This window comes from Rhamphochromis sp. 'chilingali', assembly GCF_963969265.1.
Source record: "Rhamphochromis sp. 'chilingali' genome assembly, chromosome: 11".
NCBI lineage: Eukaryota > Metazoa > Chordata > Actinopteri > Cichliformes > Cichlidae > Rhamphochromis > Rhamphochromis sp. 'chilingali'.
In genome coordinates this window covers 14483380-14555468 of record NC_137938.1, presented here as the reverse complement: position 1 = coordinate 14555468, position 72089 = coordinate 14483380, and the positions used below count along the sequence as shown (strand labels likewise).

The 72089-nt window shown below is 40.2% G+C and overlaps 3 protein-coding genes across 4 annotated transcripts; 1 reads left to right on the top strand and 2 right to left on the bottom strand.

The window, feature by feature from the left end:
* Positions 1 to 21659: 21659 nt before the first annotated feature.
* LOC308406226 (uncharacterized protein) lies at positions 21660 to 25130 on the bottom strand. 2 transcript variants are annotated; one of them, XM_080897096.1, is made up of 3 exons: positions 24973 to 25130; positions 23368 to 23512; positions 22280 to 22984 (listed from the first exon to the last, which is right to left on the bottom strand). In XM_080897096.1, the coding sequence occupies exons 1-3, from the start codon at positions 25116 to 25118 to the stop codon at positions 22970 to 22972; spliced, it is 306 nt and encodes a 101-aa protein (XP_080753222.1). In that variant the 5' UTR covers positions 25119 to 25130; the 3' UTR covers positions 22280 to 22969. The 2 variants fall into 2 exon arrangements, 1 of the variants encoding a protein (XP_080753222.1); XR_013973482.1 differs by lacking the exons at positions 23368 to 23512; positions 24973 to 25130 and adding an exon at positions 23259 to 23311 and having other exon boundaries at positions 21660 to 22984.
* Positions 25131 to 51267: 26137 nt separating this feature from the next.
* Positions 51268 to 71847, bottom strand: cUnh8orf76 (chromosome Un C8orf76 homolog). Its single transcript, XM_080897094.1, has 8 exons — positions 71670 to 71847; positions 70931 to 71032; positions 70194 to 70337; positions 55687 to 55737; positions 55087 to 55231; positions 54833 to 54962; positions 52310 to 52442; positions 51268 to 51761 (listed from the first exon to the last, which is right to left on the bottom strand). The coding sequence occupies exons 1-8, from the start codon at positions 71772 to 71774 to the stop codon at positions 51489 to 51491; spliced, it is 1083 nt and encodes a 360-aa protein (XP_080753220.1). The 5' UTR covers positions 71775 to 71847; the 3' UTR covers positions 51268 to 51488.
* LOC308406225 (histone H1-like) lies at positions 63047 to 65849 on the top strand. The gene has a single exon (XM_080897095.1). It carries the CDS (start codon positions 63988 to 63990, stop codon positions 64519 to 64521), a length of 534 nt encoding a protein of 177 aa, XP_080753221.1. The 5' UTR covers positions 63047 to 63987; the 3' UTR covers positions 64522 to 65849.
* Positions 71848 to 72089: the final 242 nt, after the last annotated feature.

Sequence of the window (72089 nt, the reverse complement as noted above, 5' to 3'; positions counted from 1 at the left end):
AGTGAGGCTGTTATGTTCAGTAGGCAAAGCATTCCCAGACTTTTACATCTCATTTGCAGACGTGAACATACCACGATTGTTGTAATCACCATGTTCAACTTACATTGTGCGTGCATCCAAGTAGCAGCACAAGCAAATACCTCAGTATACCGGGAAATTTACTTCACCAGTGGAGGCTGTGTGAATAAGATATATTCAGTGACATTTGGTCTACTTTAAAGAAAAAGAGCCACTATTAACAATCAGTCATTCATTAATAAGCTGCCGGGGAAAAAACCTTCACAAGTCCATCATTGTGTCTACTTTCTGCTCTGCATTTAGTCGGGACTTCATGTTTCATGCAGAATTATTTAGAGCAAAGCGCTTCTCACACTGCGAGTATTTGTGTGTGCATGAGGGTGGGAATGCATGTTTGTGTCTGTGTGTGCCTGTATCTCTGTCTATGTCTGTCAGTCCCCCCCCCCCCAGGTGTGGGGGCCAATCTCCCCGACCACACTGGATGGAAGGTGGCGGGCCCTCAGACCTCGGGTGGCTGAAACCAGGCCACAAACACGCTCATGCACACAGATACACACTATATCTCTATCTAGGTAGCTCTAACTAAAGACCTACCTAGATTACTTAAATTACACAATTGAAAGCATATGTGTTGTGATGCCTCAAAGGCATTTATGTTATTTATCTTTAATGTTTGCTTTAAAATAATTCTTTTGTATGTATTTAAGTTAAAAAGAACAGTAAAAAGAGTTAAAAATGTTAAGAAGCTTTAATTTTGAAGGTGAACTTGCTAATAACCTCACTTCCTGGTGGGTTACCTGTATTGCTTCATTTCCTGTTTAATTCCTCTTCCTGGTTGCTCTAAGAGGGAGAGGGACATGCGGTCTTGCTCTGAGGCTTATCCACAGCCATCCACTTGGGAACATTGTTCAGGCAACGCCGTAAATGTATATATTTAATGATGAAGGTGTTAAAAAGGCATAAATAGCGGTATTTGTTAAAAATTATATTTTGTTTGTGATTCATGGAGGTTGATTTGTACATGTTAAAAAAGGCAGTTTTGATGATCATTACTGTTGCTAAAGCTAACACGAAGGTGTAAGGTCACATTTTGAGTTATTTCGTGATGCAGAAGCTGAAGCAGAAGGTACGAGCATCATATGCTAGCCAGGAGGCTAAATTAAAATTGGAAAAGGCTGCTAGAGAAGCAGAAAGGAAAACTCGAGAAGCTCAAAATCAGTTGGAAGCCGCTAGAATTGATACAGAGCTGGAAGTGCTAACATTAAATCGTGAAGCAGACGCAGCCATCGCTGAAGCACAGGTGTTAGAAGATGTAGCAGAAATGCATGGAAATGTAGAAAATGTGAAATCTGAGTCAGAAGACAGGCTTAGATTGCAACGTACTAGTGAATATGTTGCTCTCAAATGATCAGAATCAGTCTACCTTCGCACCAGTATCTGTCCCACCTGTTAAATCTGTAGACCGTGCAGAATCACAAGACAGTTTCAGAACATGGCATCCACCTGTAAGCTTAGCGGAATTCCAACATAGCAATAGCAAGCCCAAGCCTGAAGTGGATAATGGGACGCATCCACCCACAACAAACCTGTCTAAACTGACTAGAGCTGAATTGAAGACCGACGTCGAAAGAGCAAACCCTCGCACGTATATAGGTGCTCAATCACAAACACCCCGGCATATGCTTCCAATGAGCGTGTCACAACCACCAGACCCTCTGGCACAATATTTGGCGCGACGTGATCTCGTTACGTCAGGACTGTACCAATTTGATGATAAGCCAGAGAATTTCCGTGCATGGCGGTCCTCATTCACTAACGCTGTGGCTGAGGTTCAACTTACAGAAACACAAGAATTAGACCTCATGACCAAATGGTTAGGAAAAGAGTCTGGACAACAAATAAGATGCATACGCTCAGTGCATGTGAATAATGCTGGTTTGGCTCTGCGCAAGGCATGGGAGAGGCTGAATGACTGCTATGGTGCCCCTGAAATGATCGAGCAGTCACTGTTTCAGAGACTTGACAGTTTTCCAAAAATTGCAGCCAAAGATCACATCAGATTACGTGAACTTGGGGATTTGCTTATGGAGATACAAGGCGCCAAGGAGGATGGATACCTCACTGGGCTGTCATATCTAGACACTTCCAGAGGTATTGGACCCATAGTAGACAAGCTCCCATATGGGCTCCAGGAGAAGTGGGTGTCATCTGGGTCGTGGTACAAAGAAGAGAATAACGGCTGCTTCCCTCCCTTTAGTTACTTTTGTAACTTTGTCTGTCATGAGGCAAAGAAGTGAAATGACCCCAGCTTTATTCGTCAAAGCAACGGCGCAAACCCCACAAAATCAGAAAGATTACCTATGAAGAGCTTTAACACCAACAAGTCTATCGCAGTTCACAAAACAGATGTCTCTACAATCAACAGCGACCCTAACAAGAACTGCCCATTGCACAATAAACCTCACCCACTTAAAAAATGCAGGACATTCAGAAACAAGTCCATGGATGACAGGAAGGCCTTTCTAAAACAGAAAGGAATATGCTTCAAGTGTTGTTCTTCAACTTCACATGTTGCCAAAGACTGCAAATCTTCCGTGACATGCTTAGAGTGTGAAAGCATCTATCATGATGCAGCCATGCACCCTGGCCCACAACCTCAACTCACCAAGGCTCCTCCACCACCACAAGAGAACGGCGGGGAGGGAGAAGATGACTCTAATGTAACTGATGTTAGAACCAGCTGCACAGAGGTTTGTGGCCCCGGCCAGTGGGGTCGTTCTTGCTCTAAGATCTGCCTTGCAAAGGTCTACCCCAAACATTCAAAACACAAAGCCATTAAAGCTTATGTAATTCTGGACGACCAGAGCAATCGCTCATTAGCCAGGCCAGAGTTCTTTGAGCTGTTTGGTGTGGAGAACAAACCACTCTTATACCATCTCAGAACATGCTCCGGCGTCATCGAAACGTATGGCAGGAAGGCAGAAGGATTCCAGATAGAGTCGTTGAATGGCAACGTTCTCATACCTCTTCCACCACTCCTTGAGTGCCCTGAAATCCCTAACAATCAAGCTGAAATCCCAACACCAGGTGCAGTTTTGCATCATCCTCATCTCCACCATATAGCCAAACACATCCCTGATCTAGACCCAGAAGCAGAGATACTCCTGCTGCTCGGGAGAGACGTGCTTAGAGCACACAAGGTCAGGCAGCAAGTTAACGGGCCGCACAACGCTCCCTTTGCACAACGTCTCGATCTAGGCTGGGTGGTGATAGGGGAGGTGTGCCTAGGTAATGTGCATAAGCCAATAGTTGACACATTCAAGACCCATGTGCTAGACAGCGGTCGCCATTCCATATTTCAGCCCTGTGCAAGTTTCATGCAGGTCAAAGAAATACAGCCAAGCTTCAACGAGTCTAACAAAATGCCAGAGAGGATGCTAGGACACACAGTGTTTAACCAATCTGAACATGATAACAAACCTGCCCCATCAATAGAAGACATCCTCTTCCTAGAGATCATGGATACAAATGTCCACAGAGATGACACTGGTAGTTGGGTTGCTCCATTGCCGTTCAAAGAACCACGGCAACGTTTGCCAAATAATAAAGAGCATGCGGTTAAGAGGTTTGAATCCTTGCAACGCCAATTCAGGAAGAAACCCGAGATGCAGAAGCAATATGTGGCATTCATGGAGAAGATCATTGCCAACGGTCACACAGAGGTGGCACCACCCTTGAGGGAAGATGAAGAGTGCTGGTTTCTTCCATCATTCGGGGTATACCACCCACAAAAGCCCAACCAAATCAGGGTGGTTTTTGATTCCAGCGCTCAGTACTGCGGGGTCTCCCTCAATGACGTGCTTCTGACTGGTCCCGACCTCAACAATTCTCTCTTGGGTGTCCTTCTACGCTTTCGAAGGGAGAGAGTAGCTATCCTCGCCGACATCCAACAAATGTTTCACTGCTTTTTGGTCCATGAAAGGCACCGCAACTTCCTCCGGTTTTTGTGGTATGAGGACAACGACCTCACCAAGGCAGTTATCGACTATCGCATGAGGGTTCATGTCTTTGGCAACTCACCATCTCCGGCTGTGGCCATCTATGGTCTGCGAAGAGCCATTGCTGAAGGTGCCCAGAAGTACGGTGCCGACACAGTGAAATTTGTGGAAAGGCACTTTTACGTGGATGATGGCTTGGTGTCTCTCCCATCTGAAGCAGAAGCAATCAAGCTTCTCCAACGGACTCAGGCGTCACTTGCTGAATCAAACCTCCGCTTGCACAAGTTTGTGTCGAACAGTCCAGCAGTCACTGGAGCTTTCCCGCCAGAAGATTGTGTCGCGCTCATCAAGGATCTGGATTTGAGCGGAGAGACAGCACCCATGCAGCGCAGCCTGGGTTTGCTTTGGGAGATCAGAAAAGACACATTCACATTCTCTGCATCAACTATTATCAAACCTTTCACCCGACGTGGAGTCCTCTCTACCGTCAATAGTGTTTTTGATCCAATGGGTATGCTGGCACCCGTCACAATCCAGGGACGAGCTCTTCTTAGGGAACTTAGTTCGGAACTGACTGAGATGCACCTCTCCCAGAAGACAAGCTGAAGAAATGGGAAACCTGGAGAGATTCTCTTCAAGTCCTAAAGGAGCTTCATGTGCCACGTGCATACACATCAACCTCGCTCACCAAAGCTGTGCGTACAGAGTTGTTTGTATTCTCAGATGCCTCAACTATGGCCATTGGGGCTATCGCTTACTTGAGAGCCATCCAGGAGGATGGAAAAGTGGAAGTAGGATTTGTTATGGGCAAAGCCAAATTAGCACCCCAGTCTGAACCAACAATCCCGAGGCTCGAACTCTGCGCTGCTGTCCTAGCAGTAGAAATGGCGGATCTCATCCGGGAGGAGCTGGATCTGAAATTGGATGCTGTCAGGTTCTACACGGACAGTAAGGTGGTACTCGGGTACATTTGTAACATGACAAAACGCTTCTACACATATGTCCATAACAGAGTCCAACGTATCCGACAATCTACCAGACCAGAACAATGGAATTATGTGTGCTCGGAAGCAAACCCTGCGGACCATGCATCCAGATCTTTGCCTGCATCCCATCTGACACAGAGTTCTTGGTTCACCGGACCTTCATTCCTGCATCAGTTATCTGCAGAAACAACACAAACCAGTGAGACGTTTGAGCTCATCGACCTGGGAAATGACTCAGAGATTCGACCACAGGTACGCACCTACACTACTCATCTGAAGGAACCTGTACTTACCCCTGATCGCTTTCGCCGTTTCTCCACCTTTACCTCTCTACTGCGAGCAGTGGCTTTCCTTATCCATGTGGCAAGATCTCACAAACATTCAAACCAAAACAGCAGGTGTACAGGATGGCACACATGTCGCTTACCTCGTACTGTGGATGAAATAGCTCAAGCAAAACATGTCATTCTGCAAGCAGCACAAATGCCAGCCTTTGCCAAGGAACTGTCAGCCTTCCAAGCAAACAAAGTGGTGCCCACAAACAGCCCGTTGCATAAACTCAGTCCAACTTTGGAGAGTAGTCTCATCTGCATTGGAGGCAGACTGGAACATTCTCAACTAACGTGTGAAGAAAAGAACCCAGTAATCCTACCCAAGGACAGCTACGTTTCCTTACTGCTCGTACGACATCACCATGAGCAGGTGAGACATCAGGGTCGACATCTCACAGAAGGTGCAGTAAGGGCAGCTGGACTGTGGATTTTGGGTGGGAAGCGACTAATCAATTCAGTCCTACACAAATGCGTAATCTGCCGGAAGCTGCGTGGGAGACCGGAAGAACAACGTATGGCTGACTTACCGCCGGAACGTCTCAAGGTTTGCCCTCCCTTCACATACGTGGGGCTTGACGTCTTTGGACCTTGGTCTGTTGTAACCAGACGCACCAGAGGAGGACAGTCAGAGAGCAAACGGTGGGCCATGATGTTTAGTTGTTTGAGTTCAAGGGGCGTCCACATTGAGCTGATTGAGTCTATGGACACATCTAGCTGTATAAATGCTCTCAGGCGGTTCTTCGCTCTCAGAGGCCCTGCAAAAGAACTTCAGTCTGATTGTGGGACCAACTTCATTGGAGCTAGCAAGGAGTTGGAGATGGATAATACTGTACAGGGGTACCTCAGCAAGCAAGGATGTAGCTGGAACTTCAGACCTCCACATGCTTCCCACATGGGAGGCTCATGGGAACGGATGATTGGTGTTGCCAGGAGAATCCTTGATTCAATGCTCTTGCAGCAAAAGAGTCGCCTGACCCATGAAGTGCTGTCAACACTAATGGCAGAAATTACAGCCATCATCAATGCACGTCCACTCCTACCTGTGTCTACAGACCCACACCAACCTTTCATTCTTTCACCAGCCATGCTCCTCACACAGAAATCAGGAGTTCCACCTCCTCCAGGAGATTTCACAGATAAGGACCTCTTCACAAAACAATGGAGGCAAGTTCAAGCACTCGCGAACCAGTTTTGGGCCCGTTGGAGCAAAGAATACTTACCATCCTTACAACAAAGACAAAAATGGACAGTGACACGCAGAAACCTTCAAGTTGGGGATCTGGTCCTTCTCAGGGACAAGCAGACCATCCGCAACTACTGGCCCATGGCCATAGTCACAGCAACCTTTCCTGGGAAGGATGGACATGTGAGAAAGGTTGAAGTAAAAACGACCGACCAAGGTGACACAAGAACCTTCCTTAGGCCAGTTGCAGAAGTAGTTGTTCTTCTGCTGTCGAGATGAAATATTATTTTATATTCATAATCCTTATTATTATTGTTGCATCATTTATGATTTATCATTGTTATCATTTCATTGACACATTTATTGAAACTGGTGAGGTTATATTAAAGTCTGTATTTCAGGTGTTAGCATAAGCACATAATCTTTCATTGCAGGTGCAACTGTAATCATGTTATACACATATTGCATAATTAAAGGGTTGAAGCTCGGTTAAGTTAATTAATGGTTTGAAGCTACGGGCAGCGCGATGTCTGGCCGATCAATGGAGCAAAGTTCAGCTATTGAAAGGTTGCCTACATGTTTACAGTATGATTTACTACATATTGCCTGTGTGCATTCGGCAGGCTGCACTGGAGTTTGCCTGGTAACAGATGATGTGGGGGGGGGGGGGGGGGGGGTCGTGCACTTAGATTAACGACACTGGTCGAACTCCCTCCTGTGGTCTGCCAGGCCCTCTTATTGGCCTCTCTGGGATCTCTCGCAGGTGTGATCAGTTTATTATCAGGTAGGGGCGGAGTCTTTCCAGGACAAGTCACCAAATAAATACCATTAAAACATGCAGTAAAACTCATAAAAATAACCCAATGTACAATATTAAAACATTAAAAAGACAAAACACAACAAAAACATGCACAACAAAAAACCTAGGTAACTTGTCTCTCTCCACCCCGTGACACAAACATGACACATCAATATTTCATTAGTGTTGTCACATCCTGTAAGCAGAGTCTGCCTGTGTCTTTTCCCTGGAAATTAATATTTCCAGCCAATATAGGCAATCCATCAACATGGCTGGAGAGTTGGTAGTTATATACAGTCTGTATAAGTGTGGTTAATCTAATGATCATTTGTAAGGAGACGGCAGTTACTGTGAATTCACAGCAGTTACACAGTGATTAGTAATAAAAAGCCAGTGAGAGTGAGTGGATTTAAGAAAGTCAGTGACTCAGGTGTGTCGCTTGGTTTGTCATCTGTTTGTGAGACTGGAGGAGACGTAGAAATCCTTTGTTTTAAATCTTAGTTAGGAAGGTTCCTGTTTGAAAACAAGCACTTTTTGTGAGAAATGCAAGAAGTACATCTGCAGAAAGCACACAGTTACATTCTGTCCATCATGTGGACAAAATAGAAAATGTTGAGCATTGAAAAACTGAGAACGTTGGGCAAGTTCAAAAGAAATGTGTTTGTAAGAAAGAAAAACCAAATTGTTCCTAAAATAGTTATGGAAAGTCTAACTGTTGTATGTCTGTGTTCTACATGTTTATCTAATGGAAAATAAAGTTGCTATTGTTTTATTGCAGTTTATTGCAGTTTCTTGACAATTCTGAGTGGATTTACACAGTACGGGTCAAAATGACCCGCAACAAAATCAATGTCACTTTTTTGTTTTTCAACTTAATACAAGGGTTAATTTCCAAAACTTGCTTATGATCTTCAATTTGTAGCAGATCCAGTATCACACAGCAGCTGGAGCAGTCTCCAATGGAGGTCAGTCCACTGCTGCCACCTGTGGCCAAGTACCATAGCCTACTACTAGATTAACTTGTGACATATCTGCACCTGCTGCTATGATCACATTGAGTAGAGGCTGAGTGGCTGCACTTACCCCTGGTACATCCAAATCTACCCACAAACATGTTGACAGATACAATCCCGGCAATGTGGATTGTCAACACTGAAAACAATCAGTAAGCAAAGACAACAGGGATCATTTGTTTCTGTTTATTTAGCACCCACAACATTTGTAGTCTCCTTCTGCACAGGGGAAGTCCACACACACTGTGTGGTACCACTTTCCACAGAAGGTGCATTCAATCTGCAAGACTGAATGAGATTGTCAGGGTCATTGTCTGACTGTTTATTACTAATCACCCACTGTACATTCACAGTAACTGCCATCTCCTTACAAATGTTCGTTAGATTAACCACACTTGTACGGACTGTATATAACAGAGGTGGGACCAAGTCATTGTTTTGCAAGTCTCAAGTAAGTCTCAAGTCTTTATCCTCAAGTCTCAAGTCAAGTCTCAAGTAATGTCAGGCAAGTCAGAGTCGAGTCTCAAGTCACTGGTGTAAAAGTCCGAGTCAAGTCACAAGTCTGAAACTTTGAATTTCAAGTCCTTTCGAGTCTTTAAAAAAAAAACGAAAAAATAATGTTGCAGTTATGCTAAATGTAAATATTAGACCATGTAATTTTAAAATCTGTGTTTTTCTCAACACATGACAAAATAGTGAACTTAGAAAATATACACAAATTGTGAAATTGCACCTCTTTAAAATGCAGCTCAATTAAACCTAGCTCCAAGAATAATTTTCACCGACAGTTCTGAGATAAGCTGCATGTCATTCTTGGATGCGGTTGTAGGACCGGCTTTAAAATCGCATGACAAAAATATCATACACATTAAAAAGAACTGCATCACCAACGTAGCCTGGACAACATTTGCTAGTTAGATGAAGTCAGCTATCTCATTGTAGCATATTTATATGCATATTTATAATCATACGGTTCTTGGAGTGAGTGCATACACTCGTGAAGTTTAGTAACTTCAGGTCACTGCAACAAGTCCAGGTACAGTTTACCGACGGATGGGTACAGGACCTTGAAATGCACCGTGTAGAACGAAAGACCATCGTACGTATCATAAGTTTACCAGTCTCACAAACTGTCGTCATAAATACACAATCGTTAACCGTTTATTAATAGGACCTTTGAGCTCAACGGTAATTAATTAGTAGTAGAAATAATTTCTGGTACCCATCACAGAAATGTAGCAGTGACAACAATATTGTATGCTGTAATCGTACTGGACAATTAGTGATACAAAAAACCTGTTTTATCCTGTGAATAAAAGTATATGTTTTTGTCAATGTACCATAATAACAGAAGCGAAACACAATATTGTGTCAGGACAATTCACTATTTATGCACAATAAAGAAAGGAGCATAGCGCGACAATTTCTGTTCAGCGCCAGACTTGCTTGTAACCTATATCACTAATTATGTTATGAAAATGACGTATTAACTACTAAAAAACACTGACCTTCGTGTAAATGCTTGGAGCAGACTAACCTGTGAGCTGGAGGGTTCTGGGACGTTATATTTGATCTTTGAATGGCTGCAATCCAGGCCATCCGTCGCCTCTTTGTTACTTCGAAAACATGGCTCGAACAATTTCTCTTCAACGACGTAATCCGATAACAACCGATCTCTTTACCCGTCGGCTTCCCGTGGCTGTCATGCGACCGGTGTTGTGCCAAAAAGTGATTGTCTGCCAAAAACTGATTTCCAGTGTTTCTGTGTATTTTTTATGTGTAATATCTTTACGTATGTTCGTAAATAGACTTCGGTGAACAGGGGATACAAAGGGGTTACATAAAGAATTAAAACATTATCTGTTTTTTAAGTATCTTTACAACTTGTACTTACATTATAACCAATCCGGTCCTTTATCCCCACTTAAAATATTTTTACAGAACTATTGTAATATTTGCTGCCATTTCTGCTGTCCTGTTGGGCAACTTACTCTTACAAAATACATTTTTAATGTTAATGAGATTTTTTTTACTGCATAAATAAAGGTTATATAAAAGTCGCTGCCAAAAACTGATTGCGGCTTGTATCTTGCTACACGAATGTTGTTTGTGGCTCAAGATGACTTTATGTCATCCATAAGGGATGCATTTGACATATGTTTAACATATTATAGCCCAACAAGTTACTTATAGCACTTTAAATATGAGCAATCGCTTTTTGGCAAATACCGGAAATCAGTTTTTGGCAGACAATCACTTTTTGGCACAACACCGGCTATTGCAGTTAATAATACAACAGCTTCTTGACATTTTTGTGTTTCTTTTTATCGCTGTGTAACTGATTTTAATTGAAAGCCTGCGTGCGCTACTACCGCTTGCCACGAGTTCCCAGAATCCTTTGCGGTTCTACCCGTGAATGACATCACATTTTCAATCTCTATATAATATGCATGTTAAATTTTATATTTTGGGTAAAATATCAAGTCTTTTCAAGTAAACCGGTTCAAGTCCAATTCAAGTCCCAAGTCATTGGTGTAAAAGTCCAAGTCAAGTCACAAGTCTTAGAACATTTTTTCAAGTCAAGTCTAAAGTCATAAAATTAATGACTCGAGTCTGACTCGAGTCCAAGTCATGTGACTCGAGTCCACACCTCTGGTATATAACAACCAACTCTAAAATGTTTGTTCGCAGAGAAAAGACACAGGCATACTACACTAACGACATGTGATGTTACAACACTAGTGAAATATTAGTGTCATTTCATTCATTTCAAAGGTTTATTTGCATGACGCACAAACAGACACAATTGAAAGGTACAAATGTGCATGACACGAATTCAAACGTGGTGCAGATGTGTGTCACAAGTTGATCTGGCTGTAGGCTGTGGCACTTGGCCAGAGGTGGCGCTGGTTGACTCGAGTCCATGTTAGTGCACAAAGTAAACTGCTCGCTTTAGTTGTGAGAGAGTGATATTATACCCCTTATGTCAAACTGAGTGATTTATGGCCCCCCTAATTGATTTATGACCCCTAATAAATTATTCATGAGCTCCGGAAGTAGGAAGTAATTAAGTAATAAAAATATGATATTCATAAAATTATGATATTCATAAAAATATGATATTCATAAAAATATGATATTCATAAAAATATAATTGATTATTTAGAAAGTTTCTTATATATCAAAATAGCATTCTTTTATTTCTTTAAGCAATTAAAAAAATTTTTTTTATTTTTTTATGCTCAAAAAACGCCATCTGGTGGCGGGTCAGTGTGTGTGTGTGTGTGTGTGCGCGCGCGCGCCCGATTTATATGCATTTGTAGATTTAGAATAAAACTCATACTCAGAAAAAACTCGCGATCCCCTAACCCTAACCCTCCTTAGAAACATAAGCAGGGAAAACTCCTTAAAAAACCCTCCGCGATTTCTCCAAAACCCTACAATAACTTGTTAGCTACCCCTCTATTCCCAAAACCTTATATTCGATAACAGGGAAAATCCTGAAAAAATCCTTAGTCTTTTTTCTCAAATTCAGCGCCCCGCGGCTCCCTTCATGCTCAGCCAAACAAAGCCAAAACTCCTTTTAAAAATTTCTCCGCGATTTCTCCAAAACCCCTAGAATAACTTGTTAGCTACCCCTCTATTCCCAAAACCTTATATTCGATAACAGGGGAAATCCTTAGTCTTTTTTCTTCAAAAACTTCCCTCTTACTAGCAAGCTCTAAAATTCAACCCACACTCTAAGTTCTACCTCGCTCTTAATCTCCGATCCACAACTTCTTGCAGAGCACAATTTTTTCCTGCTTGTTCGCTCCCCGCTCTGCTCCCGAATGCGCTGCTTACCTCGTTTGAAATTTGCGCCGGAGACCAACTCCCCCCCCTTACTTCGCCCCGCTGCCAATCACATAACTATTGCACCGCTCCCTTCGCACCCCGGTTAGCCAATCCGCTCCAGGTCCGATTTTTATGATCTCCCGCTCAGGTTAAGACTACCCCCGAGCTCCCAGAAGACCCCTGCCTTCAGACGTATCAACAACTGGAACCGCTCAGACTGCTTGCGAGTTCGCATAGGGAGCGGCCGATTTCAACAGCAACTTGCGTCTCTTTCCTTATCCGCATATCATTCGGTAAGTGTTAATCTTCCTCTCTAACTACATTTTTTGCATTTTCCTTTTTACCATTCTGTCAATCCTTTCATTTAAAAAAATAAATAAATATCACAATGGTTTGTAACAGGTACAATACACCATCCATCCATCCATTCGCCTCCACTTATCCTTTTCTCAGGCTCGCGCGGTGCGCTGGAGCCTATCCCACGTACAATACACTTTAAAATATATATAAGCTCCACTTTTAACTCCCGTAAAAGTTTATACATTACATGTCTACATCACCTATCATGGCCTCATCGGGTATCTCATATCATCTTGTTATTGTTATGTTATGCTCCTTTGATATTTTGCTAGTTTGCGTGTTTTAAAACTCTTTTTGTTTTTCTTTATATTTTTAGACCCAGATGTGTTAACCTGATCCCTGCGAAACACCAGCTCTGCGTGGATTTTGACCGCGAGTGACCGGATGTTGTTTCCGGCCTGAGGTTGCCTGAAATGCCGTGAGGCTCGTTTGAAAGATTGCGCCCGAGACCAACTCCGCCTCCAAGGCATGCCTACCTTTAGCTGCCACCAGTGAGATATCAGAGCCGGGCTCCACATATCCAATCAGGAGCACGAGCAAGACAGCTTTTGCAGACTCTCCAGAAATATACAAGTCCTTACCAACTGCTCTGCAACCCAGTGTTTCTGGTCCCCTCACTAACATCGCTTTTTGAGATATTTTTTATGAACCACCAAAAAAGCAATTTTACCCCACAGACTGGGTCTGAGGGCAGCAGCGGGGACAAATGATTGTAATGAAGCGACGGACATTTCATGGCTGGTCTTGCATAATCGTGAGTTATTATGTCATATGGTGATAAGTACAGTTTTGCAAGAGGCATGCAAGCACTGTGGAAAAAGTAATCATAAAACTGTTTTTGTGAACACCCTACGTTATGCTTTAAAAAATGTGATACATGTAATGTGATCATCAAAGAACATGATTTTTTTTTTAAAAAAAAACCTTTTATTCTTATGCTTTTAAAGTATGTCAGATTATCTTAAAACACTTATTTGTATGTTATAATGTTTTTCTTACACCATGTGTAATTTTTATAGACACCTTATTCATTGTATCAATGTGTAATTATGTATCTTTGATAAATAAATAAAATATTTAATCTTGTATTTGTGTACTTTCTGGTGATTCAATAAAAAATTAGTCACATATCGCTCTGATAAACACAGATGGCTGAAAGAAATGTTTGATGGAACAAAGGAAACAAGTGTCTTGCTGCTAAACTTTTAAGTCACCATGGTTTAAATGAGAAAGTCTGTATGTAAAACATGAAAAACTCCATATCAGTGATATCTACAAAGGTGTACTCATTTCTTTGTAATGGTACTTTACTGTTCCAATGAAACAAAAAGAAAATCTCATTTTTAAAGTACATTTTTCGGCCATCCTGACCTATTTTCAGGGGCAAGAATGTTGATGTTAGACTGTGTTTTAAATCAGGTTGTGATCTTAAACTAACTATCACAGCACTGATTTCAGTTGTAATGTCAATTAGAATCCCAATTTGGCTTTTCTCCAGTCAGTGTTATGGTGAAATTTAACTTGTTCTTTTGTGTAATTGCACATGGCCCAGCAAAGGACCCCTTAGTAAACTGTACAGCATAAGTTTTCAATTCACTTTTGTCAGAAAACTTCACAGTATGAGAAGTTACAGCACAGTTTCTCCAAGTGTGTGCTTCTTTTTCAGCCAGCGTGCTTTTAGAGCATCTACATTAGCTCATGTAGTAAAAGTACAATCAGTAAGTGTACTTTAACATTTGAGATTCCGAGTCACTCTTGCTTAGATCATGTGAACTATATCATGAACCTTTTTTTGTATAATGCATCAAACGTGTTCAAATCAGTTTATTTTCAATTTATTTTAACTAATCTAGAGACAAGCAACTCCTTTTTAGCTTCTGTTATGTATTTACCTCTCACACCTTAATCTAGATGTTAGTGTTCTCAGAGTTAACATGTCTCATGTTGCCATGTTGTATTTCTAATACCCAGCCTCAGTGTTCGCCCTGTTCACCCTCAAATCCAAACACCAATGATCTAGATATTCACAAAATTCATAAGGAGATTCTTAAGGTCTTAAGTTTTGTTGTTTTTATGTTTTACAAAAAAAAACTTCACATTTTTTATATTTTTAAACGAAAGTGACATGCAAGGATATTTTTCTTTAGTGATGTTGCTTCAGCAATCTCAAATACTAATTATTCTGGGAATTTTTATGGTCAAACTATGTGATTTTCCAAATGTGTGTGTGTGGAGTAAAATGACCTTGTTCTTATGATGTTGTCACCGTGAATCATTTAGGATTAACAACACAAATTGTATCGATAGCAGAAACAGTCTTATAACTTATAATTCTCACACGTTACCGCTAGTTTTACAAACGCAGTCTTCTTCAGCTCTGTTTATGTAGCTTTTATGAAACTGATTTTCCATAGTACAAGTAGAATTTAATTTTTCTTTGCTCTCCAGTATAAATGCAATAATTTGCAGGCTTTTTACTGAAACTCTCACAATGCAACACTCAATGCTCAGAGCTTCATATATCAACAGCTCTGAAAATATCTTCTTTTTTAAAGTAATGTAGGACAGGATCTCTCACTCTCTGTGTCTCAAAAAAAACCCAACTAAACTGGCAATCACCACTAAACAAATGAAAGTAGTTTATGGCTTTTTTTATCAGCTGCATTTCTTTCATTTATGTATTGATCCCATTGTTTATTGGTAATGCTTTTAGGTCACTGTTTTAGCATGTCTGCCTCACACTCCATTTAAACAGTTTAACAGATAGTGGGGTCTGGTAAGGAAGTTGGGGGGAAGCAGACAACTCCACAGGAAGAGTCTTTTTGTCTTTTCTCCACTGTAAAAGATAGCAAGGCAGTGTGAAACTTTCTTTGCGGGAAAGACAAAACTGAGAGCCATGCTAGGCTCAGTGAGAGACTCTGCTCACCCTCTGCCCCAGCGATGGCAGTCCCTCACCAAGCTTGATTTCTGTTCTTTGTCTTGATTAAAGAATGTTAGCTACCGCTCATCGCTTGTCTGCAGGCTTTATTAAACGGAAAACTTCCACAACAACCTCTAAACAGTGGTTTATGGCTTTTTGTCACCTGCAACACCATGTAACACTTGGATGTTAGATTCTTTTACCAGTCAGTGTTGTTAGCCCCAACCCCCAGGCTCCAGGTGTCTGAGCTCTAACCCTGGCTGCCAAATGTCCCCCTGAGGCCTTTGTGCCTTTTACCACCAGACTAAGTTTGTAGTCCTATCTACTAATATTATTTTATTTTTTTATTATAGCACAAGTTTCAGTTAGGTTACTACTTTGACTTCCTCAATTTGAGCACATTTCTGACCCGATACTTTATCAAGCTTTTACTCGAGTGTTTTTGACACTAGCAGCTGTACTTCTACTTAAGTGAAAATTGCCTGCAATTTTGCCACCTCAGTTGCCACTTTTCTGGAGTTTGTACACTTTTTATATTGAAACGTTCAACGTTTTACGTGTTATCCTTGATCACAGTTCTAAACAAGTTAACTTTCTTCACTTCAAAGTAACCCAAAAAAGAAACTATATGTCCAGTTCTCTTTACTCCAAACCTGGTTTAAGGCTATGCTGTTGTTGTGATATGGCCATACAAATAATATTAAGTTTAATTAATCTTTTAAAAAAATGGCTGCTTCATGGCTACCTGTTCAGAGAATTTGCAGACTTTTATGGAAACTGTCACAATGTAACACTCTCACTGTCAAAACAGGGTTGATCCATGTTTCTATGAACACTGATTAATATATCAACAGCTCTGAAAATCCTTTTTTTTTTTTAAGTAAAGCAGAACAGGATCTCTGTATCTCTAAAAATCCCAACAAAACTGGCAATCACCTCTAAACAAATGGAAGTAGTTTATGGATCTTTATCACCTGCAACACCATGTAACACCTAGATGTTAGACTCTTTTACCATCACATTTGCAAGGGTTTATGTGTTATCCTTGATCACAGTTCTAAATAAGTTAACTTTCTTGACATAAAAGTAGCCCAAAGAAGACAAATATATGTCCAGTTCTTTTTTACTCCAAACCTACTGATCGGAAAACATTATGTGATGCTGGAAGTTTTCATCCTATCCACCTGCAAAACAAGTTTACCTGTAAGCCAACACATTAGACGTAAGCAAATTTGTGAAATTCCTGAACAATGTGCTTTGTGGAGTAGCAGTAGTACTAGAACTAGTACTAGTAGTCCTAGTATTCTGCAGCAACCAGGCTTCAAGAGTGATCACTCTTCTGGCTTTCAAATGGTGAAAACATGTCACAGTCTTAACCGCAAATCAGAAATGTTGGTAAATTTAAAAAGGAATTTAAACGTCAGCTTTGACATAGACACAGACTTTATTAATGCCACACTCAGGAAATTCACATGTTACACATGATTTAGCTCACCTGTTAAATCCCCAGAGCAATAACCACATCAGCATCATTAGCCTGAGTGTTGATCTTCCAGGTGAGTGAGTGGAGTTGAGTGTGTGTGTGTGTGTGTGTGTGTGTGTGTGTGTGTGTGTGTGTGTGTGTGTGTGTGTGTGTGTGTGTGTGTGTGTGTGTGTGTGTGTGTGTGTGTGATCAGAGGTGAAGCTGCTTTCTGCAAAGTCTCATCAACAACATCTTTAGAAACAAACATCAACAACCAGGAAGAGTCTAAAAGCACTAAATATGAAACAGACCATTTACCATACCCAACACTGAGCTCCTGCACAGTCAGATGGAGTGAAACATAATGTCCCAGTGGTGTTCTGTTGGATTTAGCAGGTGAGCGTTGTTGCCAGTCAAAACCTTTTTGGAAACTCTTTACAAGAATCAATGTAATTATTTGTTTTACTTGAATCAAATGTATTGGTTTATATACCTGAAATAAAACTTTTTTTTGGAAACCCGTTACATCAAATAAAACTTTCTTGGAAAAGCATTGCAAGAATCAATGTAATTATTTGTTTTACTTGAATCAAATGTAATGGTTTATATACCTGAAATAAAACTTTTTTGGAAACCCTGTACATGAAGTAAAAGGTTTTTGATCTTGTAAGTTCTGGCTTTAATATTTTCAGCTGATAAAGTGAACTTCATACAAACTCTGTGTTAGAAAAATCAAACTGTGTCTCGTGCGGGTGTATTGTGACTGCTCCATCACAATGTATAATTTGACTTGTGAGGTACACACAACAAGGCCAACAAGAAAAAGTGAATTAGAGATTCATTACAAAATACAAAAAATAAAAATAAATAGTGCACAAATTTAAAACAAGCAAAACACCTATGCAAGAGTAACTACTAATGATTTACAAATACTTGTCATATACAACCAATACACTCAGAGAATTTTACCATATCAGTATAAAGCTCTCTGTAATTCCTGGACAGTTCGTGAAATAATTTAAAATTAAATCTGCACTTCAGTTAACTATTCTTTTTTAACAACAGGTTTATGTCTTAGATCTACGGATACAGCTAAAACACTCTGCTTGTATAATGCTGTATTCTCTCCCAGCTTATCCTTTTCTCACAACAGGGTGATTCCCAAAGTACGAGTCAATAAAACAATCACTCTAAAAACCAGAACAGAAAGATAAAGTTGCAAAATAAAAGATTAAGGATTGTGTTTTTATAGCATGTAGTAAACTATCCCCTTTTTCTAACACAGAGTTTGTATGAAGTTCACTTTATCAGCTGAAAATATTAAAGCCCGAACTTACAAGATCAAAAACCTTTTACTTCATGTACAGGGTTTCCAAAAAAGTTTTATTTCAGGTATATAAACCATTACATTTGATTCAAGTAAAACAAATAATTACATTGATTCTTGCAATGCTTTTCCAAGAAAGTTTTATTTGATGTAACGGGTTTCCAAAAAAAAGTTTTATTTCAGGTATATAAACCAATACATTTGATTCAAGTAAAACAAATAATTACATTGATTCTTGTAAAGAGTTTCCAAAAAGGTTTTGACTGGCAACAACGCTCACCTGCTAAATCCAACAGAACACCACTGGGACATTATGTTTCACTCCATCTGACTGTGCAGGAGCTCAGTGTTGGGTATGGTAAATGGTCTGTTTCATATTTAGTGCTTTTAGACTCTTCCTGGTTGTTGATGTTTGTTTCTAAAGATGTTGTTGATGAGACTTTGCAGAAAGCAGCTTCACCTCTGATCACACACACACACACACACACACACACACACACACACACACACACACACACACACACACACACACACACACACACACACACACACACACACACACACACACACACACTCAACTCCACTCACTCACCTGGAAGATCAACACTCAGGCTAATGATGCTGATGTGGTTATTGCTCTGGGGATTTAACAGGTGAGCTAAATCATGTGTAACATGTGAATTTCCTGAGTGTGGCATTAATAAAGTCTGTGTCTATGTCAAAGCTGACGTTTAAATTCCTTTTTAAATTTACCAACATTTCTGATTTGCGGTTAAGACTGTGACATGTTTTCACCATTTGAAAGCCAGAAGAGTGATCACTCTTGAAGCCTGGTTGCTGCAGAATACTAGGACTACTAGTACTAGTTCTAGTACTACTGCTACTCCACAAAGCACATTGTTCAGGAATTTCACAAATTTGCTTACGTCTAATGTGTTGGCTTACAGGTAAACTTGTTTTGCAGGTGGATAGGATGAAAACTTCCAGCATCACATAATGTTTTCTGATCAGTAGGTTTGGAGTAAAAAAGAACTGGACATATATTTGTCTTCTTTGGGCTACTTTTATGTCAAGAAAGTTAACTTATTTAGAACTGTGATCAAGGATAACACATAAACCCTTGCAAATGTGATGGTAAAAGAGTCTAACATCTAGGTGTTACATGGTGTTGCAGGTGATAAAGATCCATAAACTACTTCCATTTGTTTAGAGGTGATTGCCAGTTTTGTTGGGATTTTTAGAGATACAGAGATCCTGTTCTGCTTTACTTAAAAAAAAAAAAGGATTTTCAGAGCTGTTGATATATTAATCAGTGTTCATAGAAACATGGATCAACCCTGTTTTGACAGTGAGAGTGTTACATTGTGACAGTTTCCATAAAAGTCTGCAAATTCTCTGAACAGGTAGCCATGAAGCAGCCATTTTTTTAAAAGATTAATTAAACTTAATATTATTTGTATGGCCATATCACAACAACAGCATAGCCTTAAACCAGGTTTGGAGTAAAGAGAACTGGACATATAGTTTCTTTTTTGGGTTACTTTGAAGTGAAGAAAGTTAACTTGTTTAGAACTGTGATCAAGGATAACACGTAAAACGTTGAACGTTTCAATATAAAAAGTGTACAAACTCCAGAAAAGTGGCAACTGAGGTGGCAAAATTGCAGGCAATTTTCACTTAAGTAGAAGTACAGCTGCTAGTGTCAAAAACACTCGAGTAAAAGCTTGATAAAGTATCGGGTCAGAAATGTGCTCAAATTGAGGAAGTCAAAGTAGTAACCTAACTGAAACTTGTGCTATAATAAAAAAATAAAATAATATTAGTAGATAGGACTACAAACTTAGTCTGGTGGTAAAAGGCACAAAGGCCTCAGGGGGACATTTGGCAGCCAGGGTTAGAGCTCAGACACCTGGAGCCTGGGGGTTGGGGCTAACAACACTGACTGGTAAAAGAATCTAACATCCAAGTGTTACATGGTGTTGCAGGTGACAAAAAGCCATAAACCACTGTTTAGAGGTTGTTGTGGAAGTTTTCCGTTTAATAAAGCCTGCAGACAAGCGATGAGCGGTAGCTAACATTCTTTAATCAAGACAAAGAACAGAAATCAAGCTTGGTGAGGGACTGCCATCGCTGGGGCAGAGGGTGAGCAGAGTCTCTCACTGAGCCTAGCATGGCTCTCAGTTTTGTCTTTCCCGCAAAGAAAGTTTCACACTGCCTTGCTATCTTTTACAGTGGAGAAAAGACAAAAAGACTCTTCCTGTGGAGTTGTCTGCTTCCCCCCAACTTCCTTACCAGACCCCACTATCTGTTAAACTGTTTAAATGGAGTGTGAGGCAGACATGCTAAAACAGTGACCTAAAAGCATTACCAATAAACAATGGGATCAATACATAAATGAAAGAAATGCAGCTGATAAAAAAAGCCATAAACTACTTTCATTTGTTTAGTGGTGATTGCCAGTTTAGTTGGGTTTTTTTTTGAGACACAGAGAGTGAGAGATCCTGTCCTACATTACTTTAAAAAAGAAGATATTTTCAGAGCTGTTGATATATGAAGCTCTGAGCATTGAGAGTTGCATTGTGAGAGTTTCAGTAAAAAGCCTGCAAATTATTGCATTTATACTGGAGAGCAAAGAAAAATTAAATTCTACTTGTACTATGGAAAATCAGTTTCATAAAAGCTACATAAACAGAGCTGAAGAAGACTGCGTTTGTAAAACTAGCGGTAACGTGTGAGAATTATAAGTTATAAGACTGTTTCTGCTATCGATACAATTTGTGTTGTTAATCCTAAATGATTCACTGTGACAACATCATAAGAACAAGGTCATTTTACTCCACACACACACATTTGGAAAATCACATAGTTTGACCATAAAAATTCCCAGAATAATTAGTATTTGAGATTGCTGAAGCAACATCACTAAAGAAAAATATCCTTGCATGTTACTTTCGTTTAAAAATATAAAAAATGTGAAGTTTTTTTTTTGTAAAACATAAAAACAACAAAACTTAAGACCTTAAGAATCTCCTTATGAATTTTGTGAATATCTAGATCATTGGTGTTTGGATTTGAGGGTGAACAGGGCGAACACTGAGGCTGGGTATTAGAAATACAACATGGCAACATGAGACATGTTAACTCTGAGAACACTAACATCTAGATTAAGGTGTGAGAGGTAAATACATAACAGAAGCTAAAAAGGAGTTGCTTGTCTCTAGATTAGTTAAAATAAATTGAAAATAAACTGATTTGAACACGTTTGATGCATTATACAAAAAAAGGTTCATGATATAGTTCACATGATCTAAGCAAGAGTGACTCGGAATCTCAAATGTTAAAGTACACTTACTGATTGTACTTTTACTACATGAGCTAATGTAGATGCTCTAAAAGCACGCTGGCTGAAAAAGAAGCACACGTTTGGAGAAACTGTGCTGTAACTTCTCATACTGTGAAGTTTTCTGACAAAAGTGAATTGAAAACTTATGCTGTACAGTTTACTAAGGGGTCCTTTGCTGGGCCATGTGCAATTACACAAAAGAACAAGTTAAATTTCACCATAACACTGACTGGAGAAAAGCCAAATTGGGATTCTAATTGACATTACAACTGAAATCAGTGCTGTGATAGTTAGTTTAAGATCACAACCTGATTTAAAACACAGTCTAACATCAACATTCTTGCCCCTGAAAATAGGTCAGGATGGCCGAAAAATGTACTTTAAAAATGAGATTTTCTTTTTGTTTCATTGGAACAGTAAAGTACCATTACAAAGAAATGAGTACACCTTTGTAGATATCACTGATATGGAGTTTTTCATGTTTTACATACAGACTTTCTCATTTAAACCATGGTGACTTAAAAGTTTAGCAGCAAGACACTTGTTTCCTTTGTTCCATCAAACATTTCTTTCAGCCATCTGTGTTTATCAGAGCGATATGTGACTAATTTTTTATTGAATCACCAGAAAGTACACAAATACAAGATTAAATATTTTATTTATTTATCAAAGATACATAATTACACATTGATACAATGAATAAGGTGTCTATAAAAATTACACATGGTGTAAGAAAAACATTATAACATACAAATAAGTGTTTTAAGATAATCTGACACTTTAAAAGCATAAGAATAAAAGTTTTTTTTTTTTTTAAAAATCATGTTCTTTGATGATCACATTACATGTATCACATTTTTAAAGCATAACGTAGGGTGTTCACAAAAACAGTTTTATGATTACTTTTTCCACAGTGCTTGTATGCCTCTTGCAAAACTATGTACTTATCACCATATGACATAATAACTCACGATTATGCAAGACCAGCCATGAAATGTCCGTCGCTTCATTACAATCATTTGTCCCCGCTGCTGCCCTCAGACCCAGTCTGTGGGGTAAAATTGCTTTTTTGGTGGTTCATAAAAAATATCTCAAAAAGCGATGTTAGTGAGGGGACCAGAAACACTGGGTTGCAGAGCAGTTGGTAAGGACTTGTATATTTCTGGAGAGTCTGCAAAAGCTGTCTTGCTCGTGCTCCTGATTGGATATGTGGAGCCCGGCTCTGATATCTCACTGGTGGCAGCTAAAGGTAGGCATGCCTTGGAGGCGGAGTTGGTCTCGGGCGCAATCTTTCAAACGAGCCTCACGGCATTTCAGGCAACCTCAGGCCGGAAACAACATCCGGTCACTCGCGGTCAAAATCCACGCAGAGCTGGTGTTTCGCAGGGATCAGGTTAACACATCTGGGTCTAAAAATATAAAGAAAAACAAAAAGAGTTTTAAAACACGCAAACTAGCAAAATATCAAAGGAGCATAACATAACAATAACAAGATGATATGAGATACCCGATGAGGCCATGATAGGTGATGTAGACATGTAATGTATAAACTTTTACGGGAGTTAAAAGTGGAGCTTATATATATTTTAAAGTGTATTGTACGTGGGATAGGCTCCAGCGCACCGCGCGAGCCTGAGAAAAGGATAAGTGGAGGCGAATGGATGGATGGATGGTGTATTGTACCTGTTACAAACCATTGTGATATTTATTTATTTTTTTAAATGAAAGGATTGACAGAATGGTAAAAAGGAAAATGCAAAAAATGTAGTTAGAGAGGAAGATTAACACTTACCGAATGGTATGCGGATAAGGAAAGAGACGCAAGTTGCTGTTGAAATCGGCCGCTCCCTATGCGAACTCGCAAGCAGTCTGAGCGGTTCCAGTTGTTGATACGTCTGAAGGCAGGGGTCTTCTGGGAGCTCGGGGGTAGTCTTAACCTGAGCGGGAGATCATAAAAATCGGACCTGGAGCGGATTGGCTAACCGGGGTGCGAAGGGAGCGGTGCAATAGTTATGTGATTGGCAGCGGGGCGAAGTAAGGGGGGGGAGTTGGTCTCCGGCGCAAATTTCGAACGAGGTAAGCAGCGCATTCGGGAGCAGAGCGGGGAGCGAACAAGCAGGAAAAAATTGTGCTCTGCAAGAAGTTGTGGATCGGAGATTAAGAGCGAGGTAGAACTTAGAGTGTGGGTTGAATTTTAGAGGTTGCTAGTAAGAGGGAAGTTTTTGAAGAAAAAAGACTAAGGATTTCCCCTGTTATCGAATATAAGGTTTTGGGAATAGAGGGGTAGCTAACAAGTTATTGTAGGGTTTTGGAGAAATCGCGGAGGGTTTTTTAAGGAGTTTTCCCTGCTTATGTTTCTAAGGAGGGTTAGGGTTAGGGGATCGCGAGTTTTTTCTGAGTATGAGTTTTATTCTAAATCTACAAATGCATATAAATCGAAATAAAGTTTTCCCCCAAGGCATGCAGCATGTGTTTGTGGCCATACTGAACGTTACAAAAGCACAAGTTTAACTAAACAATTTTAATATGGTTTAATACATTTTTAAACACATGAGCACGGAGCCCGAGAGAGCACGGTCCGGAGACACGGGCGCGCCCCCGCGCGCCCAGACACACAGCCTCGGGCGCGCGCGGGCGCGCGCGCGCACACACACACACACACACACACACACACTGACCCGCCACCAGATGGCGTTTTTTGAGCATAAAAAAATAAAAAAAAATTTTTTAATTGCTTAAAGAAATAAAAGAATGCTATTTTGATATATAAGAAACTTTCTAAATAATCAATTATATTTTTATGAATATCATATTTTTATGAATATCATATTTTTATGAATATCATATTTTTATTACTTAATTACTTCCTACTTCCGGAGCTCATGAATAATTTATTAGGGGTCATAAATCAATTAGGGGGGCCATAAATCACTCAGTTTGACATAAGGGGTATAATATCACTCTCTGTTGTGAAGCAAAAACGCTGAATTCGGAGAAATAAACCGGGGGGGGGGAACGATAACGACGACAAGAGTCTCCCGATCGTTTACTCTTGCTGTCCTGTGAACAACATCGGTGTGGTATTACTTGTTTGCTGTTTTCGCGATTGCGTCGCGCGTGAGGATATCACCAGGTAAACTCGCCACATTTTTAAACATTTAGTTGTTCAACAGCATCAAGACTGACGGAGTGTGTTTGAGATAACCTCACAAGTGTCACAGATGACACATTTGGCGTTTTTTTTTTTGCTGGTTTGTCGGTAGCAGCTCCTGAAACGCAAGACTGCCGCACATCTGTTCGACTAACGCCAGTTGATTTAAACGCCAGTAGATCTGGAACACCGGTGCTATCCTAGGCCCAAGCGCGCGTCATTTGTCTCGCCCGAAATCCGGCTTACTTCTGCTCGTCCCCCAGCTGCGAATCTCCCGCACCGCAGCAGAATATTCCCAGTTGCCTCTCTGCAACCAATTCGCCAGTGTCTTCAAGCTTCCCTCGAGAATATCCTCCGATCTCTCGGTTTCTATCGCCGCCGCCTGCCACCATCTACTTTGCCAATCCCTCGCTCTGTCCTGCCAGGTCTCTGTGACCTGCCGGGTGTGTGCAATTAGTGATCAGGAGGGGCTGGAGTCTCTCCAGGACAAGTTAATATATACAATAAAAACATGCAATAAAATCATAAGAACAAAACACTGTACATTATTAAAAAATTAAAACTAATAAAACACAGCAACACATGCAAAATAAAATCACTTAGTTAAACTTGTCCATTCCACGCTGTGACAATTATATTTTTGAATTCTGTCTCCTTTTTTTAGCTTTGTTTGGGTGCTAAAATAAAAAAATTTACAAAAACCATCTTGAAGAATTTTTTTCCTGTGTTCTCTATCCCTTTGCTGCCTGGTCCTTCACATGCACCATGGCAAAGCCATAATGATCCACTTGAAAAAATTAATCCATTTGGCTTTTCTTTTTCTTTTTCTTTTTCTTTTTGGTTTTCAGACAATAATTCTGATTGCTACAGCACGAAGGGGACAGGGACAAAGAAAAGAAAAAAGTGCTTCTCACACGTTCGGATCTTTTGATCCAAATTTATTGGGTTTGTCCTCCAACATAGTTTTCAGTCATGTGACCGACATGGCCAATAGTGGACAGTTGGTAGTACTGCAGGACAAAAGTGTTGTTGCTGGATCATCTATCCATGGAGGAATAACGAAGACATCAAGAGAAACTCTAATTTTCAGGGACTTGTGATTCATATTCTGCCATATTCAGCTTTATTTAAATTCCTGAAAGTGACGTCTGTCCCAGAGCTCCAGTTCAGTGACATCTATTTGTATCTTGCAGAGGTTCCCTCACCTCTAACTGCTGCCAGGATGAAAACTCACTGAAACAATAGGCACGGAGTACTGAAACCAAATACCAATGAAAAGGAACTTTTGATTTGGTCTCAGTCTCAGGTCTGTCACTGTGCTCATGTGTAAAAGAGCGTGAAGGAGTTGTACTGATAAAGCACACAGCTCGGTGAACATGGGGGTGTGTAGAGCCTAATTTGTGAACAAGGAGACAATATTAAACCTCATCTGGTAGTTCATTGCTTTGAGCAGCAGGTGGCGCTGCTGCATAAAATAAGGACCTGAGCAGCTCCTGAGCTCAGAGCTACTTCTAGATCCGTTTTAACACATGAATCAGCCTTCAGAAGTGATAAGAGGTCCACTACAGACTAACAAGTTTATCTACAATAGCACAGCATATATTAGTAGACTTACATTTTAATACCTGCATGTGTCCATGTCTAAAAATATTTATTATGCAGGTTGATAACTGGCCATCACATAAAACCATGAAAATCATTTTTGCTATATTTGAGCTTCAGTTATTGTTATAATCACTATATTATTATTAGTAGCAGGAAGATTAATAGAAATAGTTAGGCTGGTAGTAGTAGGAAGTACAGTACAAGTTCAGAGTATATAGCACCACTGGTTGCTGAAGTATTTTTTGCTGGGGGGAAACGTATATGAGCCCCCCTTGGTCATGGATGTGTAACACTCAGCTTTGTAGTTTGTCTTTACAAAAACATGACGCTCTAAAGAGCTCACTGAATTGGAGTATGGTACTATAAAAGGATACCGCTACTGCAATGAGTCAGTTTGTGAAATTTCTTCCCATCTAGATAGTATTTGAGTATTTTTATTTTCATTTTCTTTTAGAATGAGGTGCTCTGATTTTCATGTTTGCTATTGCATAAGAGCTGTCTTTTATTCCAGTCATCTAACCAAAATATGTTATATGATTGTAAGTTTTCCATCCAGTAATAAATCTAAACCATACAAGTTTGATGCTGGACTTTCACTGAGAGAACTGAAGTTTGCTTAAAAAAAACAAAAATCCAGGGAGTAAAAATGGAAAGTTATCAAATCAAATATATCTGCAATGTGTCTCTTTGAGCATTTGGTTTCTAAATATTTCATATTTTATTCAAAAGACATTCAAAAATGTTTTGCACTTTTTGTCCTGAAGATGGCAGCGCAGGCTGTGAAAATGACCTCAGATTTGAAATTTCTTCATGCTGTTGTTGTGATATTAAAAACTTAAAACACTGGTCACAATTCATTCAAATCACAGTAACTGGTTCTTCCATTTTAGAAAGAATATCTGCTGGTTGGTCATTTTAAATATTAAAGCAACACCTTGAAAGTCTATCCTGTCCTCAGTGGAGGCAAACTAAAGACCAAGCTTTGCCTCATCTACACCGAGGAAGTGTTCAGAGCCTGCTGTGGTTCTGTAGACCTGCTCCAGCTGAACAACCCAGGGGAAGTCTTTTCAGAGACTGTCACTCTCCCAATGATCCCATCACCACACCCATGACTAGAGCAGAAGTTGAGCCTTAGAGCAAATGAGGACATTTCTAAGAAACACAGTGATTCAGGGGAGACTGAATATGCTAGCCATGCCTCAGTGGAAAGGAGGCTGATGTAGTGTTGCAGAAACAGCAGTAATGTGAGTATTATTCATTTAGTATGTAGTAAGTATTCATTTAGTATTCAGTATGTATTTCTTCATCTTTTCCACAGCTACACATACCACTGATTTACACTAGCACTGTTAAGTCTAATTGTTGAATGTTGCCATTGTGTTTCTTAAGTTTGTACAGTCTTAGTTCAAGCAGTAGGATCAAAGCCATTCCTTTGATCCTTACCACCTCTCCAACCACTCTGTGCTGGGGGAGGTTTTATTGCAGATACATCCTATCTGAAAGATCTGTTTCTTTCCTGGGTTTACGACCCTTTGGTCAGCAGGAGGTCTGACACACACACACACACACACACACACACACACACACACACACACACACACACACACACACACACACACACACACACACACCAGATCAGATCTGGGGGTCATTTTCGTGGTGGACACAGACGAGGCCTCCCTTGCGCAAATAATCGATCAATCGACTGTCTTGTTTTCTTCATGATGAATAAGTCTCTAGAATTGGCGGGGTTTGTGGAAACACAGACCCAACAAACACCCTGACTGACTCTCACTATTTACTCATCTCTTCTTATTACGTGTTAAAATATTATCTCTAGTCTTTGCCATGGCAGAGGGCAGTAAAATAAGGAATGACTGTTATGAACCACATAACAGGAGGGTGCAAAATGCTAGCATTCAGAGTAAACATGGAACATCACAACCAAGTGGCTGGCATAGTTCACAGGAAGATTTGTGCCTAGTATGGCCTGGAAGTCCCAAAGTCAAAATGGGAGACATCCCCAAGGGTGCTCGAGAATGACCGAACTAAGATCCTGTGGGACTTCCAGACACAGACGGACAAACTGGTGATGGCTAACCAACCAGACATACTAGTGGTGGATTGCACCACTAAAGGTGCACCGTGGGTCGTTAGTGACCTTTTATTGTGATGTTCTAATTTTATTCCAAACCTTATTTTTTTTGGATATATCCTTCCTCATATTGACCCCTTGTTCTGTTTATTCTGGGCTCATTCCTGTAAGATCTTTGGACTGGAAGTTTGTATGAGTAGGATAAAGGCCTTGGCGTGTATTGACTACTACACTGGTAACATCTTCCCCTCCTAAAACTACAAACTTCTAAATTTCGGAAGCACTGACTTGAGATTTGTGTGACTGAAATCTTCGGCAATAATCAACAGTCCATCGGGGTGTTAGTTCTGGAGCTCACTGATCGCCCGTACAGCTCACACATTCAGAGCACCTCTGTAGTATTAGCGCTGGGTGGGATGTACACTGCTGTGATGAGCACAGCGGTGAATTCCCGAGGTAGATAAAAAGATCTGCATCTAAGAGTCATAAACTCTACCAGCAATGAGCAGTAATTAGAAACTAGCACATTTGATCACTACATTGATAAAATCTTCCCCTCCTAAAACTACAAACTTCTAAAAAAACAACTATCACAGCCGCTACAGACAGAAGACTGGATTTTATTTGGAGTTAGATTTTGTGCAATTTGCAAAGTAAATTATGCGCCACAGATTTTTGAATTCGCTTCTGTGTGACTCATTTAACTATTCTCTTTCTCTTTTCCTGTTCTCATTTACATAACCTGTATAAAAAAAACTGTTAAAACACAGTTTAGTAAACTAAGACGCAAATTTTGTAGTCTGCATTCTGCACATTATAGTTTTAACATGGTGGACATCCGGCACCACACTATTAAAGATGCTAGAGTAAGATTGTTCTAATAAATGCACGGCTTTTCTTTTTCTAGCTCCTTATCACTTCTCCCACCAACCTTTGATTCTGACCTTGATAAAAACATCATCAAGGTTAAGCAAAAAAGAGGTTGGGAAAAAAAAAGATAGGAAAAAAAAGATAGGGGCGATCGTGGCTCAAGAGTTGGGAGTTTGCCTTGCAATCGGAAGGTTGCCGGTTCGATCCCTGGCTTGGACAGTCTCGGTCGTTGTGTCCTTGGGCAAGACACTTCACCCGTTGCCTACTGGTGGTGGTCAGAGGGCCCGGTGGCGCTAGTGTCCGGCAGCCTCACCTCTGTCAGTGCGCCCCAGGGTGGCTGTGGCTACAATGTAGCTTGCCATCACCAGTGTGTGAATGGGTGGATGACTGGATATGTAAAGCGCTTTGGGGTCCTTAGGGACTAGTAAAGCGCTATATAAATACAGACCATTTACCATTTACATTTGAACACACCCAAGGTAAAGAAGGAAGAGGAAACGGGTGGGAGCACAGCTGAATATGTAAAAATAAATGGTAAGACTGGAGAAAAGCTCCACCATCTGGCTGAGGTGTTTGCATGTTCTCTCTGTGTTTGCGTGGGATCTCTCCAGGGTAGTCTGGCTTCCTCCTGAAGTCAAACACATGCATTTAACAGGGTTAGGTTAACTGGTGATTCGAAATGGGCCATTGGTGTGAGTGTGAGAGTGAACAGCTATCAGGAACATCACTGATGAATACTTGATAAAAGAGGAGGAAACGGATCATACCCAAATCTAAATTATATATGTAATGTTTCCAAACCGTTAAAATGTGTATTGTTTGCTGATGATACCATTCTTTATTGCTCAGGTAAAAACCTAGAACAGCTTCTGACTACAGTTCAAAAGGAGTTAAATATATTGAAAAACTGATTTGATATAAATAAGTTATCGTTAAATTTAAACAAAAAAAAATGTATTATTTTTGGCACTAGATAAATGAAAAATTTATCTAAAATCAGGGTTAATGGAATTGAAATTGAAAGAGTGTACGAAAATAAACTTCTTGGAGTAATAATTGATGATAAACTTAGCTGGAAGTCTAATATAAACCATGTGAAAACAAAACTGTCAAAACCCATTGCTATTCTCTACAAGAATGTCTTGAACAAGAAACCATTACACATGCTTTATTGTTCTCTGTTGCTTCCATATATGACTTATTGAGCCTTTCTCAATTGTCGAGTATGCGAGTTCATACTCGCATTCTCGGCAAGTCCAGACGAGAAAATCTAGGGACCAAGAACAAGTCTGATTACACAAAGAGGAAGATTTATATGAAATAATATAAACCCTAAGACATTTTTAAATTGTCTAGATTTAAAGAAAACAAACTCAAAAGTCCAAAAATCTAAAAACCGCTCTGTAAACAGACCCAGGACCATAACAAAAACATAATAAAAGGCAAACATACGAGAGATTTTAATAATTTTTCATATGCAGTAGAGGTTTATGAACACACAGAGAGTGAAGAAGAAAGGCTCAGTATATCATGGGATGTCCCCGTGGAAAGTTTACTATTAACATGTGACATACAGAATGTAAATACAAAGGTTACATGCTGTATCTTGTCCTGATGAAATACAACAATGGGAAAATGTTATATTTTTGATAACCTGCTGAATAAAAGTACAACAGAGTTCATTTAACATGCTAATAAAAAAATAAAACTACTCTTGACTCTCATGTGTACCAAGTAATTTTTTCAGTATTATTTTATTTTTTATTTTTTGTCATTCCGCCTGCCTGTGCCATCTTCTGTATTTAGAACAAAATACAAAAAGTCTTAACATTTAACTTTATTCAATTAAATTCAGTTTTATTTATATAGCACCAAATTACAACAGCAGTCGCCTCAAGGCGCTTTATATTGTACAGTAGATCGTACAATAATAGATACAGAGAAAAACCCAACAATCATATGACCCCTTATGAGCAAGCACTTTGGCAACAGTGGGAAGGAAAAACTCCCTTTTAACAGGAAGAAACCTCCAGCAGAACCAGGATCAGGGAGGGGCGGGGCCATCTGCTGCGACCGGTTGGGGTGAGAGAAGGAACACAGGATAAAGACATGCTGTGGAAGAGAGACAGAGGTTAATAACAGATATGATTCAATGCAGAGAGGTCTGTTAACACATAGTGAGTGAGAAAGGTGACTGGAAAGGAAAAACTCAATGCATCATGGGAATCCCCCGGCAGCCTACGTCTATTGTAGCATAACTAAGGGAGGATTCAGGGTCACCTGGTCCAGCCCTAACTATATGCTTTAGCAAAAAGGAAAGTTTTAAGCCTAATCTTGAAAGTAGAGATAGTGTCTGTCTCCTGAATCCAAACTGGAAGCTGGTTCCACAGAAGAGGGGCCTGAAAACTGAAGGCTCTGCCTCGCATTCTACTTTTAAATACTCTAGGAACAACAAGTAGGCCTGCAGAGCGAGAGCGAAGTGTTCTAATAGGGTGATATGGCACTACAAGGTCATTAAGATAAGATGGGGCCTGATTATTCAAGACCTTGTATGTGAGGAGCAGGATTTTGAATTCAATTCTGGATTTAACAGGAAGCCAATGAAGGGAAGCCAAAACAGGAGAAATATGCTCTCTCTTTCTAGTCCCTGTCAGCACTCTTGCTGCAGCATTTTGGAATATTGAAGGCTTTTCAGGGAGTTTTTAGAACATCCTGATAATAATGAATTACAGTAGTCTAGCCTGGAAGTAATAAATGCATGAACTAGTTTTTCAGCGTCACTCTGAGACAGGATATTTCTAATTTTAGAGATGTTGCGCAAATGGAAGAACGCAGTCTTACATATTTGTTTAATATGTGCGTTGAAGGACATGTCTTGGTCAAAAATGACTCCAAGGTTCCTCACAGCGTTACTGGAGGCCAAGGTAATGCCATCCAGAGTAAGAATCTGGTTAGATACCATATTTCCAAGATTTTCAGGGGCAAGTACAATAACCTCAGTTTTATCTGAATTAGGAGGCAGAAAGTTAGCGACCATCCAGGTCTTTATGTCTTTAAGACATTCCTGCATAGATAGATAGAGTTGAGTGTCATCTGCATAGCAGTGAAAATGTATAGAAGAATAGAATAGAATAGAATAGAATAGAATAGAATAGAATAGAATAGAATAGAATAGAATAATCCTTTAATTGTCCCACAAGGGGAAATTTGGTTGTAACAGAAGCCAGAAAGACACATATACAAACAAACAGTACACAGGACACAGAACAGAAACATACACAATTTTTCTTACATATTTACATTAAGGACAATGGTTACTATAAACAGAGTACTGTACAGTTATTGCATTAAAGAAAAATAACTACAGATAAGAGGCAAACCAGGTTGTAGTGCGAATTGGTTGATTAACTTATTGCAGTTACAGCGCAGATGTAAACATCTATGTTTGTTGGGAGCAGTTCTGATTGTACAGTCTGACAGCTATGTCTGTATGCTATGTAGTATGCTATGTCTTCTAATGATACTGCCTAAGGGAAGCATGTATAATGTAAACAGAATTGGTCCTAGCACTGAACCCTGTGGAACACCATAATTAACCTCAGTGTGTGAAGAGGACTCTCCATTTACATGCACAAATTGGAGTCTATTAGATAGATATGATACAAACCACTGCAGTGCAGTACCTGTAATACCTACAGCATGCTCAACAGTATCAAACGCTGCACTAAGGTCTAGCAGGACAAGCACAGAGATGAGTCCACTGTCAGAGGCCATAAGAAGATCATTTGTAACCTTCACTAAAGCTGTTTCTGTGCTGTGATGAGCTCTGAAACCTGACTGAAACTCTTCAAATAAACCATTCCTCTGCAGATGATCTGTTAGCTGTTTGACAACTACTCTTTCAAGGATTTTTTGAAATGAAAGGAAGGTTGGAGATTGGCCTATAATTAGCTAAGACTGCTGGGTCTAGAGATGGCTTTTTAAGTAAAGGTTTAACTACAGCCACCTTTAAGGCCTGTGGTACATAGCCGATTTTTAGAGATAGGTTGATCATATTTAAGATTGAAGCATTAATTAATGGCAGGACTTCTTTGAGCAGTTTTGTAGGAATGGAGTCTAAAAGACACGTTGATGGTTTGGAGGAAGTAATTAGTGAAGTTAACTCAGAAAGATCAATTGGAGAAAAAGAGTCTAACTTAACATCAATGGTACTAAGAGTAGCTGTAGATAATATTACATCTGTGGGATGATTATTGGTAATTTTTTCTCTAATGATTAAAATTTTATTTGTGAAGAAGTTCATGAAGTCATTACTAGTTAACGTTAAAGGGATGGTTGGCTCAAAAGAGCTCTGACTTTTTGTCAGCCTGGCTACAGTGCTGAAGGGAAACCTGGGGTCGTTCTTATTTTCTTCAATCAGTGATGAATAGTAAGATGTTCTGGCTTTGCGGGGGGCTTTCTTATAAAGCAACAAACTATTTCTCCAGGCTAAATTATGATCCTCTAAATATGTGACACGCCATTTCCTCTCCAGCTTACGAGTCATCTGCTTTAGTGTCATCTGAGAATTATACCACGGAGTCAGGTACTTCTGATTAGAGACCTTAGTTTTCACAGGAGCTACAGTATCCAGAGTCGTACACAGTGAGGAGGTAAAATTATTAACAAGATAATCGACCACTGTTGGAGCAGCGTTCAGGTAGCTGCTCTGCTCTGTGTTGGTACAGGGCATTGAAGCTGCTCACAGTGGGAGGATTATATTCTTAAACTTAGTTACAGCGCTTTCAGAAAGACATCTACTGTGATGAAGTCTACTCTCCACCGCTGTGTAATCAATTATTGTAAATGTAAATGTTATCAGGAAATGATCAGACAGGAGAGGGTTTTCAGGAAACACTGTTAAATGTTCAGTTTCTATGCCATATGTTAAAACAAGATCTAGAGTGTGATTAAAGTGGTGGGTGGGTTCTTTTACATTTTTTTTAAAAAAATTTATTATGTTTATTGAGATTTTTTGATATAAGAGAGAAAAAAAAGAGACAAAAAAACAAACAAAAAACAACAACAACAGACAACACAACAGCAAGGGCTAAAACACACAAAGAAGACAGAAGATTACACTGCATCGACAAAAATACTACTTCAACACTGGGAATAAACAGAAATAAAACGCTAAGGTGGTAGGCCGAGTTATTGGTGATCGATCAAACAGAACTTTGTTTTAATACATGGTCTAAAAATGGCTGCCACACATCAAAGAACTTACTAAGTTTGTCCGCTAATGTGTACCTAATTCTCTCCATATGTAGTAGAGCAGTCAGTTCTGTTAGCCACATTTTGAATTGAGGTACAATATCAGACTTCCAGAGAGTCAAGATAATTTTCTTAGCAATTACCATTCCGAACAAAACTGTAGTTTGTGCAGCAGAGCTGAGGTGTAAAAGGGAAGAGGAAGATCCAAACAATGCAATTATTGGGTCCGGCTCTAATGTGCAATTATAGATACCAGAAAAACATTTAAAAATGTCCAACCAATAGTTATGCAATTTGGGACAAGTCCAAAATAAATGAGTGAGAGAGCCATCTCCAAGTTTACAACGATCGCATATCGGACTGATAGAAGGGAAAATCCTGTGCAGTTTAATTTTTGAATAATGAAGTCTGTGAAGCACTTTAAATTGAATTAACTGATGCCTTGCATTTATAGAGCAAGAATGGATCCTACACAGACTCCTCTCCCACACCTCATCTCCAATCAGCAAACCAAGCTCTTCCTCCCATGCCATCTTCAAAAAGTCAGATTTAAAATTTAAATACTTAGAAAAGGCTTTCACAAAACCAGAAACCAACTTTTTAGAATCCGGGGAGCTCAGAAGGAGTGTAAAAATTGACCCCTCTTCCGGAAGAGATGGAAATACTCTGACGAGCATAGATTCCTATCTGTAAATAATAAAAAAAATGTGACGCAGGGAGAGAGAACTTGTTCTGCAACTGAGTAAATGATGCAAACTGCCTGTCAATATATAAGTCTTTGAGAGTAATAATACCTTTCTGTGTCCAGACCTCAAAAGAGGCGTCTAAACATGAGGGTGGAAATGCATGATTACAATATATTGGAGTATGGATCGAAGTGTCTGGTGGGTTCTTTTACATTTTGACAGAAGCCAATTGAGTCTAATAATGGATTAAATGCCATGTTGAGGCTGTCATTTTTAGCATCTACATGAATATTAAAATCACCCACAATAATTATTTTATCTGAGCTGATCAATAAACCAGATAAAAAGTCTGAGAAATCAGACAGAAACTCAGTGTAAGGCCCAGGTGGACGATGGATGATAACAAGTAAGACTTTATTGGGTCTTGAAGACGAATTAAATGACAAAATAAAGGCAAAAACAAATTGTCAATAAATACACTGCTTACTACATCTGTGCACTTTTGGCTGCATGAAATGGAACCACAAAAATCCCCTTTTTAATGAGACGACTTGTTGGGTAGGAAACATGGAAATAAGAAAACTAGGTTCAAGCCTTGTGGAAATATTCAAATACTGATGCTGCTGATAAAAATGTAAATTGATGGTCATGAATGGACACTTGTTTGTCAGCTAAAAAAATACCAGTTACGAAAGACCTCCACGTCTCACTGAAACTAAGTTGGATGTTTTTTCATGAAGTGTTTGATGTAAGAGAGCACAGACTAAATTGAATGAGTGACAGTACCTGATAGTTTCCTTGTCTCACAGCCAGCTCACCTCTGAACTTGTAAACTTTCTGCTTCTCCAGAGAATCTTCAGTATCCAAAGCAGCACTGTGACAAAACCACTGCAGAGAGGAACAACTTTACCACACAGCACAAAGCTGTTAGAGGATGCTGCTCAGTCAGTCACTGCCAGAGAAGTACATATCTCCACAGATACTCAGCTTCCTCTATGGTTAAACATCAACATAATAATAATAATAATGATAATTGTTGTTATTATTATTATAATTATAATATTTATTATTCCCCAAAGGTTGATTCTGTTCATCTGGACGTAGCGTTTCATCACTCATCCAAGAGACTTCCTCAGTATCAGCTGCAGGTTTCCTCAAACTTATAAACAGTACATTTGCATAATGACTGAAACCAGCCCACTGAAGGAACAATGGGCTGGGAGGTCAGTTACTTCATCATGATTATGCAAATTCTAATGACCATAAACTTACATCTGTAAGCCTTTTTAAAAAGAAATTTCTCTCCATATAAAAACTATGAAGACATTTCAACTACTATCCGAAGCCTTTTACGGAGCCATTATTATGATTATGATTATTATTATTATGTGTTGTCTTGCTGTGCACAAGACATATGTAGAATTATACAGTGTGTTTAAAGGAGACGATCTGAAACACAGATGGAGTCATTGAATAACCTTGATAGAAACATCACACCACACTGGTGGCTTCCTGAGCTTCCCCTCGAGCTTCCTCTTAGGAGATGCAGCTGTGGCATATCTCAAAAATCAAACATCACCTCATTCTTGAGTTACAGTGTTCACTAAGTTAAGTGTCCACACCACAAATCCACCAGGTAATGACATAGTGAGGCGTGAAAACTAAACTGACAAACATTTGTACTCCATTTACAGTTTTATTTTTAAAGCAGGTTCACACATGACAGACACGAGGAAATCATGTTTTAATGAAAGAATATATAAGTTCAAAATAATATATGTTTTATAATCTAAAGATTTGTGAGAAATACCTAGATTCTGAACATTTTAGTTTCACATAGCTATCATATCAAAGTAAATTCAACAGGAGTTTGTACTGAATGTAAGTTCAGACACACAAAGGTGGCAATGACAACAGTTAAGTAGGCTGTAGAAGATTGTTAAAAATAAACAATAACATGTTTATAATACGAAAGTTCTGCTTAATTTCTCCACTGTTTATCTTCCTGCTACACTGAGCCTGAACCCATCACCTTTGATTTATTAGAGGAAAGTTTGCTGCAACCCAACAAGCCACTACTGACACCTGTCTAACTGAATAAACAAAACCAACCCATGGATCTTCTTACACTGCACAGATGAAATTATATTTATCATAAACAGACTTCTTGTACCACAAATGGTTCCCACTTGTATTCATAGCACCACTTATGCTACAGTCTGCTGTTCTTGTCTTGTCAGCCCACTGATCAAAACCTACACAATGATCATCAGCCCAGAACCAGAGGTCCAGGGTGCAGCTGTAGTGAAGACCCAGCCAGACAAAGGGAGTGTCAGCCTTCTGAGCCTCCAACCCAACCCAGACCTGGGTCTCGTTATCAAGGATGGAAACCAGATCCATGTGTTCCTCTCTGCAGTGGTACAGGGCGTCTGCCCATGTCTTGTTCTCTTTAATCAGTTTAAAGGGCTCTAAAAGGAAAAACATCAAGAAAATGAAACTTAGAAGCATCAAAACCAAACAGTGTTTCTGAGTGTCTAACATGCTGCGTTAATCTAAGCACATAATTCTTCTTACTTATTCTCGCTTATTCTTTAACCCTCAAAGAGTTTCTCAGTCTTGTTCTCTAAAACCTAAAGAATTATGCGCTTGATCAACTGGTCCCGTAATGGAATTGATACCCTGCTGGGCTTGGGAGAGCCCGATTGTCCTGCGGAGACGTTTGCTGCAGGATACTCGATGGTCGGTTGCGTCGTGTGCCTGGCGACACTCTCGATGGAGGACATTGAATGACATCTACCAATTCGGAACCACGATAACAGAGTTCTGGCTGATTGGACCTGGCTTATCGAAGTAAAAGAAGCGGCTACAGCTGTTCAAAATCCCATAAGGCTGCCCGACATGATAGACAATGGGCAGGGCTGTGAGTACTCAGATTGTGTTTTGAACGCAAAATGGATAACATCTTGGAGAAGAACAACAGGAATTGAGAGGATTGGTGCCAGCTGAAGGCCTGCCAAGGTCGAAGCTGACTGGAACAACAAAAATTCTTCCATGATAACAGGATTGTTGTCAAAACTCTTTGTCCCTCCTTTAAGGCCATCCGCGTTGATCGAAGATTGTTGACTTTTGCTTAACCGGGTGAAGGAACACTTTCTCTCGGCTGAACACAGAAAACACACACACACACACACACACACACACACACACACACACACACACACACGCATGTACACTGACACAGACCTGCACTCACCCCCCACCCCCTCCAAATGCCTTTGAAGCTTATGTCTTCTATGTTGTGAGATGTGATCACTCATGTGCTGAGGTGTTTTTTTCTGTTCTCAAACTGATCTCGCTGTTGGAGCTCAGCCTGGGGGGAGTTCTTTTTTCTCCTCATCTTTCCTCATGTTGTGCATTTTCCATTGTTATATCGCTCTGACCTGACTTCCCCATGTGATGCTGTGTAATGTATGTATGGTCGGAAGGGTATGATGGCGCTGGCAAAGGTCGGCAGCCTTAACCCAATTTCCCTCGGGATGAATAAAGTATTACCAATCAATCAATCAATCAATCAATCAATCAATCAATCAATCAATCAATCAAGCAATTAATTTACACATTTATATCAACTCTACTGACTGACCAGTTAACTTAGTGGGTAAGAATGTTTTATTGTACCTTTTTTTATGCCTTTCATCGTCACCTCACACAGAATCACAAGCCCAGGTGTGTTTTTGTACACAGTTACAGTTACATAACGCCCCCACTTTGGTCCATTTTCACAGTTAAATGTTTTATTTTCTCCTCTAGTAGTTGTGCTTATTGTTGCACACCTGTAAACAAAGACAAAAGGTTGGACAGATGTACAGAAAGAGTTTCTGGCTCTGTTTGATTAAATCATGCTGTAAACAGTGGAGACAGTCGAACAGCTGGATAATAAATGTGAGCTGCTGTCTGAGAACATTTTAGAAAGAAGGAAAACACCTACAAATAAACAACAAAGGAAAATGAGAATAAATAAAGATTTTTATATTCTTCACATATACGTGATTATTACTCCAAACCACATCACACCATATTAGACCTCCTATTTCATCTGATAGAACTGATACAGGGTTCTCTGTGTTACTGTATTACTGGATTTAAATGCACTTAAATGTTCATAAAATTATCTAAAAACATTGGACATGCTGGAGCCTGACTGAGAACAGAATGATTCAAAGTAAGATGAAGGTATTACTCAGTGGTGTCAGCAGCATTTCTCTCAGATGAGTTCCTGATGAGGATGTGAGCGTCTCTTAGATCAACATTGTGTTGATTTATGTTGTAAATGCTGATGCAGGAAATTTCATATAGACCCAATAAGTCAACTGTCCACCAGCTGATGGGCTGTTGTTCTACAGTGTTAGAACATGTTTCTTTATTTCCGTCCAAAGCTCTGTCAGCAGTGTAATAAACACCATGCTGATCTGTGTAGACTGAAGACTGAAATGCCACTTTGTCATCCAGTTTGATAGTTTCCCATCCTGATGGTGTAACAGAAAGTAAAGTAAAGTAAGAAAAAAGAAAAGAAACAATGTCAGTGGCAATAATACTTCAGACCAGGTCTTCTAGTGTTTTTTAGGAAAAATCTCCTTTTCACTCCTAAATAATGAATCTGAATTATGACTTCATGATCTGACTAAATCTTTTGTGGCAAAAATATTACACACACACACACACACACACACACACACACACACACACACACACACACACACACACACACACACACACACACACACACACAGGTTATTTCCAAGCAGCCTCACTACATTATAAATGTTGAATAGTTTTGCAGTTAGTGAATAAAAATTAATCAGAATTTATGAAATGAATAATTTGACTCTCAAAACATATCAAAGACTGCACGTTTATCAAAGCACTTATTTCTAAATCACGTTGATCACATATCATAGAACATAATTCAATATAAATTTACATTTATAACATATATTTATACAGATGTTTGTAAAATCACTTCAGTCCAACAGAAAATCCCCACATGGAACATGTTCCCACAGATATGACGTCTACTGTGATGCAATAAATAAATAAATGAATTGAAAAATAAAATATAAAAATAATTTAAAAGGCATAAAATTAAATACTTTACAAATAAGTATAGTCAGAACAGAAGTACCATCATACTTTTGATATAACCTGAAGAAACTGATTAGAAATGCACTCTTACCTGGATCCTTTTGAGTTGATCTTCCTGTGAAGTTTCAGAGAACGATGTAAGAATGAGTGAATTACTGCCAGCTCTGATATTGTTGTTTGGTAATACAGCAGAAAGCACAGAATGTAAACCATCCTTCAACACTCAGAAATGAAACTGGTTTTACTAAAGTCAAATCCTCTTTAAACTAAATGAAACGACTTTTGCTTTATCGAGCAGTTTGGATCAACTCACAGTAAAACTGAACTGTTATATTTGATCTTTTCCATTCTTTATAACGATCATTGAAACATCACTGTGCCAGGCAGGAACATCAAATGATCCACTTACCAATCAAAGTGATGAACAACAGACTCCACAGCATCTTTACTTTAGACTCTTTGCACAAATGTGTCCTCTAATAAGAGAAAGAAAAGACTTCTACCCTCACTCTGGAGTTTTCTGTAGACACACTGATGTTGATATGATCCCTTCTCTGAGTCAGAGCTGGATTTGTATTTCTGTCACTTCCCTCACAGCAGAAAACATGAAAATATTCATTTCTCCTGTTTACACTCAGAGTGAGGCTGTTATGTTCAGTAGGCAAAGCATTCCCAGACTTTTACATCTGATTTGCAGATGTGAACATACCACGACTGTTATGATCACCATGTTCAACCTACATTCTGTGTGCATACAAGTACATGCAAATACTTGAAACTTAGCATAGCAGGAAATTTACTTCACCAGTAGAGGCTGTGTGAATAAAAGGTATTAAGTGACATTTCAACAGGTGGACATTTGGTCTACTTTAAAGAAAAAAACAGAGACATTATTAACAATCGGTCATTCATTAATAAGCTGCCGGGAAAAAACCTTCACAAGTCCATCATTGTGTCTACTTTCTGCTCTGCATCTGCATTTAGTCTGGATTTCATGTTTCATGCAGAAATTATTTATGGAAAAGTGCTTCACACACTGCTGAGTATTTGTAAATGTGTGCATGAGGGCAGGGAAGCATGTTTGTGTCTGTGTGAGCCTGTTTCTCTAAGTCTATGTCAGGCTACCCCCAGGTGTGGGGGCCGATCTCACCACACTCCATACCAGTGGTTGATGCCCTCGGGCATCGGTGCGTTGGTGGTTCTCGGTGTCCAGGGCTGGGCACTTAGGTATGTACTGGGTCACTCCCGGTGGCTGTTTGGCGGGGCCTGGCGCCCGTGGCTCGGTCGGGCCCCTACCAGAAGGCAGGGGGCCCTCATACCTTGGGTGGCTGGGCCTGGTACTCTGCCGCAGCTGGCTGCCAGCACAGCCTGCGGGCACGTCACTGCAGCCCCCTGTAGCTTCTGCACCTTTGCTGCAGGGTGAGTCCTATTCATCACCAATAACATGAATTCCATCATGTACAGTCTTGAAGTGCAGTTCTCACTTTGATTTGTGCACATTAAATACATTTGGTCATTGGAGCAGAGAAGCAGCTGGGATATTCAAAGTAAAGCAGCATCATGGTTTTTGCTGCAAAAGCACAGGAATCTACATATCAGGCTTAAGTCCTGGTGTGTTTTATTATCACAGTGTGAAGTTCTTGTTTTTAAAAATATATACCGGTATATATATTGTAAGTCATTTTAATCAAGAGTTCCTTTTCATTGGTACTTGGTTTCAGACTCAGGTCTGTCACTGTGTTCATGTGTAAAAGAGGGTGAAAGAGTAGTGATAAAGCACACAGCTCAGTGAACATGGAGGTGTGTAGACCAAAGAGACAATATTCAACCTCATCTGGTAGTTCAGTGCTTTGAGCAGTAGGTGGCGCTGCTGCATAAAATGAGGATCTGAGATTCAAACATGAAGCAGCTCCTGAGCTCAGAACTGCTTCTAAATCAATTTGTCATTTTTTGTCATTTGTCAAAAAATTTGTCATTCTAAAGAGCTCACTGAATTCGAGCATGCTACTGTAAAAGGATACCGCCACTGCAACAAGTCAGTTTGTGAAATTTCTTCCCACCTTGATACTGTTTGAATAATTTTCTTCTTTTCTTTTAGAATGAGATGCTCTGACTTTCATGGTGGCCATTGCATAAGAGCTGTCTTCTATTCCATTCATCTACACAGATTTATTTACATGGAAGAAAGTTTTCCATCTACTAATAAATCTGAACCACAGAAGTTTAATGCTGGACTTGCACTTTGCCATGGCAGAGGGCAGTAAAATAAGGAATGACTTTTATGAACCACTGTGGAGTAGGGAAATTATTTTACTGCTATTGTTAAATAATTGTCATCATTACCATTGCATTAATAATATAATCTGGAGTTTATATTGCATTCAGAGGTTGAACAGTGTGTGTGTCTTTCAGAAAGACTAAGTGGCAGGAAACAGGCTTGCAGAGAGTTTGCAGAAGTGAAAGTTATTTTGAGCAGCAGGCTAAGACGAGGCTTTAACAATGTAACAGATAGCTTTAAGAAGGCCTTAAGATGTTATGCATACAGTTATTATGTTAACCTTGTATTTCAGGTGCAGTTATAACTATTTTGTACACATTGCATATCTGTGCTTATTTGAGTTGATGTTCAGGTTCTTTAAAGGTTTGAAGCTTCACTGGCGCGACTGTTCAGGTGATACATGTTGAGGGAAAACTAGAACATAGAAGGAATTGCAATACATGCTTACAAAACACTTATATCAGGTCATTTTATATTAAGGTTTTAGTAGAGGTTCTTGATTAAAACATTTATTTAGTAGAGGACATATACATAGTCTCAGTTAGGTTGTAACACATAAGGATGAGCCTCTGTTCTGGTAAAAGGTCAGAAGTGCAACAGGTGAATTGAGAAAGAGCATTTGAGGACGAGACACAGACAGTTAGTAGGTGAAGAGGTGACACAGAGAGCATGTGAGGTCGTGACACACACACACACACTCAGTTAGAGAGAATCATTTATAGGGGAAAGTTTAATTATGTTTTGCTGGGGTTGCAAAAAGCAGTTTGTCGCAGAACTGCTGCTGAGGTGTCAAGATGACAAGCGAGCATCCGGCAGTGACAGGATGTACCTGTTAGGGAGATAGAAGACAATGTTTTTTGAACTGTGTTAAAAGTCATTGTGGTTTTGATTTGATCTATGTATAAAATGTATCTGTGACGTTAAAGGGGCGTCAGTAAATTTAAGCCCTGACGGTATAAAATATCTGTTCATGCTTTGATTAAGTCGAAGACCACTTGCTGTCTGCGTACAGAGTGTTCTTCCCACACGTGTGTATTCATTAAAATCAATCGTTTGACCAAGAGCTTCTGGACCATGGGTGGTTTGTACTCTCCTTCCTCAATATTTGAACCTTAACACCACATAGCAGGAAGGTGCAAGATGCTAACGTGCAGGGCATACATGGAACATGATAACCAAATGGCTGGCATAGTTCAGAGGCCGGGCCTGGAAGTCCCAAAGTCAATATGGGAGACACCGCCAAGGGTGGTCGAGAATGACCGGACTAAGATCCTGTGGGACTTCCAGATACAGACGGACAAACTGGTGATAGCAAACCATCAGACATACTAGTGATGGACAAGCCACTATACCGAGTAATAGCAGCATCAGGAATAACGAATACCAGAAGCTGGAAAAACAACAAGGGCTGAGAGAGGAGGTTAAGAAGATGTGAATGGTGAAGGCAACAGTGGTCCATGTAGTAATCAGAGCACTCGGGGCAGTGACCCCTAAACTGGGCAGGTGGCTCCAGAAGATCCCAGGAATGACATCTGAGATCTGTGTCCAGAAGAGTGCAGCTCTACGAAGAGCAAAGATACTTTACAGGATCCTGGTAAACATTTGTAATAACGGATGTGTGTGACTCTGAGTGAGGCACAGGATTGCTAGATCAAGGCTAGCGACCTTAAAATGGAGATTCCAGAAACTTTCTTTACCGCGATGATCAAGCATCAACACTTAAAATGGAGAGCACTTCAGTCAATGTGATATTGATGTAGTTATTTTTATTCTCAGATGTTAACTGTTGGAAAATCCTGCACAAAAACACATTTTGTCTTTTAAAAGATATCAGGAACTTAAGGCCTTTTTTAATTATATCAACGTAACATCAGTTCAAAGTACAGTCATGGGTGTGGAACCTTTTCTCAGTGTCTTTGGCTTTAATGAAGGCTATATTATTAAAACACTGTAAGTGCCGTAATTTCACTGCTCATACAGATTCATTCAGAATAATTATCACTGGTTCAAATTCATGGATTGAATAAAAGGGTCATCAGGTGGTGGTCGTTACTGAACTGTCTCCATTTGAAAACATTAAAAAGACACTTTTGTGCAAATGACCATTTTAACTGAAACAAGCATTTTACAGTGTAAAAATCATATATGGAGTTATTTAGTGAATTTAAAGGAGACAATCTGAAACACAAACACAGTCACTGAATGTCTGTAAACTTGACAAACATCCCAACAAAAATAAACTGAATTGACAAACATTTGTTTTCCAGTTTATGTTTTATTTGTTCAGCAGGTTTAAACATGAGAGACGCGAGTAAAACAATTCAAAGGCCAACGATCCATTTACAACTAAAGGAAATAATATATATATATGTCAATTCAAAATTATAGAAAACACTAAATGCTTAAGTTTTTTAAGTGTCATATAATCATCATATCAGTGTATCATGAAATACAATCAAAAGTAATTTATAATAATAACATGTTTCTGAGTGTTAATAGAGAAGTTTTGGTTAATTTCTCCACTGTTTATCTTCCTGCTACACTGAGCCTGAACCCATCACCTTTGATTTATTAGAGGAAAGTTTGCTAGAACCCAACAAGCCACTACTGACACCTGTCTAACTGAATAAACAAAACCAACCCATGGATCTTCTTACACTGCACAGATGAAATTATATTTATCATAAACACAAATGGTTCCCACCTTTATTCATGGCAGTGTTCATGCCACAGACTGCTGTTCTTGTGTCATCTGGAGCCCACTGATCAAAAAATACACACTGATCGTTGACCCAGATCCAGAAGTCGAAGCCACAGATGTATTGAAGACCCAGCCAGACAAAGGGAGTGTCAGCCTTCTGAGCCTCCAACCCAACCCAGACCTGGGTCTCGTTATCAAGGATGGAAACCAGATCCATGTGTTCCTCTCTGCAGTGGTACCGGGCGTCTGCCCATGTCTTGTTCTCTTTAATCAGTTTAAAGGGCTCTAAAAGGAAAAACATCAAAAACATGAAACTTAGAAGCATCAAACCAAACAGTGTTTCTGAGTGTCTAACATGCTGCGTTGATTCAAGCACATAATTCTTACTGTCAACATTTACACAGTTATATTGACTCTACTGACTGACCAGTTAACTTAGTGGGTAAGAATGTTTTATTGTACCTTTTTTTATGCCTTTCATCGTCACCTCAAACAGAATTAAAAACCCAGATGTGTTTTTGTACACAGTTACATAACGCCCCCACTTTGGTCCATTTTCACAGTTAAATGTTTTATTTTCTCCTCTAGTAGTTGTGTTGATTGTTGCACACCTGTAAACAAAGACAAAAGGTTGGACAGATGTACAGAAAGAGTTTCTGGCTCTGTTTGATTAAATCATGCTGTAAACAGTGGAGACAGTCGAACAGCTGGATAATAAATGTGAGCTGCTGTCTGAGAACATTTTAGAAAGAAGGAAAACACCTACAAATAAACAACAAAGGAAAATGAGAATAAATAAAGATTTTTATATTCTTCACATATACGTGATTATTACTCCAAACCACATCACACCATATTAGACCTCCTATTTCATCTGATAGGACTGATACAGGGTTATCTGTGTTACTGTATTACTGGATTTAAATGCATTTAAATGTTCATAAAATTATCTAAAAACATTGGACATGCTGGAGCCTGACTGAGAACAGAATGATTCAAAGTAAGATGAAGGTATTACTCAGTGGTGTCAGCAGCATTTCTCTCAGATGAGTTCCCGATGAGGATGTGCGCGTCTCTTAGAACAACTTTGAAATGACCCATGTTGTAAATGCTGATGCAGGAAATTTCATATAGACCAAATAAGTCAACTGTCCACCAGCTGATGGTTTCATATTCAGTGAAGGAACCTGTCAAATAATTTCCATCCAAAGCTCTGTCAGCAGAGTAGTTGACACCATAATAATCTGTGTAGACTGAAGACTGAAATGCCACTTTGTCATCCAGTTTGATAGTTTCCCATCCTGGACTACATCCTGATGATGTAACTGAAAGTGAAGTTGGAAATAAAAAAACAAACAATGTCAGTGGCAATAATACTTCAGACCGGGAGTTCTAGTGTTTCTTTATCAAAATCTCCTTTTCACTCCTAAATAATGAATCTGAATTATGACTTCATGATCTGACTAAATCTTTTGTGGCAAACATATTTAGCGTGCACACACACACACACACACTCACTCACTCACTCACTCACTCACTCACTCACTCACTCACTCACTCACTCACTCACTCACTCTCTCTCTCTCTCTCTCTCTCTCTCTCTCTCTCTCTCTCTCTCTCTCTCTCTCTCTCTCTCACGCAGAAAAAGAAATCATCAAAATTAATGATATGAATAATTGGACTCTCAAAACATCCTGAAGGATGACCCTGTAATATATTACACTCCCACCCACACATCAAAGACTGCATGTTTATCAAAGCATTTATTTCTAAATCACAGTGATAACGTATCATAGAACATAATTCAATATGAATTTACATTTATATCATACATTTATACAGATATTTGTAATATTGCTTCAGTCCCAAAAAAAAAATCCCCACATGGAACATGTTCCCACAGATATGGCGTCTACTGTGATGCACAAATAAAGGGAGAAAAAAATATATAAAAATAATTAAAAAGGCATAAAATTAAATACTTTACAAATAAGTATAGTCAGAACAGAAGCACCATCATACTTTTGATATAACCTGAAGAAACTGATTAGAAATGCACTCTTACCTGGATCCTTTTGAGTTGATCTTCCTGTGAAGTTTCAGAGAACGATGTAAGAATGAGTGAATTACTGCCAGCTCTGATATTGTTGTTTGGTAATACAGCAGAAAGCACAGAATGTAAACCATCCTTCAACACTCAGAAATGAAACTGGCTTTACTAAAGTCAAATCCTCTTTAAACTAAATGAAACGACTTTTGCTTTATCGAGCAGTTTGGATCAACTCACAGTAAAACTGAACTGTTATATTTGATCTTTTTCATTCTTTATAACGATCATTGAAACATCACTGTGCCAGGCAGGAACATCAAATGATCCACTTACCAATCAAAGTGATGAACAACAGACTCCACAGCATCTTTACTTTAGACTCTTTGCACAAATGTGTCCTCTAATAAGAGAAAGAAAAGACTTCTACCCTCACTCTGGAGTTTTCTGTAGACACACTGATGTTGATATGATCCCCTCTCTGAGGCAGAGCTGGATTTGTATTTCTGTCACTTCCCTCATAGATGCCAACATGAAAATATAAATTTCTCCTGTTAACACTCAGAGTGAGGCTGTTAGGCAAAGCATTCCCAGTCTTTTACATCTGATTTGCATCTCTGGACTTATCATGATTCTTATGATCACCCTGTTTAACCTACATTGTGCATGCATCCAAGCAGCAGCACATGCAAGTACTTTAGCATACCAGGAAATTAACTTTACCAGTCGAGGCTGACTAAATAAAAAGATATTCAGAGATATTTGGTGTGCTTGAAAGAAAAAAAGGAGGCTTGTGATTCATATTCAAATTCAGTTTTATTTAAATTCCTGAAAGTGACGTACATTCAGTGACATCTATGTGCATCTTGTAGAGATTTTCTCACCTCTCACTGCTGCCAGGAGGAAAGCTTTCTAAGTACAGAAAGTTACATTTATTTTGAAACTAGGTGGGTAAATAATGCAGCTGAGTAGGAGGTGAAGCACAAGTACATTGCTAAATAAGGAATGACTGGACTGACAGCCGTCATTGTAATGAGCTTGCTAGCATTATATTAGCATGTTGCCTTCAACAGGTGGTTAAGTAATTTCCGCCATGCACACTTGATATAACAGTAATAACAATCTCGTCATGATGAATCACTATCTTACATATCACTTAAAAAAATCTGGATTCCAAATTTGAGTTTTTGATCACTTTACTTATTGCTCAGTTTAAATTGGATTTTTAAAAAGATTTTGTTATAGGAGTTTTTTGTTTGAACCCTTTGGTATTTCCATGTGGAATTTTACTCTGTTAAATTAAAATCCATCATCTCATATTTTATGACGTTTACTAGAATAGATTTATTCATCAAATTCTGAATTTTGGGTAACCGTAGCTGAACTGAGCACAACCTCTAGAGTGTGGAGAACTACTCTGAGCAAATATAGAGTGAAATCCAGAGCAGAGACCGAGGAGAGCTGAGGAGGTGAAGCACTGTGGACTGTGGTGGAGCAGTGTGCAAGCAGGGGCTGCAGGTTATTGATCAGAGGCAGATGCAGATAAGATGATAAACTCTGTTCTACTTTTACAATCATTTTAAAAATGTGTTCTTATTCTTTTGTTGTCAGCTATGAGGTCAATTTTAAGACAATCAGCTGTTCATCTTGTTTTACAGTGAGTGCTCTGTGTTATACTGCCTATTAGCTCAGTTATTGCCACTCCTTATTCAAAATAAATTTTTAACATTTTTAATGCTCCTTTCTTGTTATTTAGTCGCGACACAGGACTGAAGGATTCACTCTTCAGCTTTATCGATAGCAGTGCCACTGTCACTTCTCTGAAGCTGTCTCTTTCCCTCTGCTCCATCTCACTTCAAGACATAAATTTCCATTCATCAGTCCAGTTCAGCACACCTGCTCTTCCCCGCTTCCACGCTGCCCTGTGAGCTCACGGCGTCACCCCTCCTCTGCAGCAGGCCAAAGACCACACGTCTGCCACATTAGTAACTGTGTTACTGTGTTGTTCTAACTTTCCAATTTGTAAAGAAATTTGTAAATCTAATAATTTGTAAATCTAATAAACTTTTTTTGACACAAATCGGAATAATAATGAGAAAATATGGATAAAATTAGCAACTTCTTTAAGAAATTATGTCTTTGCTATTGCTGCTTTTTTTAAGCCTTTTTTTCTTTTTTATCATTCATCAATGGATTAATAGTTTCAGAAATATTTATTTGTAATTCCTCTTTTTTATTGTCAGTTAAATAATGATATAAAGAATTACTGTTTTAATGTCTAAATAAAAAGAAAGACTCTTCAGCCCCTTCATAATCTTTTACAAACTTCTGGTCACATTCAGCAGCAGACAAGTAGAATAAAGGAGGCAGTTATGTCATTTCCCATTATTACACAGAGCTTCATTTATGGATATTTATCGTTTGATTTCTTTGCATGTATGAATTGGATTGGTTGTTCTCGACATCTGATGAGAATTTCGTGCCAATAGCACCTTTAGAAATATATTTACTTAAAAAATTGGGGATGTGTTCAGTTTTTATTTTATCTGCTGTATGTTTCTAATAATATTTCGTCTGTTACTTCTTGCCGTTATTCCCTTTTCTTGCTGCCTTTCAATGCCCTTGACACACAATTACCTCTATATTATTGTTTCACTCTTTTCTTTCTTCTCGTCTGTTCTGTTGTCTGATGTAATCCCACTACCCGCCTTATTCTTTCTGTTAGCTTCTGTTGTGTCACCTGAAATGATTGAAGGTAAAACAAGTCAGAAAAAGCTTGCATGCTTTAAAAGCATAATTAATATCAAATTGTGATTTATCTGATTACAGCAAAAGATTATTTGAATTATACTTGAAGAAAAGTGGATTTGTCCAGCACAATACAGAAAGACTAAACAGAAAAGGGAATTATAAACAGTTGTATCCCATCAACAGAGTGTCTTACCTCTCCAAAGCTGGATGCAGATCTCAGACTTCTGTCCTCCTGTAGATATGCTGCTGTTCCATTATCATGTCAGCTGCTTGATTTTAAACAGACTCACTGATCCTGCACGAGCAGGAACATAACTACAAATCCTCATCGTCCTATCAGAGTTGTTCATTTTGCACTGCAGCAGTGGTCACAGTGCCTGATTTAGTAAGAGCTTTCATAAATGTTTAACGCTCTACACTTTTCAAGGTCCTGGGTTAATTAAATTGTTATATCTCCACATGATGCTAACTATTTTACTGATATGTATAATTGGAACCAAAACAATCTTTGCTTTGTTAAGTTTAAAAGTACTTTAAGAAGTTTGTAGTGCAGTAAAATGACAGATGTTTACTATGATTACACAAACATTATGTAGGATATAATGCATTTAAATGCATTCTGGGGTCAGCCTCAGAGACAGGCAGAAGTGAGGTGTAAAAGTGAGGTTAAATGTTACATGATATTTGGATGCAAACTATGATGTGATATTTAGAATCCCCATATACCTTTATCATTCCCTAAATGTTCAGTACAAGCAAAAGCAGGATCAATTTAAGATTTGTTTTTGTTTTTAAACAACATTTTATGAAAGTCTGACCTTCGTTGGCCTTGAAGGAAAGTTCAGAGGTCTAAAGTAACAAGATATTTAAAATCACCATATATCATTCTCTATATACCTATATGTTATTAGTACAAACAATATAAGTAAAAAACACAGTTTTAGATAACAATGCTATACACATGCAGAGCTATCAATTCTGTCAGTCGAAGATATTTTAAATCCTTTCGTGCTACTTTCTATATGCTGACAGTATACACCACATTTGTAGGAATCACAGTCTCACAGTTTTTGTCAGTTTTCAACCAATAAATCATGAAGTTGACCTTGAAGATGTTGATGGATGTAAGCCAAATTTTAATGGATTGTTAACAACATAAAATTGTTAGAAAACATCACCTCTTTGGCAGAGATGTTACACATTTTAAACATGTTAAGCACAAAATGAAGCAGTTAAAATAATTCACTTGTTTCATGGTTTGATACAGATCAGAGGCACTGCCGTATATTTATCACCGTGAAGTGGATGAAATAGTGAAGGTTCAGTCTGCAGGCTTAATGACGACCACATTCACTGTGCTGCTTGTCTGAACCATCTTCAGCTGGTTCTTCACTTCCTTCCTGTCTGTGTTCACCTTTGTAAACAGTCAACACTGCAGCATGAGGATATTGTATTTCATGCTGCTGCCCGTCAGTCTCTAACACGCCTGTCAGTAAGATCTTGTTCCACCAGCGCTGTCTGAAGCTGTGCAAAGAGACACTGGTCAGGCTCTCCCCATCCTGGTAGTCCTCCCTCATCTTCTCTGGGATCAGGTCCTCTGACATCACCTGGAAGACCAAAGAGAGATAATGTTGATGTGTAAAAATGAGCCAATTTAACCCAAACTGCCTGGAATTTAAGCCTCCTCAAGCAGGTCTTGTAGTCCAGCTAGACGGCATGTCCCGTCTCCCTGCAGAGAGCCAAGCTGCCAGATGGAAGCAGTCTTTAAAGTATGTGGTACAAACCGTCTGTGGGCCACTGATGCTCGTGCTGTTGTTGGTCCACCAGCCAACCGTGTACAAAGAGCTGAAGTAAACCAGAGTCTTAAAAACAATGAGCTGTCCACTACAGCCACTGTCTTTGCTTTTCATGCCATTTTTTTGTCTTTGAACTTCTCCATATTCCTGTAAATCCACTGTCACCACTTTCTTTAATCAAGCCCACTTGTCAACCAGTCAACATTTAGCAGAAGCTTATGTTATCCACCTCCACTGACACCCAATCAGGATCTTGACGAACTCAACAGGAGCAAGTCTGGTGTGTGAAAACCCCTTCGACCAGAATCGTGGGACTATAAAAACTGGTTTCAGAGTATGTGTGCAAGAAGGATTCTCACCTCAGTGAGAGCCTGCAGGGTTTCTTGTTTGGGGTTTAGCCGCTGTAACGCCTCTTCTGTCATCTGTAGGACTCTCTCACTACGCTGAAGCACAAAGGAGGACTGCTGTTGTCGTAGGATTCTCAACAGGAGTCTGTAGGAGGCAGCAAAACAATGTGAGTACTCTTATATCTAATATTATACCCTATATTATCGGTCTATACTTGGTCTTTTTTATGCTTAAATCTTTGACAGCTGGCACAGACATCATCCAAAAGACTGTGGCTGTGGATAATTAAAGGATCCATACAACACTCTGCACCACTTATTGGACAGTCACCTGTTTCAGCTCCACTTCACACCACAATAACTGCATTTATTTGTTACCATCTTACATATTAAGCTCTGTATTGTATTAAATTTAGGTTTTTATTCATTTTTTATTTTTTTCCATTTTCTACTTCACTAATGTTGTTATTTAGTGTAAGTGTCACCTTTTTGACCTATTTTGTGTTGTCATATTGTGTATATTTTATTTAGTAAGAGTTATGTCTTAACTGTTTTGGATACTGTAATCCAGCAACTTGCTCACTGTTAGGATAAGAACTGTATATCTCATTATATTCACACAAGGCCAGGGGGGCACTTGCGGCCCGTATTTTGGCATGAAGAACTATAATGAAATTTGGCCCTAGAAGTTAGTTTTTTTGTTAGGAAGGATTTGTTTGTTGTTGAGTGCAATGTTAAAATAAGTTCTTTAAAAAGCAAATAATGATTTATTATGAAGGCAATATGAGCAGAGAAGACAAACATGCTGAGGGATTGGCCGTGTTAGTTCAGTAGGAGAGTTATTTGTAAAGAAAACAATTTTCACTAGCAGTCAAAAACTAATGTGAACACTTATGTCTGCATTTTTATTTTGTTAAATACGAACAAAATTATAGCAGAAGTGCTGCCACGTGTCTGGCCAGAAAGACAGTACTAATTTGTTTATGTGGTAGTTCAATGAAAGGCTTCAGTTAGTTTAGAGTGAGGGGAAAAAAAATTGCATTCACATTTGCAGTTTTGTCTTGTTACACAATATTTGAAATAAAAAACAAACAAATGGTAAATGGACTGATTCTTATATAGCGCTTTTCTACTCTCCCGGAGTACTCAAAGCGCTGTATATTCACCCATTCGCACCCCACTCATACAAGCACTTCTCAACACAAGTGCAAACTAAACTACATTCACACATGTTCATACTCCGATGAACGCATCGAGGGCAACTTGGGGTTAGTATCTTGCCCAAGGATATTTGGCATGCAGACTGGGGAAGCCAAGAATCGAACTACTAACCTTCAGTACCTAATCTGCTCTACCACCTGAGCCACAGCCACCCCATAAACATTGTGACACATTGTGGGTGTTTTCTTATTTGTTTTTTGTACTACTTGAACACTAAAGTGGTCCTGCAACGCACAGGTTCTCAATGGGGTTCAGATCAGGTGAACAAGGAGGCCATGTCATTAGTTTTTCTTCTTTTATACCCTTTCTTGCCAGCCACGCTGTGGAGTACTTGGACGCGTGTGATGGAGCATTGTCCTGCATGGAAATCATGTTTTTCTTGAAGGATGCAGACTTTTTCCTGTACCACTGCTTGAAGAAGGTGTCTTCCAGTAACTGGCAGTAGGACTGGGAGTTGAGCTTGACTCCATCCTCAACCCGAAAAGGCCCCACAAGCTCATCTTTGATGATACCAGCCCAAGCCAGTACTCCACTTCCACCTTGTTGGCGTCTGAGTCGGACTGGAGCTCTCTGCCCTTTACCAATCCAGCCACGGGCCCATCCATCTGGCCCATTAAGACTCACTCTCATTTCATCAGTCCATAAAACCTTAGAAAAACCAGTCTTGAGATATTTCTTGGCCCAGTCTTGACGTTTCAGCTTGTGTGTCTTGTTCAGTGGTGGTCGTCTTTCAGCCTTTCTTACCTTGGCCATGTCTCTGAGTATTGCACACCTTGTGCTTTTGGGCACTCCAGTGATGTTGCAGCTCTGAAATATGGCCAAACTGGTGGCAAGTGGCATCTTGGCAGCTGCACGCTTGACTTTTCTCAGTTCATGGGCAGTTATTTTGCGCCTTGGTTTTTCCACACGCTTCTTGCGACCCTGTTGACTATTTTGAATGAAACGCTTGATTGTTCGATGATCACGCTTCAGAAGCTTTGCAATTTTGAGACTGCTGCATCCCTCTGCAAGATATCTCACTATTTTTGACTTTTCTGAGCCTGTCAAGTCCTTCTTTTGACCCATTTTGCCAAAGGAAACGACGTTGCCTAATAATTATGCACACCTGATATAGGGTGTTGATGTCATTAGACCACACCCCTTCTCATTACAGAGTTGCACATCACCTAATATGCTTAATTGGTAGTAGGCTTTCCAGCCTATACAGCTTGGAGTAAGACAACATGCATGAAGAGGATGATGTGGACAAAATACTCATTTGCCTAATAATTCTGCACTCCCTGTAAATACAGGGGTCACAGTCACATGTTGTACCTTGTCCTGATGAAACAAGTGCAAGCTTTGAGCCAGACTCTGTCCTCGCTGAGTTCTGCGGTCTCCTCCTGATGCCCCTCTCTGTCCTCCTGCTCATCTGTTGATTTGCAGCTCTCAGAGGAGGAGGATTCTTTGAAAAACACAAATACAGCAAAGGGAAAATGTTATATCTTTGATTACCTGCTGTAAAAAATTACAACAGAGTTCATTTACCATAGCAATACACTTGAAGAAGGAAGTTAAAGAAACACTACCTGTGGTTCTGTTTCTGTCCAGCAGTTGCAAACACATCTGTCCCAGGCTGAACCAGTGCCAGGGGTTAAAGGGCAGCAGGCTACACAGCTGCTGCAGAGACGACATCTTTGATCCTACAGCTCCAAACTGCTCATAGATGCTGACCTTGGAGAAAAAGTAAACATTAGATTTGTACAGAATGATTGGGACTGTGAGCAAGAAAAGGGTGAAAAGGCCGTCTGTGTTAGGAATACTGGGAGCAACACAGTGGAACTGATTCTTCAATATTTAAGTTACTCATTTGTAATGATTTCTAAAAAGTATCAATAATAAAATGAAAAAAGCAGTATTAATCACTTCCGAACATTTATTTTTTCCCGTGGGTAGCACTGTTGTCTCAGAGCATGAAGGTCGTGGGTTCGAATCCATCATCTGGTTGGGGCCTTTGTGTTCACATGTTCTGCCCGTGTCAGGGTTGGTTCTCTCTCAAGTAGTGGAAACTAAACTAGTGAATCTAAATCGTGGGTGGGTGTGTGTGTGTGTGTGTGTGTGTGTGTGTGTGTGTGTGTGTGTGTGTGTGTGTGTGTGTGTGTGTGTGTGTGTGTGTTTTTCAAGCTGACCTTGAGCAGCAGGAGGCTGGTTAGGTGACAGGTGTTGGAGGCGTCTTTGCTCTGTAGAGAGATCACGTACATATTACTATCAGGTCCGGATTAGAGTTAAACCAGTTCACACTAAATCTGGTCCGTAGGCTTTTAGCCTCTGAGGACAAACTCTGGGTGCGTTCCAATAGTCCATTTTGCTTATTAAGGTCCTAAGTGAGAAAAGTGACTCTTCAATCCTTCCTTTATTGCTTCCTTAGGATCCACTGGAACATCCTTTACGAAGGGGAGAAGATGGCATACCATAATTCAGAGCGGCAGACCATCCGACTGTTAATGAAAACAATCGACATTATAAACAAAGTGGTGCAGATCATGGAAATGTTAATTATAACTGTATTTTATACTTCATGAAGAAACAACTCATCAAGAAGTAGTTTTTAATCCAGCTGTGTGATGTTCAGAGTTCAGCTGTGACTTTTGTTAACTCAAAAGACACGACGTCGTACTCTCATTCACAGCGCTTTATCCGTTCCGCCATTTTTCATACTGAACACAACAACAACACTTCGCGGGCAACCGTACTCTCGCGATAAAACAGAAAATAACAAGTTAACAATCTCCCTCTTTCTTAAAAAAAAATAAAATAAAAGTATAAACACACCCCTGTAAACATTTGTATACATATATGTATATATTTATATAAAAAAAAACATTTCAAAAGTGCTTTGCTTTACTTAAAGCATACTATCATTGCACACAATAAACAATGGTACATTTGAATGCAAAGACAACTTTGTAGACAAAGGATTACAGTATCCAGAGTCCTTCATCTAGCGCCTTTAGAAGGGTTAAAGGTGAAACTCCCTTTTTTGTCAGACAATCAGCAAGTTGAGATTTTGAATCTGACCAACAAACCTGTCTGATTTTCTTGGCTTGTATGAGCTCTTTAATGCTGCTCATTTCTAGCCTCAGTCTTTTCTCTGTAACCTGCTTAGTAGACTTGAGTGCGTCAAACAAGGAATGATTATCAGTTACACAGATCAAAGGAAGAGCATTTAGACCAGTGTTACCAGTTGTAAGCTCAGAAAAAAGTGTTGCCAGGAAGACAGCACTGTCTATTCCATCTGACATGGCAAGAGTTTCTCCTGCCAGTGTCCTTCTGACTACGCGCCTGATTTTTTTAGACTGCCAGAAGAGAGGACAAAACTTTCCTCCTTTACCCATAAGGACGATTAATGCCCCTCCTTGAGTACCGCCATCAGGAAGGTTTCCAAATGAAGCATCACTGAAAACAACCAATGCCAGATCCTCACTGTTACCCAAGTGCTGAAACTTAAGAGTCACTTTCTCTGCCTTAAGTTTACGGATAACTTTGTTCACTTCATGAATAGACTGTACAGTTGCATCTTTGATATTAGATCCAAGGCTACATGTGTCAAACATAACATCAGGCCTTGTTTGTTTGGCAACCCACAAAATCTGTCCTATTTTTGACCTGAGTTGCTCACGTTCTGTTTCACTTAAGGAAGCCTCCCTCTGTACAGCCCGTGCTGCTTGTAACTGAACCGGTTGTAGGTTGTCAATGTAAAGTTGTTGATGTACCTCTATTACATCATTAACTGTACAAATGTCCATACCAACATAAGAAAAGCTGTCATGTTCTTCACGGCCCACAAGGAAGGTAGATTTCAGTACAGGAATGATATGAGTTGCAAAGTGACTTGAACCAGCCCAAAGGAAATCATCAACGTGACATGCAAGCACTCCTGTAACCTCAGATTGTTCATTCTGCCAATAGAACACTGCAGGATCAACCTGTGATATTTTACCACCAGTTTTAAGCATAATGTCTTTGACCTTATTGTACCAATAAAGTGAAGCATCTGCAAGTCCATAAACACACTTTTTCAGTTTCCATAGAACATTGTCCTTGCCAGCTTCAGGTGGGGGACGAAGATAGATGTCTCTTGACAGTTCCATTCCCTGCAAGAAGGCAGATTTAATGTCCATTGAATTTACTCTCCACTTGTTTTGACATATCACAGCTAGCACCAGTCTGAGGGACTTAGACGCACATGTTGGAGAGTCTTTCTGTAGTTCTTTAGTATTTACCTCTTCAAACCCCCGTGCCACAAGTCGAGCCTTTGGGACAACACCATTAGTAGTTTCTTTGAGTGTACAGACCCATCTAGTAGACACACATTTTTGACCCAGGTCTTTCACTTCATCAAACACACCATTACTTTGCCAGCTCTCAATCTCCTGCTGCTTAGCAGAATCAAAGGAAATATCTTTTGTTATGAGTACATCTGCATCTCTGTTTTCAGCTTCAGTGCAAAGACCATCAACAAGTGACATGTCTACAGCTTTCTTTTCACCTTCACTACCATCATGCTCAAGATATTGCACATTGTACCAGTTTTTGTATTGCCCTTTTGCTTTTCCCGCTCTGCCTAGCACTCTGGCTGTGTGTTGAACACTGTTGTCTCTGTTGGTAAAAGCAATCAGCTGTCCTGATCTTAACTTTACATTTGCAGAGACATGATCAGTGGGTGTAGAGGGCTCATTTGCAGTTTGTGTGACAGACATGTTTTCTGTAGTGTTAGTTTCTCTGTCAATAGTGATGTCTTCTTCCTCACTAATACTCTGTTCACCATCGGGTGTGTCAGTGTCATCATTTTCAACTGTGTCTTTGTTGTCATTATCAGTAGTACTGTGTGGTATTTGTTTATCTCCAGTCTGTGAATCCACTTTAGTCAATCTTGACTGGTGTACTCTTACAAGAGTCCCCCCATGTCTTACAAATACAACAGTTCCATCCTGCCCAATAACTACACCTGGACCCTTCCACTCTGTACAGTCGACTCGTTTGTAGTATACTTTATCTCCTGCCTCATATTTGTCATCTGTAGGCCTAAGTTGTTTGCGTAGTGCTCTCCTGATCCTTTCTGAACACTCTGCCTCAGTAAATGCTTTCCTGGAAGCATGTAATGCTGAGATATGTTCAGCTACTCTTGCACTTACAGTTGTGCCCTCTAAGGCAGGTGGCTTATCCATCAACACAGAAGGAAGGTTGGGGTTTTGGCTAAACACAAGTTGATGTGGACTATAACCATGTACATTAAGCATACTGTTTTTGGCCATAAGGGCCCAGTCTAGCGCAGTGTGCCAGTCACATCCTCGTTCCTTTTTTACCTTCAGGAGGATTTCTGTAGGTGTCATGTTATGTCTCTCCAGTAGTCCGTTGCTCCAGGGACTATACCCCGCCGTTGTTTTTACCTCAATGTTGAAGTTTTCAGCCATGTCCCGAATGTCTGTGTTGTTGAACTCTCCGCCGTTGTCTGTGTAGAGCCGTCTGGGGGCACCGTGAATGCTTATCCAGGTGTGAATGAAGGAGTTGACAATCTCTGCAGCTTTCTTTGTCTTTACGATCCTGTACTGAAGCGTGTGAAGTGGTCGATGATGTGAAGGTACCACACATTGGGCTCCAGCTCATGTAGATCCATGTAGATCCATCGCTACTGTCTCATTATACTCAGAAGCCAGGGGTAGACCAACAGCAGGTCTCGGCTTGGTTTTGCAATATTTCTGACAAATGTCACAGTCACGAACTATCTCTTGTAGAATAACTGCACATTGTTTATCTGTATTGCCAGAGCTTTGGATGAGCCTCAATAACCTCTCTGCAGATGCATGACCAAACTGCTTATGAAGTTTCACAAGGACTTTCTGTTTCTCTTTTGTAGACATTTCAGCAGTTACCATGAGAACTTCATTTTCATTGCAGCTTTCTGTAGTATTTTCATCTCTAATGTCCACACAATAGTGTCCCGAACTAGTGAGCTCTAGGGGAACAGGCTGCTTGAACATGACAACACTGTCATTCTCCATGTCTAGAACAGTCCCTGCTTTCTTGAGAGACGTTTTGCTCAGTAGTAGTGGAATGTCAACAGGAACTACTTCACTTTCAATGTCACATTTTGTTTGTCCAATTTTGGCTGGAAGTTTCACTTTTCTGCTGGAATACACTACAATACCATCCCCAAAGCGAAATGGTCTGGAGCTGGGGGTTTCTGATTGCAACAGCTTGTTTACTTGGCCTTGGCTGAGGTCACGCATGTAACTGTCTAGCCACTTCTGACCACAAACTGTACGTGTACATGCAGTATCAATAATGGCTGACCCCAGTGCCTTAGTCAGGAAGATTTCAGAGTCTGTCATTGAGGCTTTAGTGTAAAAAGTAATGTTACACTCCTCCACTTTCCCATCTTCAGTTAGCTTTACTTGGTCACCATTACGATGAGGACAGTCTTTCGCCCAGTGGTAAGTGCTCTGACAAATAGCACATCTTGTTCGCTTGCCAAACTTGTCAAGTGGGTTGGTACCTTGTAGTGGTTGTCGCTGTCCACTCCGCGACGAAGTACCGTTGTTTCGTTTGTATTTGGGACCTTTTTGTTCCGTAAGGAAAACTGCTTCTTGGTTCAGTTGAATTCCGCTGAAAACTCCGGTTACTTTCCCTCCGAAAATCCGTTTCAGTGCAGACTTCATAGACGCAAACGTTAAGTCCGTGCACGCTGTCAGTGCAAGCTGTCGACTTTTCTCATCAAGACAAGCTGTATCTAGAAGCTTAAATGCTAGCACAGCGTCAGGCAGCGTCATGTTGTACTTTTTCATCCGGTTATAACGCTGTTCAAAGTCTATAATGTAGTCTGGCATGGACACGCTGTGGTTCTTTGCAATGGAGTCAAAACACGAGTAGGCTTCATAAGCGCGGTCTTTCTCTTCTCTCTGAAACATCGCATCAAGTTTTGCAAGTAGTATTTCCATACCGTCATCTTTGTCCAAATCTTCCGCGGGTATCTCCATGGCCGTTTCTCTGGCTCTTCCCTCGAGCCCCAGCGCCACCGCGAGTGCCTGTTTCTTTTTATCCAGCTCCATAACTCGTCTCCAGATATTGACTTCATTCTTCCAGCATTCGTATGGCCTGGCTTCATCAAGCTTTGGTGGTACTTTGTAATTGGAAACCATCCTCTGCTACCAATGTTAACTCAAAAGACACGACGTCGTACTCTCATTCACAGCGCTTTATCCGTTCCGCCATTTTTCATACTGAACACAACAACAACACTTCGCGGGCAACCGTACTCTCGCAATAAAACAGAAAATAACAAGTTAACAACTTTAACAGGTTGCTGTTAAAATGTAAAACTATATCAGCAGATTATGGCATGAAGGACATGGATTTATGTAAGCTCTGTAAAGATTATGAGCTCGTCCTTTGCTGTATTGAAGACTTTCGGATTGTCTTAAATTTATTTTTACTTCAGGTCAGCTGGTATAAGGGAGGGATGGAATTTTATTGCAGTCACAGTGTTAGATTTGTATTGTTGATTGTTATTTATGCTTAGAAATATTTACTTATATATGCTTAGAGTTTTGTAATTAGTTGTAGATTGGTAGAGGTTTTGATCCTTGATAGTCTGCAAACTTTGTGTGTATTAGACAGCACTTTGGGAGCATGAGAGGTCATACCGTGTCTTATTGTTTTATGGTAGGATTAACGTAGCTACGTCTGTTCTAGTCTAAGTGCTTTTCTGTTTAGATGAACTGCTGGACTTCCTCACCGGGGGGGGGGGGGTCTAGTCTACCCTCTTCCTGACCAAGGATGTTTGACCCTTTGATCAGCAGTCCACACACACACACACACACACACACACACACACACACACACAGGCAAGGTACTCTTTGTTTGTATGTAGACGTCATATGTTAATGAACTTATGCATATTCATGTAACCTCAATAAAAGAACAGTGGTACGGGAGAACGGACGAGAGCTACTGGGGTCAAGCGAAGGAACGGCGCTCTGTCTGGTTCTCTCCCGTGCACGAGTAACATGAAGAAGTTTGCCTACTTGCGTCTTGCTTGCAGTGTAATTATATTGTCTTAACGTTCCAGCGAATAGGTTTATGCTACAAACCTATCATTAATTGGTCCTTCGATGCCGGAGCCCTGGAATCGCATTCACCGAGGGGAGGAGAGGCACGCTGAAAGACTGACGTCAGCCAGGAAGTTCCTGTGGATTCGCTGTATGTCTTTTCTCCTCGATGAATGGCGATTGGCGGGATTCGAGGCTGATATTACACGCTAAGCAACACCGAGTAAGTTTAGAGTCCAACTCTATAACTGTACGTCTTCGCCGCTCAGTGGGGTGTTGTCCGTGGCCGCTTAGTGGGGCTAAAATTACGTCTTCGCCGCTCAGTGGGGCGTTGTCCGTGGCCGCTCAGTGGGGCTAAAATTCGCCGTCTAAGTGGGGCGATGTACAAAGCCGCTCAGTGGGGTTTTTTGTACAGAAGCATTAAGTCGCAGAGTTGCGCAGTTCGAACTTATTTTGGTTCGCCGTCTTAGTGGGGCGAAATACAGACCGCTGTGTGGGGTACTGTAGTGAGTTCTCCACCGCTCAGTGGGGTGTTGAGAAGTTCCGCGGGGTCCAGATTGTGCTGGACAGTAGGCCTATTTTGTGTTGTTTTTGTTGTCGTCGTCGTCGTCGTTGTTGTTGTGTGGGTGTGTGCGGAGCAGAACATGTGGTCTGTGACACCGACTGTTGTTGTTATCATGGGTTTCTATGCAACCAAGAGTGAGTCGGAGGGAGACAGACGTTTGTGCTGGACTTTGCTCCTGGCAGCACAAAGTATTTATGTAAAAAAGAGAGAGAGCGACGGCTCCACAGCTGCGCGGGTTCACGCGAGCGCGGTCACGCGGGTTTCACGCGGACCTGAGCCGTGCGGTTAATCGCAGGCTTATAAATGGAAGAGATTAAGATGTTAAGAAGTTTTCAGAAAACACACCAGCCTTGAAGAGCGTGTGGAGAAGGCCAGCCCACATCAGCAGCTATGCTCTGGTGGGTGGCTGTCCCCCCACCCCTTGCTGACACAAAACGTTAACTCTTCAGCCTGTGTGCCAGACCATAGACGTAATTGAGGTGGATAGTTGTTAAAAGTAACCTACATTAAACTTGTGGTTGCTTAAATTCAGTACGATGACATGTGAGGTGAAGTGATATAGGTAAATATTTAAACTAATGAAGTGCATAGAGGCACTTGACCTGTGTGAAAGACTGTCGTCTTGTTATGAGCCATTGTTGAGATATGGAGCACACCTGTGAAAACAACTAAAATGCTGAACCCTGTATGAAACATCTAAAAGTACATGATGGAGGAGCTGTGTTGAATATGAAAGTGTAAGACTTTGCCGCTGTGGGCAGAGCATGCAACTACTGTGTGATGTTGCGTTGCAGTTTTTTTCTGAGCTGATGAGCAAGCTACACGTTATCAGATCAAGAGCTGTCTGGGAACTACTCAAAGAGAGGGAAACAGGGAGTGTGCAGCGTTTCCGTGAGCAGTTTTCCTGCATCTTGACTTGTGTGTAGAGTGTTCATAACATCAGCATCATGTTTTTGTTTATTTGTTTGTTGGGTTGAAAAATAGTTAAATAAACTGGTGATCATATTTACGGATCACCATGGCACATATCATCAGCCATGTGATTTATTTTTGCAGATGACAAAGTGAGTGTGAATGTGTCTGACGTCACAGTGTTTTTGTGCGCTGTGTAAAAGTAATTGCCTTTGATCGTGAGTGAGAGCGGTGATTCTGCAGATCACCAGCTATTGTAAAGAAGAAGAAAAAAAAGGGTGAAAAAGAGAATGAACTTATATTGTAGATGAAAAAGAAAAATCATAGGAAAAAGGTTTTGTGTTGATCAGCCAAAAACATCTACAATTTCATTTTCTGCTTTTAAGAAAAGACTGTTCACAAAAACACAGAGAGAGAGAGAGATGTGTGTTGATTAAGCAGTGATGATAATAATGAAATGTCTTAGTTTGTCACTTTCAGGTGAAAAGCAGAGCTGAATCAATTTTCCACATGCAGCGGTCGGAAGAAAGTTATAGTTTAACATCATTGGAAACATGCAGGCCAAGTTTCTGGCTGACTTATTTACAGTGCCATGTGTTTCTCAACCTCACAAGCGAGCTCACTCCTCCCTGAAGATAAGGAATGCAGCTCCAAAGCAATAACATGATAAAGAGACAGCAGCAAGTCCTGAGCACAAAAAGTCCCAGCAAAGCAGCAGCAATGTGGACAAACAGCAGCAGCAGAAGAAAGCAAACCCATCTTCCTGTCTGATTGGATGAATTCCACGGAGGGGCGAGCAAGATGGCGGTGGCAGCATGTTGAAATGCTCAAAAAGGACTGAGTGACTCGGGCAAGCCACATGCAGCTAGCATGCTGGCTAGCGACATGAAAGAAATGGACCCTTCATGATGCGTTCAACGTGCCAGCGCTGTGGTGGGAAAGGCTCCATCATAAACACGCCCTGCACCGAGGTTCAGGCCAAGAAGAAGAAGACGATGACTTCCAAGCCCAAGAAGGTCAGCCTCAGCGTGGGCGAGCTGATTGTGAAAGCCGTGGCCGCTTCCAAGGAGCGCAACGGCCTGTCCGTGGCCGCTCTCAAGAAGGCTCTGGCTGCCGGAGGCTACGATGTGGACAAGAACAAGGCCCGTGTCAAGACCGCCATCAAGAGTCTGGTGGCGAAGGGCACTCTGGTGCAGACCAAGGGCACCGGGGCCTCCAGATCCTTCAAGATGAACAAGGCTACTGAGAGCAAAGCCAAGAAGCCCGCCGCGGCCAAAGCCAAGAAACCGGCAGCAGCTGCTAAGAAGTCGCCCAAGAAGGCAGCGGCAGCACTTCAGACACTAGCACAAAGTCAACCGCATCAGAGGAGGGACAGGACAAAGCTGAAGGAGAAACTGCCTGCTATTGGACTGTTGAAGTGGGAGAGGACAACAGAGTGAGAAGACTAGGTGAGAACACATAGGAATTATTTAATGTGGGAAATCAAAATTTGGGTTAGCAAACCTGGGAAAAACAAAACTGACTGCTTAAGTTGGAAAATTGAGACGGAGTCTGAAACATTGCGAAAATAGAAACATATACAAAATCACACACACACAAGCAGAACATGCATTAACCCTACTAACAATTCCAAACACAAAATGACTCATGAAGACTCATAGCACATTAGTTAAGAAATGATTAAATAATAGCAGAGAAATGTGTAGGATAGGCAGCTTTAAGAACATGCTCTGCTGGAGATGCAGCTCCACAGACATGCATTAGACCTGCCTAATAACACAAACCCATGCAATGAAAATTAGCTTGTTATCTTTCATCAGTGTTAAAATAGTGTCAATTTAGCAGACACTTGTTATTAAATACTGAATTTATCCAATGCAAAAAATTGACTCTCCAGGTTGCAGGACAACAGTTTAACTTTTGTGGGAAAAAAGATCCTGGTTTGACCAACCAGTGATCAGACAATAAATTTAGTTGTTAAAATGGTAAATTGGGAGAAGCTTCCTGCTTGATTGAGGCAGCACATGTAATTTACTGTATGAGGGAAATTGTCTTTTGTGATACTATTTTGAACATGCTTTTCTGTCGTCCTGTCAACTTAGTGGGTTAATAGCTGATATGCAAATTAGTTGATCGGTTTTAGATTAATGAAAGGTGACTGAATTCTAGTATGAGTGAATGAGATGTGTTGGAGTTGTTGTGTGTTGAGTGGAGACTCTAAAACACTGAGTTTCCTGCTTTGATGTGCGAGTGAATCCTGTATTTAGATACACAACTCTGAATACGTCAGAACAGACTGTTTTGTGAAGTGCATGACAGCATGTCACATGTTTTATGATGAAGGGAAAAGGAAAATTGAATAAAATAGATCTGTGGCCTGAATGAGTGAAGAGCACAGACCTGGTAATTAAACTCATAGCTAATAAGACATTAGGATTATGTTGTGTGTTGTGCAGTTGATGGTTGGTTTGGAGTGAATCTAGCTGATGATTCTTCTCCTGTTGTGAAGATGATGAGGAGTTTGTGTCATGACTTAACAAGGCCTTTTTATTTTGATACTTTCACAGTGCACTGAGAGTTTGGTTTGATAATCTCTGTTATTTTTTATTTTTCATTTTTGAACAAGCACTGATTTTTGCTTGTGAATTTCTTTTCTTTGAGCAGATCTGCAAGTCGGGAATTAAAAGCGTTACACGTCGTCAAGAAAATTGTTGCAAGTGAGTTTCTCCACATTTAAAATGGGTTCAGGAGATAGCCACTTATTTGGGACAATTAGGAAATGAGAGTCCCCCCCAAAAAGGATTTAACGAGGAAATCCAGTCTAAATTATTTTTCTTTTTGAAATAACGTCGTTTTGCTGAGCGTGGAAACGAATGCGATAATAGTTTCCACAATTAGCAAAAGAAGGAACCACTGAGTGAATGAGTAAGACTTTTAAAATAACTGACTGACTGACTGAACATGATTGTGTGAAGCTAACCCCCACCTGACAAAGGTGCAGATGAACCCATGTGTTTCCTTTTACAGGAGCAGAAAGATGACAGCAACACTCGAGGTTGCGTGATGATTTAACATTTTAAATGCCATTTTCTGTGTCTGTGAATTTACTATGTGTGTGTCATTCACTAGCTTGAGTTGCTCACAGAGATAACTGTGACAAAGTATGCATACGCCTGCGCAAGCGCTAATATTTGCATTTTCTTTTCTTACAGCATGCCAGTTCTTCATGTGAATTGATGATGCGATTTATACCAGGACAACTGGTTGATGTTTTTTCCTACTACAGGATTTCTGGGTTTATGTGTGAGGAAAACTGTGTTTACAGGTTATGGGTGGTGATGCTGTTGCATTGTGTTGATGGGAAAATGTGAAGGTTACTTTGGTAATGTGAATAACATGTGTGAAATTTCCTGTGTTGAGAACTGGTGTTACTTCTTTCCACAGCTAGGGATGGCTAACTTTATGGTGTTTTATGGCACCTCTGGAATGTGGATGGCCGACGCCTGCCCACCAGGATGGTCAATGTGTATTGCTAATGTTTGTTTTTCTGAGACTGTGTGTTTAGAAGATTCAGCTGAAGCGTACAAGTGACATGAGTAAAACAAATAAGAGATTACGGTATTTATGGAATAGTTTATTATGGGCTCATTTGCTGGCCACTTTTGAACCCATAATAATAATAATATATAAGTGGAGTGACTTTGCTTAAGAGCAGTCACCGATTACATTAATGTTGCCTGAGTACATGGGATGATCCATGTCTGAGGCGACTTATGAAAATAATTGTAGTTTACTGATTTGAGAAAACCTGAACATGACACTTGTCTTGCTGATGTTGAATGCTTCTTGTCCCTATGATACAATTGTTTACAGGTATGGAGTTTGATTTTACTTCCAGATTTTGTTTTCCAGGCCATGATGGTGTGTATGCAGGCTCCTGGGAGAGCCAGGTGTTAAGCAAACTTAATATGCAAAGCACACTAACATTTTCATTGCAGGATTATAGGTCCAGGGTGGTGCTGCTCCAGGGGAGGAGATGCCCTGATGTTGCCTGGGACATGATCTAGCTAATCTTTTTCTTTAAGACAGGGATCCAGGTTTGGTGAGTTGATGCATGGGAATGTCCATGCGTCAAGAGGTGGAGTGCAAGGATTAACATTAAACAATGTTTACTATTATTGTTGCAGTGATTTGTGTGATTAGCCGTTTATTTACAAGTATTAAACCTATGCAAGTGGTGCATCCATGTTCAGATGAGGCTTTGATGGCCTATAAGTGAAGTTCACTGAACTAAAGAATGTGGTTTGATGATTGTTGACATGCTCTCCAAATAGAAGTTTTTCTTCTTAGCAAGGAAATACAGGTGCAGCAGTAATCTCCTGAGAAATCTTCAGAGACCCAGTGAGAAGCGTGAACCATTCCAGGCATAGCTGACAGCCAGGCAGTGGTTGAGGTCAAAGGTCAAGCTGGTTGGGGCCCATCATGAGATCAGACCTTGGAGCCACAGCAAGGACCATGAAACTGCCTGCAAAATAGAGGAGAGGATCGTCCACAAGATGGGAGCTGAGGCCAGGAGAGAGGCTTCAGGAGGATCAGAGATCATCTTCAGCACAGCAGACATCACACAGAGAGCTGTGCTACTGAGCTTCCAGGAGATTTTAAATAAAATGAAAGATTCAATATTGACGCTGAGGAAGACAACTAAGGTGTACGACGTGCTCTGCCTTAAACCTTCAGCAGCGTTGGAACATGAAAACTCGTGGGATGAGGGGAGCGTGCCAAGCTCCATCGACAGCGCAGAAGGAGTTCGAGGATGACATCATGATTCTGTGAAAGCACAGGAACCAGAAGCTATGGTGGTGATAACAGCAGTTTCCTATGAACATCACCTAACGCTGTGCCACTGTACTGTGCATACGATGACACTCTGAAGGCTGCTGGGATCATAACAGCAGTAAGATGACGGAACCCAGCACCCTTTCCACAGAGAGCTTTTTCTGCAGAGCGTGGACAATTAAGGAGTCATAAATATCCCCCTCACAAGACGAAGGTCTGAAGTCAGGTGATGGGGGCTGGTAAGAGGCCATAAAACTAGAGTGCTGAGAAGTCTGCAGCTTGGAAATAGCTGAGACCCACGTTGACGAACAACAAAACCAACTGGTATGTTTGAATGTCTATTCTACATACATTTGGACTCTGGTCCTATGGACAGTGATGGAAACAACTGGAAGAGACATTCATGACGCCCTGCAGAGCTTAAACCACTCTGCAGAGAGACATGTGATCGCACACCCGGAGGAAGCATCACCAAGCTGAGATGTTTTTGGAAATGTTATCTTCTTATTTTCACTATTAAATTAACAATTTGTTTGTTTGTGGGATGCAGTTTGCCATGAGATGAGCTCAATGAGGAATGGGATAACTGCTAATACATTTGTTAAACTGTGTACCTTTTCAGTAATTTAGGGTGATTTGACATATGCTGAGTATAAAAAGGTTTGCATTGAAACTGTCAGACATGAGGTATTCATACCTGGGAACTTTTCAAGCATAAAGGTCAAAAAGGGGGGAAATGTTAGATTTGTATTGTTGATTGTTATTTATGCTTAGAAATATTTACTTATATATGCTTAGAGTTTTGTAATTAGTTGTAGATTGGTAGAGGTTTTGATCCTTGATAGTCTGCAAACTTTGTGTGTATTAGACAGCACTTTGGGAGCATGAGAGGTCATACCGTGTCTTATTGTTTTATGGTAGGATTAACGTAGCTACGTCTGTTCTAGTCTAAGTGCTTTTCTGTTTAGATGAACTGCTGGACTTCCTCACCGGGGGGGGGGTCTAGTCTACCCTCTTCCTGACCAAGGATGTTTGACCCTTTGATCAGCAGTCCACACACACACACACACACACACACACACACACACACACACACACACACATACACACACAGGCAAGGTACTCTTTGTTTGTATGTAGACGTCATATGTTAATGAACTTATGCATATTCATGTAACCTCAATAAAAGAACAGTGGTACGGGAGAACGGACGAGAGCTACTGGGGTCAAGCGAAGGAACGGCGCTCTGTCTGGTTCTCTCCCGTGCACGAGTAACATGAAGAAGTTTGCCTACTTGCGTCTTGCTTGCAGTGTAATTATATTGTCTTAACGTTCCAGCGAATAGGTTTATGCTACAAACCTATCACACAGAAATCCTAAAAAGGGAAAAAGAAGTATGATCCACTGGATCACAGCTGGTTAATATAAGCCAAAAAGATGGGTTTAATTTTATAGGCTATGGGACAGTTTTACTAAGTGGAGCGAATTATTGTGATGCCGCAATTGCAGGATGATCTACTCACAATGAACTATAATTTATTTACAAAGATGCAGTGAGTTCACTTCAGTAAAAAACAGCATTCTGCCAAAAGCAGCAGAGATTAGTCTCTTTATAATATTACAAACTGTTCCACCATATAAACCTGAAATGTGAGTGGAACAGCTGACGTGTACAATGTGCAGAGAAACAAAAAAAAAAAAATTGTCCATCCCAGTTGCTGTGTGACTGTACCACGTGTGTAGATGCACCTTTAAAATGTCAAAAGAAGGCCTAGTGGTGCTGCATGACGTTAATAAATCTGGCCCTAAATGTTCCTTCTTTATAATTTCCAAAGAGATATTTCTCACAGGCTGCTATCATTTAAATGACAAGCAGAGTGAGGTTAAAACACATTGTGGTGAAATAAGATTCTGTATTCTGTAGTCCATCTGCACGAGTTAGTTTCAACATTCGTCATCCGACTGGTGTAAGGTTGTTCCAATTCTCATCGCACAGCTCTTCTCTTTTCCTAAATGCTTTTCAGTGATCCTACCCACTTTTCTTTGACCTCAATGATGTTTTCATCCAAAAAGAGGAAAAGAGGTTAGAAAAAGGAGATAGGAGGGACTTTTGGAACACACCCTTAGTGTTCAGAGTTTATAGTGCAGACAGGGTCACTGTTAAGGAAGACAGATTTTTAAAAAGCGGATAAAAAGTCACAGGATGGTCACATGATAGCTGACAGTATTCACTCTGACTGTTCCTCATGGAAAACCCAGTCAGGTAAAGAATTACCAGTAACTGGGCCAACTCCAGCGCTCTGTCTCTCTGTCCCAGTCTGGTGCAGCATCGGGCCATCCCCTCCACGACATCTCGTCTAATGGTCAGGTTGTTGTCAGCGATCCACTGCAGGCAGCTGCTGTATGCCTCCAAGGCTTTCTGACCCACACACACCAAACAAAAAGAAACCAAACAAAACTTCTAAAACGTTACAAACGCTAAGGTGGAAAAGTGAGAGTGGCAGCAACAACAACAGGAAGAGTCAAACCCAGAGTGTGATTTGGTCCAACGCTTAAACAGCTTCTGTAGGTTTTATTTTTTCACTGAAACAGAAGTTTCTTGTCAATATTTTATGAAATCTTTTCCATGCTGTCTGGAAATGTTGCTGCTGTGTAAACCACTGCTGACTACATCTGTGCTCTTTGGCTGTGTGAAATGGGACTATAAAAATTGCTCTTTTCTGAGGTGACTTATTAGGCTGGAAATATGAAAATGATCTAACTAGTCTTGTTTGTTCATAACTTTACAACAGTCTTACAGAAATATTCAAATACTGATGCTGTTGATAAAGCAACAAAGTGATGGTCATGAATGGACTTTTTTTTTATTTGCCTGTTAGTTTGCATCAGCTGTACAGGAGGTTTATCAGCTATACAAATACCTGCTACAATAGACCTCCATGTCCCAGTGAAACTTTCCGAGGAAGTGTTTGATGTAAGAGAGCACAGACTAAATTGAATGAGTGACAGTACCTGATAGTTTCCTTGTCTCACAGCCAGGTCACCTCTGAACTTGTAGACTTTCTGCTTCTCCAGAGAATCTTCAGCATCCAGAGCAGCACTGTCACAAAACCACTGCAGAGAGGAACAACTTTACTACACAGCATGAGGTTGTTAGAGGATGCTGCTCAGTCAGTCACTGCCAGAGAAGTACATGTCTCCACTTTTGCCCTGATGCAGCAGCTACTCAGCTTCATCTATGCTTAAACGTCAGCATAATAATAATGCAATTTAACTTACAGCGAGCAGCACAAATATCAAAGAGGAGCAATATTGAAATCTTGCACTTAATTCAGAGATGGGATATCCGATTTGTCTGCTTGTTTCTCTCCATGTAAACGAAACATGTGACAGACTCAGCCAAGTGCAATAACATGGGAGACGTCTGGCCTCTAGAAATGCCACAGGGTACTTATTTGGGCACTTATTTAGAAGCATGAACTTCATTTCCTTTAATTAGTGTGTTTAAAACTGAGTGTCTGTAATCACCAGCCTAATTTGACACAAACGCTTAAAATGACGAACCATAGTTACAGTTATTCTCCTGTATGAGCTACATGTCAGATCGTAAACGTTACAATTCGCACTTTAGTCTTTTAGCTCCGTGTTTGTTCTGTACATAACGCTCTGTGTTCGTGTTCACCACGAAGGACAATCTAAACAACCTTCATGTCTATCTTCATGTAGTAACGTCTCTGTGTAAGACTCTCACCTCTGGCTCACACAGTTTGGCGCTGTAAGAAGACAGAGACGCACACACTCGGTCTCTGACCTCCGAAAACACCGAGTCGTCAAACGTGCTCCCTAATATCTCCATCTGGAGCTAAATACATACAATTTACTCCACAAATACAGGCTGCCCATACAGCAACTACTGTGCGCTTGGTTAAACAGCCCGACGAATTCATTTCCGGACAGAAAGGTTCCGGCTGATGACGCAGTAACCACTCAGCTCCCTGGATATAAAGAAGAATTCATATCGTGGTGTCAAACATGCGGCTCAGACAAACGCTGTAAAATGTAAAAGTGAGTCTCCATTGTGTCCTCCCATCTAAACAGTTGACCACTTTTGATAAGTGTTTGCCTCTGTGCTCAAATTGCATATTCATCCAATGAAATTAAGGCAAAAATA

What these genes read in the sequence shown, in the direction of transcription:
- LOC308406226 (XM_080897096.1), bottom strand. Translation starts at nt 25,118, where the DNA reads ATGGTGGCAGGCGGCGGCGATAGAAACCGAGAGATCGGAGGATATTCT. An exon ending in CAGCTGGGGGACGAGCAGAA is followed by an intron (nt 23,513 to 24,972) that starts GTAAGCCGGATT and finishes TCTCCCGCTCAG; the next exon opens with GTTAAGACTACCCCCGAGCT.
- LOC308406225 (XM_080897095.1), top strand. Translation starts at nt 63,988, where the DNA reads ATGATGCGTTCAACGTGCCAGCGCTGTGGTGGGAAAGGCTCCATCATA.
- cUnh8orf76 (XM_080897094.1), bottom strand. Translation starts at nt 71,774, where the DNA reads ATGGAGATATTAGGGAGCACGTTTGACGACTCGGTGTTTTCGGAGGTC. An exon ending in CCAAACTGTGTGAGCCAGAG is followed by an intron (nt 71,033 to 71,669) that starts GTGAGAGTCTTA and finishes TCCTCTCTGCAG; the next exon opens with TGGTTTTGTGACAGTGCTGC. An exon ending in GGACAGAAACAGAACCACAG is followed by an intron (nt 54,963 to 55,086) that starts GTAGTGTTTCTT and finishes TGTTTTTCAAAG; the next exon opens with AATCCTCCTCCTCTGAGAGC.